The sequence below is a fragment of the Vidua macroura genome, chromosome 11, assembly GCF_024509145.1.
Source record: "Vidua macroura isolate BioBank_ID:100142 chromosome 11, ASM2450914v1, whole genome shotgun sequence".
NCBI classification, from domain to species: Eukaryota; Metazoa; Chordata; class Aves; order Passeriformes; family Viduidae; genus Vidua; species Vidua macroura.
This window is the reverse complement of record NC_071581.1, coordinates 10,556,735-10,628,823: the sequence shown is the minus strand read 5'-3', so window position 1 is coordinate 10,628,823 and position 72,089 is coordinate 10,556,735. Positions and strand designations below refer to the sequence as shown.

Here is a 72,089-nt window from a genome sequence, read left to right as displayed (position 1 = left end):
ACAAAGTATCTTGATCCTCACTTACTAGATTTACACAGCAATGTCTTGGGTAAGCAATCACAATACATAGACATCTGTTATCTTTCTAATTCAGACAGCTCCAGAGGGAAATATTATTATACAGTGAGATTTTCAAAGGTAGAAAGGGAGTGAAGTATTCAGTTAATACTGATTTTCAGTCAGATGTCTAACTGCCTTTGTAGCTTCAGAAATTCCCTCATACATATTTAGGTAGTCCTGTGAGGAGCAGGGAGTTGGACTTGTTGATGCTTTTGGGTCACTCCAAATTGAGATGGTTTATGATTCTGTGATTCCATCCTCACCTGAGAGCCCGACCCCTTCTGGCCAGTATCAAAAAAGGTAGCAGATACATCAGGGGGTTCATCAGTGTAATGATAGGGTCAGCACAGAGGTAAAAGAAGAAAAAAAAGCATATGATTTGGGATTTATCTTCAAAAGGAAAGAAATACAGCTAACAAGACAAAGATTTTAAGGTAATATTAATTGTAAGTCAGACACTGCTTTTTACCCACCTCTTTAAACAAAAAACATTGTCTCACCCAATAAGATGAAAGGCAATATACCTAAATCTTCCAAAGGCCGTATTATTTCCAGGCATTCTTTCCACAATAATGAATTGATCAGTACTTGCCTCTGACAATGAGAAAACTGAAACTTGGAACCAAAGATAGCAACATTATTTCATAGAAGTAAATGACATTATTTTTGGTACCACTGTAGCAACCAGACATTAGGATTCTAATTATCAAGGAGCTTTAATTTTTTGTACCTTTTTGTAACTGTACCCAAAACCTCACACCCTTTAGACACATTCCTAATACAATCCCTGCAATCATGCCCAACATTGCTCAAAATTGGTTAGTTTGGAAGCAGATAATCTACTAGCACAAAACACAGTACAAGTTAATCCTGAAAATATTTACATAAAACCTCAGCAAGTGTTACCTCTTCCCCTACATTCTGTGAGGGAATTGGTGTCCCAGGACAGTCAATTTGGACATACCTACAATACACTAAAGGCCCTGCATATAAATCATTATAAAAATAAATGACAACTGTATAACACTGCCTCATGCCTAATAACACTTTTGTCATTATTACAAAAGAGCTTTTACCAGAACTTTAAAGATTTGAATGAAGAAAAATTTTAGAAGTTTACAGGTAATAAATATCTCCTAATCAAAGGCAGCTTGGAAGAAATTATAAAGGTTACATGAGATTTACTTAGTCTCTTTTTTTAATGAAAACTTGGTTGATGATGGTGGGAGGCACAGACATAAACCACTTCAATTGCTGTAAGATTTTTGATGAATAACTGTTCTTATTTCCAATTAATAATAGAAATAAACAGGCAAACTAATTAAAAACTGAGTCATTATTAAGATGAGATGATTCTATGGTCAGTGGTTTTTCAAGTTTTCCACACTGACAAAGAAGAAAATACATAAATACTGATAAAGTTTGCAGGTAGCCATACATGGAGAACTGAATCATAACAAGAACCAGTCATTTATAATAAAAACAGATATAAAAAAAGCCAAATCACAGATCTTGAGCACCTCCTTTTTGACAGGATTAAACACTGTCTGGTGTCACAATTGTCTCTCTTCCTCCAGAGGATATCTGAGTGTCCTTCTTTTGAAGCAAGAAAATGGAAACTCAATAGAAAAACATTTCATAAAAGAGAAATACATGTGTTTATACTCCCAAAAGGATTGTGGAATCCTGTCTTTTTGACAGTTTCTTTAAAACAGAGAAACAAACATGCTTCTACAAGTAAAATTAGTAAAGCAGAATGTGGGATATGCTTTCCTTAAATGACAGCAAAACAATTGAACCAACTTGTTTTTCACATCTTCAGTGCAGAACAAAGAAGTGTGACAGCTTGCTGGAGGTCACAGACCACCTGATAGACTCATCTACATGGGATACTGTTGGGCAGAGTGGTTCCTACTATATACAGATCGAGAGGGCTCCCTGTTGTCAGGCAGATTGCTGTTGAGAATTTTAGGATGCTTAGAGTAGTTAATTAAAGAGAAGCACTGGGAGCATTGCGAGGCCATAAATTCCTCCCTCATAGCTTATGGGGCTCAGTGCTGGAACTTTCCATATGGCTGTTTTTAACTGGCATAAACTTGTTTTGACCTTAACCAGCATTTTAGACTAACACTACACAGGGCAAAGAGAGAAAAGGTAGGGAGAAGTTATTAGTCAAAGAGGCTTGCATACATACTCAATTATATCTGTACATATATAATGGGAACATCAGCACTCCTGATTTATCCACTGGTATGTTAAAAAATTCAAAACAAAGTCAATATGGCAGTTTATAATCTAACTGTTCTACAAGCACATAAATTAACACACATTTTGCAATCAAACCAGCAAGCACTTGAAGAACAGGTTTGTTGTATCTGTAGGTATCAAATATCATAAAACATAAATTAACGAGTCTGTAGATTATTAAATGACAGTTGAGATGCCAGCTTTCCTTTTTTTATCATGGAAGATATTCCCAGGATCTGTGACATCTGTGGTGGCTAATCCCCCATAGAGAAACTGACATTAAAAGGAATTCACACTGTGGTAAAGCCATACACCATTACAATGTTAGCTATGGGTTTCCAAAGCTCTCCTGGATTCTGCGCTGCAGAGCAGAACTGGAGTGAAAACTGACAAGGTTGGTTTCCACATTTGCATTGCAAACAATAGCTTTATAAACTGGGACTTTGAACTACCCCACTGTGGTGAAGATTCCAACATCTTTCACAGAAGAAAAGAAAGATTGCTACACACCACTGTTCTCATCTGGCACCCTGAATGTCTTGCATCTTTCAAGAAATATTTCTTTTCAATTGCTACCTGCTTCATTTTCAGCATTAAATGTGATTTTTTTTAAAGTTTGATAAAAATTGGAAGATATCACTATGAAATATCACTAATCTCTCCAAACTCTGCAATTGACAAATGTATAGTTATTCACAACAGCTTCTCAGAGAAAAAAATATCACTAAGAAAAAGGAATGATAAAGTCAACTTTCTGTACCACCTCATCTCAGGTAGTTAAACTTGGCCTTGCTTCCAGTCCAAGGTCACGCCTCACTGGTCTTCTGCTCCTAACAGGAATGCCTGTTCTTGCTTTCTCTCATAAAACCCTTCAATTTAACTACTTATTTAATTTCTGATAATGACAGTGTCATTATCTTATGTTTTCTATCTTGTGCTTTTGGATTGCAAATCTTATCTCTGCATCATCTCATTCTGACTTCATCAGAACCCTGCTGCACTAAAAGCCTTCCAGTAGAACCTAGCTCAAAGTGTGACCCTTCCTTTTGGATGGAAGGTTAATTTTCAATGATTCCATCATCCTTCCCAAAGGGAAGAAACCCAGAAACTAACAGATCACTTCATAAAACACCACTGTTTAAACAGAAACTTTATCATTTCTCCACATCAGCTGTACACAGCCACCTGCTTGTAAGTAGCTGGGGCAGCAGCTGTAAACCAGCAACTAAACAGGGCAGGCATCAGGAAGAAAACAAGCAAGTACCCCAGAGCAAACTGTGTCAGTAAAGACAGAACAGCCATGGAACCCAGCCTCATCTGCATCCAGCATTTGCCTCTGCTAGAAAGATTTTAAATAGGAAGCTATTTCTACTCCATTACTTTTAGAAATAAAACTTCTAAAAGGGACATGACCTTTAAGGATTTTATACAAGGAGCTGTAGAGCTCATGCTCATTTACAACCCAGGACTAAGTCTTTATAGTGGTATGGCAGTAACTCCACACATAAAAACATCAAAATACTTCATTTCTACAGCATTAATCATACTTTCTGCTAGCCTTCAAACACAGCATTCTTTCATCCAAAACAACATCCCCAAAGTAATACTACATATTTTAACTTTGCTGCTATGATGAGAATAGCAATTACTGACTGTGCACATAATTTCCACTTATTTAGTTAAAATTACCCGCTCTTTTTAAAGCTAGTATTTTTTGCTGGCTTGTATGACAGCAGATATATAAATGAGACCATATTCACTTCTCATGTACGTAAAATCACCCGTTATGTTTATCTGAATTGCAACACTCTCCCTTCATTAAATATTCATATCTCACTAGACCTTCATTCTTTTCTTCACTACACTAAATTTTTCAATGACTGCAGTGTATTATATCAAGATTAAAGCATCAATAATTAGCACTGAAGAGAGATAAAAAATTTCAACAAAAGTCTGAAATAATTAAATAATTAAAATAAATGTTCAAATTACCTCAGTGGAATCAAATCCAAAGAAAGGCTGACAAATGATATTCTAAAAGAATATAAACAAAACATGATTTTGTTCTCCCAGAAACACCTAAGAAAGGAGACCCCTAGCCATTGGCTGATAAACAGTCTAACACCACTAGATCAGCCCTAGTCTGCCTCATCACCCTAAACTCTTTAATCTGTATAAGCACAAAATGAACATATTAATTGCTCCTCAGAAACACTGGATCTGCTGGGCACAGTGACAGTCTCAGGGAACTGGTGGTCCCTGAAAGTACCTGTGCCACTGCACATAAACACAACAGCAACCTCATGCAGGGCTGCACTTTCTATTTACTCTGTATTTCATTTATTTTTATCCCAGGCACGTGACAGATCACACAAGCACAAATCTACGGACAAACAAAGCCGTTTAAGCTTTATATTTCTACTGGGAGCTGATATAAATGACATTTTGAATCACTGAAAAGACAATTAGGTAAAGGTACAGGAAAAATATTCTGAGCAATAACAACTCAAAATATAAAATGCTGTAGCTCCACTCTGGTTTGCTTTAGATGGCAGGATATTTTGGATAAGAATCATCTTTCTGTGGGTAATTATAACACCTCACATAATGAGTTCTTGACTTATATAGTGAGAAATCAGCTACCAGAGCACACATCAGACAGACAACCTTTAATTGTTATATTTTAATTTTAGCTGAAGGAAAACAATAGAACTACGGATATCAAAACCCATAAAAAATATCTGAGAGTTCTCACATGAAGTCCAACATGCTGCTAATTTGGTCCAATAATCACAAAGAATAAGAAATTGTGAATTCTAGATGATAGTGTGTGAATATAAATCCACAAAGTATATTATCCCAACTACTAAGAAAATGTGCATCCGACTGTGAACTAAGACAATGAAATATGGAACTTCAGTTCCACTTAAAGCAGTAGTTGCTATATTATCAAATTTGAAATAATGTCTGATATCCTTGCATTAAATCCAAATCTCAGCATTTCTGGAGAACCAGTGCTGACCTAAATGCTGAATATTATTCTCAAAATTATTAAAAAAAAAGGGGATAGCACAATTCTGACATTCCCTGTACAGAAAGCCCTCCCAGTCATCTTCCCAAGGTCCTTAGGTGCATGAACAGGCATTTAAGATCTTCAATGGCCTCATGGATAAACTCTTGTCATACTGAAGATCAGGCGAGAGAGAGTTCTAGGAGAGAGAACTGACCAGGTGCTGGTCTTCTAAGCTGTCTGCAGGCTGGCAGGTACCAGAGATACATGATACTATGAGAGCAGCTCAATGGCCGGTTTTTATGGTAACAGCCAAGGAAGGCAGACACCATTCCCAACAGCCCTAATGCTCCAGGAGATGGGCCAGGTGGACTGAAGTTTTCCTTCACCTTTCAATGCTAAAATCAGCCTGAAGATTTTTGGCAGTCACATGCAATATATAAAGGCAACTTGAAGCAGCCAGAGGCAAAAAAAAAAAAAAAAAATAGTAGGCGGCTGGAAAGTCAAGGGCACAGGAAGAAAGGCATGGTAATGCATCCCTGCGAGAAAGTATGAGAGCAAGTGCACTCCCTGAAACAAAGGGCTGGGAACTACAAGCCAAGAAATTATTTGCTGTAGTTTGATCCCAGCCATGTTTAGATAAGCAGTACTATAGGTATTTTCTGTGAATAAAGAAGAGCTTTTTTATGTGTCTTCCCATATGAAAATTTCTTCTTAGCAGAAACAGTCTGTAAAACTCTGAACAAGTAATAAAGCTCTTTGGCTATTAATAGCCTACATTTATGAAGTACCAGTTGTCATTGAGAATACTCAGTGTGCCAGTCACTCCCAGAGTCACAGACCCATCATTAAATGTCCAGCAAGTGGTTGTGTGAATAGTAAAGGACAGTGGAACATAAATCTACATTTGGAACAAAAAATAATAGGGAACAAGGAATATGACCAAAATTTTTATGGACACCAGAAATTTCTACACTTCTGTTTTAGAATATGTTCTTCCTAAGTATCCATGTAAACTGCCAACAACATCTACATATTCTAGTGAATTTAGTTTTTAAAAAGTAATTTTTAAATTACTTTTTTAAAAAGTAATGTGATTTGCCATAGTACCTGTAGTAGATGCAACACAGAATTCACACTGAGAGGTCACTTTAGCATTTTCCTTCAGGAAAACTCTTTCATCCAAAAGATATAAATTGTTTGTTCTAACAAGATATTTTAGGTACTACATACTAGCAGTGGAATTTACCAGAATTTCCCTTTCCTACAACCACTTCCCAATCTTCTCTCCTGTGCCTTCACATTCCACTGAGCTCTAAAGCAAAGGCCTCATGACAGAAATCCTTGTTTGGTGGATATCCCCATAGCCTCTGCATCATGAAGCACCTGGAACTGTTCTTCTAAATTGCAGTGTTATGTTGCATTTAGATAAATTGTGTAAGTCTTTTGTCTTCTTGGGGAACCACATTCCCCTGGTCAAACGAACAACATCCATCACTTCCAGTTCCACTGATCAGGAGAGTTCTACATAACCAGTGCTCACTAATAAACATCCTTCCACTCAAAAGGATAATCAGCAAGACTAACCTGAGAAGGAAAGCTGATGTTATTCTAAAGTATTAACTAAAATCTGTGCTAAAATAAAAGGAACACAGCAACCCAGAAGTCCAATACAGTTGCCAACATTTTTCTCTTTTGTGTGTCCTCTAGAGAATGACCCATAACTGAACCAGGAAACCAACATAATAGCATGAACTGAAGTGTCTTTCATCTAAAATGACCCAAAATGCCCTCCTGGAAAAGAAAAATAAATAATTTGGGAGAGGAACTTGTCTTCCCACACTACTGCTAAATCTCTGGGTTAAAAATCCATGCAAATCTAATGCAATGCAGAAATGTGATGAAAATGAAATTAATGTACTTTTGTACATTTGAGGATTTGGAAGAATCCCCCTTTCTTTTGAACATATAAAATGAAAAGATCCACAACACCCAGAAGGCTGTGAATAATTATTTTTACTAACAGGACTGCCAGAAATTTTTAAACACTTACTAAGCACAAGATTTCAAGATTAAAAAAAATTAACTTTTAAGTTTTTTCCCCAGATTCCTTTCCTCAACAGACTTCACATAAAGAACTTATTTCAATTTTCCCCTCTATTAAAAATAGATGACATTAATAAAGCCAAAGAGGAGGCATTTCTATTCATCTAAATTCTGCAAGGAAGCATATTTATGGAGATGGATTTGGATGTGAACAGTACAAATCATTCAGAAGTGTGGCTCAGGTTTGGCCTTCCTTGTGATGTAAACAATAAACTCAATTCTGCTGTTAACTTGCTGATTGCACAGTTGCCACTCTAACAGCATATTCTCACAGCATATTCTCACAGCTCATACAAAGCATATCTTCTTATTTCTTGTGAACTTTCAGTAGCTGAAGCTGCGCATCACTCTGTGGCAAATGAAGGCTACAACTCAGAATTATTTATAATGAAAGCCAACAGAGAGCTCAAATTTTTCTGTTGTTTGCACTGAAGTAATCCTAAAGTAACTTGATTTCGGAAACAAAATTGAGTTTTGTTTGAATTTCGTCTAAAATACTCCAGAAGTTTTGTTAACAATTAACTGTAAAAGAGTGAAATTGTCTTTTTTCCCCTTGTGGGCTAAGCTATACTCTTCCAAGGAGGAAGCACTCAACCATTTTTGAACTATAACATTCCTGAGGAGAAACAATCATGCTTTGCTCCTCTCACTTGCTGATCAGCAAGTATTTCTATCTATTGTGATCTCTAGAACATGTTGGCGTGGGCTAGGAAATCCCCAACCACCAAGACTGACAAAGATTCAAGTATTTTTACCCTTGGGAAAACATGATCTCAGGTCTCTTATGTGGTAGCCAAGATGGTGGCATAACAAAAATCTGACAGGACAGTACCTAGAATCTCATATTCACAGAATAAACTTTCTTGGTATAAGGAAAATAACAGAAAGCCTGTGGTCAATGCTGTTTCTAAAACAAAGAGGTTTGTAATCTATTAGCAGAGTCTTTCTGATTCTAACTGAACAGATTTAACCAGCTGTCTATTAGCTAAAAGAGGTTATCACATCTACACTCTTGCTCCCTAATTTTGCCAAATCAAGCCAGGTGCTTTTTTCTTGCCATAACTGTACAACCAGCAGGTATCTGTCACAATATACACCACAGACACGACCACCACAATACACAGAGCATCATCACACAATTTCAGAAGGCTTTAAGCAGTCCCCCATACAGAGTAACACCTTACCACACCAGAAGGCTTCAGACATCCGTGCTTCTTGTTCTTTAGCCCAACCTTTTAACCCCTCATGCCCCTGTGTGCCCTCTGTTCCCTTTGTGGTTGGTCAGTGCCCCTGGGCACTCCATGGCTCATTGCTGTCAGTGCTGCTCACCAGCTTCTCACAGCTGTGCCCACTGGGGATGAGGCTGGGCCCATGGCCATCCCAATCACCACACACTGTGTGCCTACAGGTATCTAGTGGCCTATACAGCAAGACAGGCACAACTCTGTCAGTGAATAGCTGCCAAAGAACTTAAGAAAAAAATGTTGTCAATATTTAAGAACAGCCCATACAATTTCTTTACTAAAAGATGAAAGGTACTTGAAGCATATTCAAGGCAATTACTCACCTCTGTAAACAGGTGAAAATACTGGGACTGCCATCTGGATTTTGATTCCAAATTTACTCTAGAAAAACAACTACTCTGATTTATTAAATCAGTTTGTGAAGTGTATAAATAAGCATCCTTGATAGAATGATAAAGTTCTGACAGTCTGCAATAGCCTGGGGAGATTATTCGATAGTCATTGTGCTAAGGAAGTGATGTACTTTTGTGAAATGCTTTAATACAGTGATATTGACAGGACCAAGAGAGCCTAAGGTAAATAAATACTGTCTCCCTTTTGAGAAAACTGTTTACTTCATGGTGTCTTCATCCTTAATAAATGCTTAGATTCACTTTATGAGTTACAGTTTTTTTCACAAAATAAGGATTATTTTAATCACTTCAGTTAAATACACCATGACACCTCCAGGCAGGTAAAAAGGTGTTCAGGCATTGTTGAGTCTGGCATCAACAAGCAGCTGTAGAACATATGCATGTTAGTTTTGAAGACCAGAGCCTTTCTTAATCTTTAGATATCCAAATAACAGGATAAATCAAGAAATTGTGATTTATCCACCTAGCAGTTTTTTCTGTATTATTTCTGTATTTGCCTACATGGGAAACTGTAGTCAAAGCGGAAAGTAATTTCAAATCAAGTAGAATAAAGCTGTTCTACTTCACATCCTTCAGTTTTTAGCAGATATTATCATTTCACAGAACAGGCTGTTACTTTTTGTTTATATTTAGTGTTATATGTCTTTCAAGATCATGTACTGAGCAACAATCTAAAATAAATTAATACACTTAGGAAGAGATGAAAGAAAACTAAAATAATGAAGAGGCAACATGGTGTAATACTTGTTAAAAAATAAAGAGTTGTGAGATCAGAGGGAGGAAAACAAATCAGTGTAACTAAAGGTTTAGGTGAGATTTGGGGTCAGACTCTACCTGTCCTTTGATTGTTTTTTCTCAACAGATCTGCAGCCCCAACATGTAATGTGTGCTTAATACAAGGCACCTGTATAATTGGAGATCTTCTACACTACCCTGGCTCCCTGCCCATAGTGGGCCTCTCTGCCTTTACTCCTCATTCCACCACTCCTTGGCAAAGCTGATTAAATATGGAGCATCTTAATGGACTTAATGGATTACTGCATATACTAACTTAATCTTTATTGTATGGTATATAAAAATACAAATTAAAATAGTTAAGATGTATGTAGGAAATACCATTAAATATTCTAGTATATTAAAACCATTAAGAATTTCATGCAAGAAATTTCAAAAATTGCACATACTCCTTTCCCCTCCTACCCCAGCAATGTAAAAGCAGATATCACAGCCAACATTGCATATAAAACAATTCTTCATTTGAATTCTGAACCCTGACTCTTAAAGTCAGGTTTAACTGCTATCTTGAGCTGGGAGTAGGGTTTCTAAATTAACTATTATTTTTATTGTCTGTACTCCTTCACTGTTTATTCCCAAGGCACCATGGCAGCTTGCAGTTTAGCACCAGGGGAAAAGGTAGAAAGCTGTTAAAACAGAAGCTTTTGTAAATCTTAGGTAGAGTGGCTCCTACTACTGCTGTGGTAATAGAGCAAACAAAAATGTGACTGCAACACAGACCAAGAAAAAGTTCTGCAGGGAATGTGAATTAATAGTGTCCACATCATTTCTGTCTCCATTGCTGCTCTGTTAGATGCACCAATACAGGACCAAAACCCCACTTTGGTACAGATCACTATAGATATTTAATATCCCTTCACTTTGTCTCATTTATGTGTACTCACATCAAGCACAAAACTCCTGATTTTTGTTCCTTCTTGGCCATGAGGTTGGCTTAGCAATACACCCCTGGAAAATGTTCTAGTTTTCACCATATTGCCTACTGCTGTTACCAGCATTATTCCCTTCCCATGTTTTACATCACAAATTATGTCAGAATAATAATGAATCAAATCAAAACACAGAATGGCAGTGTTTACCTGATGTGAACATGCATTGAGAGTGAAATTAGACTTGCTAAAATGCACATGCATAAAACTCTTATCTTTTATATACATTATCCACTGTTCTTAAAAATATGTAAGTACATATTATGAACAAAGTGTAGTTCAGCACAAAATGAAACCATGCTGGACCTGCTACAAGTTCAGTGTCCAACAAAAATTAGCTTTTACATGTTGTGGGAACTTCTTGCATCATAGTTGAAGCCTTATGGATTTTTTTTCTATTTTGTCATATCCTTCCTCATCAAGCTGTTCTCAATGGTTTTCTCACAACTGTTAACAGAACTCCAAATTTTCCAATTTTCTGTGAGTTTTGTCCCCATTTGCTCCATGTAAAAGGACATGCTCAGCTATGGCCTTCTTCCTAAGCAATATTTTCTTAAAACCTTGCTATTTTCATCCATTTCTTCCTCAAATAAAGTAAGTCTGTGAAACAAGGTCATTTTAAGCATATTACCTGTCAAGTAATTTCAGTCATTGCTATGTAAACATGTATTTTTCTTCTTATGGTTGCTCAAATGAGTGGTAAGTTGAGTCAGGTAGAACTGAGATCCTAGCACTTACTAAAAACTACAATTAGACTGATAACAAATTAATGATCTTGCAACCTACTGGTGAAAACTCTCATTTAAATTACAGTCTTGTTAACTTTTCTTCCTTCACTCTAGTAAAAGTCAAACATATAAATGGGGGGAAGGAAATGAAGTAATAGCAATTTTACAGAGATATGTTTAAATGGTATTCTTCAGTACTTCAGTTAAATATCCCCAAACAATCATTCAGAGTGTTGTTGATGTTAGCATCTTTAATAATTTTGCATATCCAGAATAGATTCTATGACATTTTGACTTCAGTATTTTGTTAAAAACGGCAACAAGCAAAAAGAAAAAAAAAAAAAGGTGTTTCAGTAAACATTATCATAAAATATTGATTTGAATTTAAACAAAAAGCAACCTGACTAGCAATCAAAATATTAAGAAAAGTGCTGTAAACTTTATCTTATTTCATCCTGCAATTCTTCTCAATAATGTTTGTTTATAGCAATAAAAATAATTGGAATGTGCTAGATAAGAACATTTTAGGATGATTAAATAAACCTAGTGCTATTTTATCTTTAAAAAGAGATCAGACTTGCAAAGAAATACTCATTAGTAATTTGAAAACCATGCACTTGCATTTAATAATGTAATGATTTACATTTATGCAGTACCTTTTATCCCAAAGCAATTTACAATTTACAGCCACAGATTATCACTTCATCTCCAGTGGAACTCAGCAAATGTGAAGTGTACAAATTCTGATAGGTAACAATAAATATAAGGTTTCAGTTGAATAACTGACTCTTATATTTATGCCTCCAATTAAATCAAACAAAAAATATTAAATTATTTTTCTGAAGTTGTATTGCCCTTTTTACATACCATCCATTTGCAACATGAGAAACAGGTTCTATGAGAAGCAGAAAAACATTTTCCCATTACAGATTATCTAAAATACAGCAATATTGGTGGTCCAGCAAGGATTCTGAAAGTGCCATCTAAGATATGGGTAGCACTTCTTCCTGAACTGCTTCCTATGAACAACAGTATTTAGGAGTAGCTTGGGATCAGAACCCACATTTAGAAATACCTCTGATGTTCAGACATGTCAATGTAGACAAGTTTAAAAGAAAAAAAAGATAGATATACAAAGCACTCAAAATGTAACAAGTTCGACTTTATCCACTAGAACAACCATATCACCTTAAAACAAGTTGTATACTTCCATCTTTTAGGAATGATTGTTTGGGGATATTTAACTGAAGTACTGAAGAATACCATTTAAACATATCTCTGTAAAATTGCTATTACTTCATTTCCTTCCCCCCATTTATATGTTTGACTTTTACTAGAGTGAAGGAAGAAAAGTTAACAAGACTGTAATTTAAATGAGAGTTTTCACCAGTAGGTTGCAAGATCATTAATTTGTTATCAGTCTAATTGTAGTTTTTAGTAAGTGCTAGGATCTCAGTTCTACCTGACTCAACTTACCACTCATTTGAGCAACCATAAGAAGAAAAATACATGTTTACATAGCAATGACTGAAACTTGACAGGTAATATGTTTAAAATGCACACTTTTACCTTATAGCATGTATCAACGAGGATGAAAAATTGCTCCCTTAAAATAAAGAAACAAAACAAAAAGCACTGAAGGCAAGAAGTTATATGACAAAAAATGCATTTGTTTTAGGATAAAAACACTGGCTAGCTTGCTCTAAAGTTAAACAAAATCAGTTTTGGTTTTCCATGAAAATTTGGCATGAGTGTAACTATGACTGAAATTCAGGCTTTCCTGTATAGAAAAACAAGGACATGAATGAAATGGACAAAGGCATAAAACTCTGTTAAATGTGAAAACACCTTCTTGTCCAATCAGCCTGTGGAACCACCTGACATGAGATATGGGGAAAAACAAAATATGAGCTTAAAATTTCAGACACCAGTGGATCATTTCATCCTCAGCATGCAAGACAAAGTCCTTCAAGAAATAAATGCCCAACATTGGACTGCAACATCTAGACCTGACTATGCCACCAGACATTTAAATTGCCTAATGCAATTCTACATAAACTTTCATAAAATGCAAAGCAATTTTTAGAATTTGTAGTCTCCTTTGGAGACACAATGACCACAGAAGGGAAAGAAGATTACAAAACCCTATATAAAACGTCCATTCCAGTTCCAGGATCAGATTCTGATTCTTGCCCTGGGGCCTCCAGAGGGCTGTCGTTGAGTTGAGCTTCCAGCAGAGTGTCTGTGCAGACACTGCAACAAGAGGCAGCTCTCCAAGAACCTGTTGGTGACAGAACCAGACAGATCACTGACCCGGCTGATTTCATTTCACAGCATACACAAAAGTCCTACAAGAAGTGGCCATATTGTCATTTCCATGTTTTAAATTAATAGAAAGAACGAGTAAAGCACTAATTGATCATCTACTGTGAAAAGATCTGGAGAAATACTTAAAGCAGCAATGTGAATACCCTGTCAGAATAAATTATAAAACATGCATTTCCATATGTATCTCAGAGCGAATACTTCATGCAGTCTGACAAGGCCATTTTGAATTGATCACACCCAGTTCTTCTCAGACACTCATGCATAAACACTTGCTACAACAACATTAATGAGCAATGACATAAGGAATTTTGGTCTAACCAAACAGACTCCATCCAAACAGTTCCATGCTTAAACCCTTAAACTCCTTCCCCATCTCCCTTAAGCAAATGAGGGGTTTTTCTTTAAACGTGAAAAAAATTGATCATATAGCTGTCATTTCATACCTTTTTTCAGCAAATCCTCTCAATAGAAGTGCAGTATAATAAACAGAAATATTATTAGGCCTCAGCAGAGCCATGTTCCTCCTCACAGACTGCATCTACTTCCCCTCTTGTTCCATATCAGGCTAGTTATTCACAGAGACTTTGAAAGAACTAAAATTGCTTCAGAGTTATAGTAAATCAACCAAGCCTGACAAATCTCTCACAGTTTTCATTTGATGTCATTTTCTCTGCAACTATCACTTTCTGACCTGAGCCAATCTTTTCTAAAAACTGTATTCTACCATGTGGGTTTAGAACAAAACAAAACAAAACAAAACAAAACAAAACAAAACAAAACAAAACAAAACAAAACAAAAAAGCAGAAGCTTAAACTAAATGTTCTTAGTAATTTCTAAGAGATTTATGTTTTGCACCAGGTCCTAAACATCTGGATATTGAAATAATATTCTTTTGGTTACATATAATCAGTAATCTAAAGGTTCAAGTGAACTTACAGTACATTCTTTTTATGCTGCTCTGCTCCAAGCTTTCACTCAGAGAACAAATTTGCAGAGCATACCACAGGAGCTATATAAGCATGTTACAAATTGTAAGTTCCTATCCACCCTACATCTTTGGGTGTCAGTACCACTGGGAAATTTCAGGAGACAGTATGTGTGACATATGAAAATGAATTATCTGCCACCTGGCTAGTGGTCAGAAAGTTAAAAATATTCCAGCTCTAATTTATGCAAAACTCTGTGGAGTGCAGAAGGTATTCCAGGAGAATGTGATCCAGGATGTCATTATCCTTAAGAACAAGCATTATAAGCAGTAGATAACCATCACTTGTGTTTGTCTTCTGAAGCAACAGAGTACAGCCTGTACCAATTTAAAGAGTCAGCCCCTCCTTACAGACAACATGTGAAGATCTCACTTCTACTACACATTCTGGGTTAGGAAATGTAGCAAAACCTAAGACAAAGTCCCAGGTATGTTGGTACTTACTGGGACTGTGCTGGTTGCTTGTTCTTAGCATGAGCACTACTACTACTTAACTACTACTGCTACTTCTTTTAGTACCTAAATATGGTACAGTCATCCAGGAGAAAGCTATATCAGATCTTCAGTTTATTCAGCCCAAGCTGAAGTGGTCCTTAATTTTTATTTCTTTCTAGGTTTTAGACTAGAAAGCCAAACCAAATTCAAGCCAAATACCAGTCAAAACATCTTTATTTTTTCCTTCCTCAATCTGAAAATAAAACTTAACTGCTAGTTTGATGTTTCTGTCAAACAGGAATGGAAACTTCTTCCTTTTTCCCTCATTTTTTTTTTCCCTCAGAAAATTCTGCTTACCACTTCAGAACAATAGTTTGACTAACACTGACATTCCTACTGGACTCCATTTAGCACAGAAATTGTTTACTTCTGCTAGAATTTACAGAGTGGCATCCTATTGATTCTTTTAACTTCGTTTTTCTCCCTTCACATGAACACCAGTGCATGCAATATAAAATTTAGTCTCTGCTCACACTGTTCTGCAGACCCTGTGGCATCTTACTGAGCTCAAACACCATCCTTAAAGAAGTTTAAACTAAAGATGACAGAAGGCTGGACCTTTAATTCTTCTTACTGCATGGAGAAATAGAAATAGGCCCCACCAACATGCCCTTGCACACATCAGCCTCCCCTTTGGTGCTCCCTGCACAAGTGTCCATGTGTTCCACCTGCATTTGCTCAGGGCTCTTGGTGGCCATTCCCTCTGCTCTCTGGTCACAGCCTGTGCAGCTCAAGCCACCCCCAAAGCACTGCAATGCCACGGCTCCTCCCAGCTCTGCAGTCAGTGCGTAAAATACAAATACCTGGGGAGAAGCTGCTGCACCTGTTGGCAATGTGAATGAAGGACACAGACTCCAGCAGATGAAAACCAAAACTGTTACACAGTGGGGGGACACTGCAGATCCCATGTGGCCCTCTCTGTTTTCAAATTATACATTTCCCACAGAGAACTGTATCAGGATTTCTGAACCAACTAACAGACCATTAATAGCTTGAATGCAAACACCTTCAGAAAGAGCTGAGCTAAACCCAGAACTTATCCTACAAAATCTGCTTGACTACTTGCATGAAATTAAAGGTCTTTAAAAAGTAACCATTCATGTAATATCTTGTACTGTGCTTAATCAGATAATAAGCAAAAAAAAATTGTCTATTATGTAAATTTCCTTCTCTTGAACATGACAAGTTGCTTTTCCTTTGCATATTACACCACCAAGTGGCATAATGCTCTTATTTTTTGTTCAATATGTTTCCTCTAGAGACACCACTACACAGAACAAAATTTAATTTAAAAAGATGAATTGCTTCCTAAAAGAAATTAACTGGAGTATCATCTAAGACATTCAGCTAGACACTTGTTTTAACCTTTCTCCTATTATAGCTTACAAGTGCAAATTTAATACAAGTACAAATTTCATCATCGTTTTTCCTCTTACAGCACTTAAAATTTATTAGGAAAAGGTTTCTTTCCACATTATTTGGGTAATACATATATCTAATGGAGCATTGTGATGTGTCTGCTACAAGCACAGGCATTTTCAGATATTTTATTCAATTTAAAATATGACAAAAGTAATTAAAATACATATGGAAAACAAATATTTAGGTCTTTAACTAAAGTCTGGCAAAGTATGTGAATCAAGGAAGTTCAGAACTGGCTGGTAATATCTTAATTGAACAAACAAATCTTGCATGTATTTGAAACAAGCAGGACTACACACATGAGTGAGGGCAATGGGATCAGGCTTAGAATCATGAGTAAATATAATTTGCTTACATCTCAAAGGACCCATCAGTTCAACCTAGAGTTCAAACTTTTCATTCTCAATTCCAATGCCCAGCCTTATGCTGCTACCATATTGTGTAGTTTTATGTGGAAATCCACTCCATATTTTGACAAAAAATATATATACATATAATCTACTGGCCTCTGCCAGTAACATCTCTCCTCCCCAGGGAAATTACCTGCTGCAATTGCTAAGACAGGCTTCAGTTCCAACTTGCTTGATGTTCAGCTTTCTCCCTTCTTTTGCTTCACATCCTCCAGAGGACTAGGGAAAGGCAGGGAGGATGGATAAATCCCATTTGTCCATCAATCCCCTCTCATGAGGATCCAGCTGAATCCTATTGCATTTTCCCTACCTGTGCAGCAATAGCAGCCAAGAACCAAGGTCATAAATGTTTAAATTTCATGCAATTTCATGCATATCTAGCAAAATTTTTGCTATTTTAATTCAGAGGTGTGCAACAAGGTATTTCTTCAGTTGCACAAAATCACTTCAAAAGAGAGTTATTAAAAGAGGTGCCAGCAGGATCTGGGCAAGGTCACAGGAAAGATATTTACAAAACACAGATTTGTACAAATATACACACACACAGATCTTAGAGCATGATCCATATGAGTGCTTTATGGACAATAAGATAATCATCTCTATGACTGAATTACAACCTTATTATAAAGTTTATTACAGTCATAAGGATCTCGGAGTAGAAACAGATAATTGCCTATTTTCATGAGTAAATGAATAAGACACTTCAGTGCTAAATTGAAAAAAGAGAAAATGCATCATAATGATGATACTGTCTGTTCAAATTAAGGGAAAAAATGCCATCTGTCACAGTGGATTTTGCCAGGACATGGAAAATGACAATGTCCCTTTAATACTCACAGAATCAAGAAAATATTTGTATTGATCATATTTTCAGCTAATGAGTAACTGATTTAAAAGTCATATTAATAACTCAACAATCAATAAAATATTGACTACATCCTTTACTTCAGCCACATGTGTTCAGGTATTTTTAGAAAGGTGTGTTGGGGTAAAATACTGGTTTAAAATGAATGTCTGACACAAAACCTTTATTCCAATGTTTCCATGTGTCACAGATTACAAACCAAACCTACTTTTGAAAACCTCCCAGTGACTTTAGCATCCCAGGTTCCTTGGGAAATGGGCTTCTTTCTTGAATGCTTGTGCATTCACAGAAACCTGCTTCCAAAGACTTTGGCACACTCTCCTCCTGTGCCTTGCAGCGGCCTCTGCACATTTCTGCTGTTACCAGGATCTACCTCTTCCTCCTGAAGCAGTGATTAAAGCAACAAGGTTTCACTAAGTTTTTAATATCTCTGTTGACACACTAAATTATAATGCCTATGCTACATACTCACTGAGCAAAGACAAACCCACAAATAACCCTGCTTATTGCATCCTTCTTTTTTCTTTCAGGGAGGAGTGGGATCAAAAAAACCCAAATATGACCAATTTAAAAATTATGGTATTTGATGTCTAGCTAAATGAATATACACTAATATGCTTTCCATGGATCTCAATAAAAGTTCCTTATGAGATAGAAAAGGTATATGTGAAAACACTTGGACATCTTAAAAGTGTTGAAGGCTAGAGTGGATGGAGCTCTAACTAACCTGATCTACTGAAAGGTGTCCCTGTCCATGGCAGAGGGGTTGGAACTAGGTGGTCTTTAAGGTCCTTTCCAACCCAAACCATTAATGACTCAATGATCTATTTTTGAACATTTTATCTGTTCGTGGCTCACAGTGATAACATACATTATTGTCTCTCACTCTTAAATGCTAGTTGCTTTAGAAACTTGACACAGATGAAGAACATGACCCTCAGAAAATATGCAATGAATTGAAATTATTACCTCTGCACATTCAACAAGAATGAGACCCTGCCTTCTAATACCAAACATTGATAATTCTTCAGAGGCTTACAAATGGTGTTTCAGACATTATGTCCAGCTAGGCTATGAGGGGTTTGGAGTGGGAAGAAATACTGATCTTCTAATGGGAAAGCAGAGCTAGAGACAGGGATAGCAAAGCCAGTGTGTATTCTAGGTGTCTGTGAGGACTAACTGTTCAGAAATATCCTTCTCTGACCAGAGGATGCTATTGAAGGAGAGACCTAGAAGCTCTCAATATTGGCCAGATCTCACATTACTCGTTTGTGTATAATTCTCTGAGATTTTATTAAATTCAGGACAAGATTAGTCAGGAAATTTCAGAATAACAATTGAACAAATGATCTTACCATATGACAGCTGAAAGAAAAAAAACCCTAGAAAGTCTGCCAATCTTCTTGTGGGAACAGAGGATATAGCAACATTTTTTCATTCTATAAAACATGTCCTTTAAATATTTACTAGTCTTGTATTTTCTACATGTGGCCATATCCCAAGCAAAAGCCCTCTACCTCTCACTAAAGTATGCTTAAGAACATTCACTGCACATGCAATAAGAGTTTTAAAGGATCCAGATGTGAATTAGAAAAACAACTGCGTCCATTATAACTGAATTTCAAACTACTGGAGTAAGATCAAGCAGGAAAGCTGTGGTTTATTCCAGAGCACCACCCACACAATTCTCTGAGTAGGATACCAAATGACAGTAATGTAACCAGCAAAATGCAAAACAAAGCTGTCACATCTGATTACACTCCCAGTGACTGAATGGACAACAGACAAGAGATTTTCTCAATCTTTACAACCTCTCAAAATAAACCTTGTATCACTGTACAGCCATACATATCACAAATTTTTAATTCTACATATCATAAATTTCTAATTAACAACTCTTTTTTTCTTTTAGCTATAAAACATCACGTAAAATTCAACAAACTTGAGGAATACTTACAGGACTATTGTGTGGGAGTAAATTAAAGTTTCTCTTTTGAAATAGAAACAATTTATTTTTGCACTCCAGACTTCAGAGAAGTGAAATTTCAAGGTGCACTGTTGAAGAGGTCTTGGCAGAAAACAATACCTACACAGTGCTGTTGAAACAGCAATGACTGCAGCTTAAGCAATAGCAACAAATACACTATCAACTTTGAAAGACTATACAGTCAGCATTGCGTTTAATTTTGAAAACCAGTTGCTTGCTTTGGGAGCACTCCCACGCAAGGCAAATGGACAACTTCCAGCATTTCTAGGAGGTCAGAATTTCTTATTTTTGACTGGTAATGGAAAATATATATTTTTTCCTCAGTTTTAACCTGATTCACTTTCAAAACTAGTGAGCAGGTTTAGGCACTCAGCAAGGCTGAGCCTGTCCCAGCCTGTGCAGGACAGACAGAGCCATCACTGCCGTTTGCCAGGGCACAGGAGAGACGTGTCCCTTGGATGGGTACAGACTCGACACACCTCTGCCAACCCTTCCTCGGGTAGACGCATCCTCTGCTCTTCTCACTGGTACAGATTTAGGCACAGGTTCCCAAACTCCAGGAACAGCAAGCCTTTGTCCCAGACTGAGGGTCTGTGGTGAACCAGGGCCTAACGTGCCCGGCCGGCAGCAGCAGCCAGGTCGTGGCCGCATCGCAGCCGAGAAGCCAGGAACCTCGGCGGCCCCCTGGCATCCATCCGGGAGCAGAGCAAACTCTGCTGACAGAAGGACAGACTGCCACGGCACCCCTCCCGTTGCTGTCACCTTCGGCCCCTGGCACACGCAGTCACGGCAGGGACATTCTGTGGCACCGGGTTCTGCCAACACAGCAGGACTCAGGCTGAGTGCTCGGGTGGTGGAGTCACCGTCCCTGGGGGTGTTTAGGGACTGTCCGGACGTGGCCCTCAGTGCCAGGGCCTGGTTGTCACGGTGGTGATCGGTCACAGGAGTGACTCGATGGCCGCAGAGGTCCTTTCCAGCCTCAGCGATTCTGTGGCTCCGAGAGTCCTGCCCAAGTCTCTGAAGGGCTGCACTGGCCCGGGTTCCCAAGGGTGGGATAAGAGGGGCAGGGATGCGGGCACGGCCCGCCTCAGGCTGGGAGCAAGGGGCAGCGCCGGGGGAGCAGCGAGGAGCTGCTGGCGGCTGCGTGAGGGGAGGGGGCGCGGGAGAATGCGGCAGGCGCAGGACAGGCGACATTCAGATTAGATATCAGGGGGAAAAAAAATCACTATTCGGGTGATCTGGCCTTGGAACAGGCTGCCCAGGGAAGTGGTGGAGTCACCATCCCTAGAGGTGTTGAAGAGGTGCGTGGATCTGGCTCAGGGTGATGTGGTTTAGGGGTAGTTTAAGGTCTCTTCCAGCCTTGAACATTTTATGATTCGGTAGGATGCCGTGAGGGTTCTGGAGAGGCGACGCTGCCCGGGGAGCGGAGGGGGCTGCTCACAAGGGGAAATGCCCCCAGCCCTCGCTCCCCGTACAGGCGCGGGGCGGATCGCGGATCCCGATGCTGCCGCTGCCCGGCCACGCCGCCGCTCACCCACCCACCGCTGCGCCTGCGCCAGACCTCCAGCGCGCCAGGGGGCGCTGCGGCCGCCATCGCCTGGTGCGGGCCGCGCGGGGCCGGGCCGGGCTCCGCCTCAACAGCGCGGCCTCTCCCGCGCGGGCCGGGCCGGGGCCATGGGGAAGAAGCACAAGAAGCACAAGTCGGACAAACATCCCTACGAGGGTGGGTCCCTACGGGGGTGGGCGGGCAGAGGCCGCCGGGCAGCGCGGCCCGAAGCGGACGCGGGCCCTGGAGCCCCCGGCGGCGCCCGCCCCGCCCCGCCGGGCCCAGCGCCGGGGCGGTTTGAACGCTCCGGGCTGAGGCTGCGGGGAGCGGGGCCCTCGCTCCGCCGCCGGGCCCGGGGTCGGGAGAGGGGCGGCGGGCTCGGCCCTGCGCGGGGGAGAAGCAGCTGCAGGGACTGGAAATGAGGAAATGGTGCGGTGAGCAAGAGGAGTGATCGCGCGGGGTTATTGAGGACGGGAGTGTTTTATCTGGTATTCACACAGCCCGTTTCTCTGCTGGTTTAAGAATACGTGGAAAAGCCGCTGAAGCTGGTGCTGAAAGTTGGAGGAAATGAAGTTGCTGAGCTCTCCACTGGAAATTCAGGACTTGATTCCAGCCTCTACGAAGACAAATCTGAACACGAAAAACACAAGGACAGAAAAAGGAAAAAGAGAAAGAAAGGAGAAAAACAAGTTCCTGGCGAAGAAAAGGAGAAAAGAAGGAGAAAAGTTAAAGTATGTATTCATGCTACTGCATTTTAGCAAAAAAAAAAAAAAAAACCAAACAAACAAAAACTGACTTTCTCTAGGTTTCACAGCCAAAGGTCAGCAGATAATTGTAACTTGTATCCTTAAATTGGAATACATTCAGCCTCGGTGTGTGAGGCGTTCCTGTCTCATTTTTAAAGGATGCACACCAGGTAGCTGTCACTTTTTCTAAACAACTAATTCAGTGATACAGTGCATTGTTTGGCCGAATTATTTCAGTGTCCAGCAGATGGAGACAGTACATAAAGAATACAGAATTTTTAAGCACTTACAAACTATTCTTATTTTTTAAATTTTGTGAATATGTTTTGAAAACTCTAGAGAGCATTATGTACGTTAGTAATGCAGGGTTTGCAGGTGGTCTTACATTTCCATAACAATCTTTCCAGGAGGATAAAAAGAAACGAGATCGAGACCATGCAGACAGCGAGGGCGAACAGGAAATGAAATGCCAGACCCCCGTCAGAATGGAATTGTCACCAGAGAAACCACTGACGAGCACTTTATCCAAGCAGGAGGGTAGGGGGAAAAAAGAAATTTCTTTTTCTAATTCATGTTTTCTGTAATTGACTCATGTTTTATTGTTGTTTGTTTCTGTAGTAAGTGACTTGGCATTTTGTGCCATCTCAGTGTTTTTGTCCATCTTGTACAAAAGTCTGGTATTAGGTTGCTGTACACTTTTTTGCAGAGTGGTATCTGGTACTTCTGTCAGAGTGAGCAGAATGTCAAGTAAGGGCAATGAGAAAACTAGATCCCCCGTAGGTATTGTGGGGTTTGCCATTATATTCTTTTCTTTACACTGAATTGTCAAGGTGCATCAGTTTTGTTTGGTTGATTTCTACTATCTTGGAAGTGCAGTCAGCTCTGCCTCACACTGTTTCTCCCCCTCCCTTGTTTTTGGTCTAGAGGTGGAGCAGACACCACTGCAGGAAGCTCTGAATCAACTCATGAGACAGCTGCAGAGGTAATGTCTGTGCTACAGGCTTGCAGAGCCGTGAAGTGAAAATAACATCCAGTAAGGGAAGGGGCACACACAAAGCTGAGTCAAAATATTATTGGTAAATATAAGAGGGCTATTTTAGGAATTTAAGTGCTAGTTTAAGAAAGTGTACTTAGAACTTCTCTTCAGCTTAGGCTTGTTGTGAACACCTCTAGTTTCAAGTTCATAGTAGTTTTAAAAAGCTTTCAAATCCAGGAAGGTTTTCCAATAACGTGATGCTTTCTTTAGTGGAAGCTTTTGAAAGGAAAGCACAAGAGAATATAATTAATTTGCCAAAGTTTCTTTTACCTTGAGTTCTCCTATTTTAGCATTATTTACTATAAAAAGGAAGTATGCACTTGAAAACTTCAACCATGTTCCCTTACTGTTTTACTAACCACATGTCTTTTGGTTAAAACAATCAAGTCTACAGTTCTTTCAAGTAGTCTTTTATTTAAGATAATCTTTCTTGACTTTAAGAGTATCTGCATCTTGTGCAAGAGTGGTTGAAAGATCTTTCCCTTTAGCTGTCTCACCAGTCTGAGCTTGAAACTTTGTTTGCAAATTTTCTCTTATCTGTAAATTTTCAAGACCTAGGTGTGGTGTCAGTTTCAAGAAACTTAAACTATCAAAAGATGCCTCTGTTAGTTTTGGCTCCCTTTCAGTGCGTACAAAAAGCAGCACTTTTGATTTTGAACCCTGTCTCTTCCCTTCTGATAATTTCTGAGTAAGCAATAAATGACAAGAATATTCTTATATTCTATATATTTCTTTAATTTTTTAATTATTTCTAATATGGTATAGAACACATTTGTTAAAATCTAAAACCTTTTTAAAAAAATGTGTTTTTTTTCATCTTCTGGGGAACACAGGTAGTTATCAAAATATAGAAGGAATTTCTGAAATACATTTGTAGTACTTTCTTGGTGTATGGGTCTGCATATGAGATCTTTTCAACCTTGAAAGGGAAAGATTATGCTGATGCAAGCTATTTCTCTCTTTATAGTTCTGATTTCTTTTCCGCTTAGTTATTTCCTTCCTATTTAATTCCAGACTCAGTATGTTCTTTGTTATAAGTTGAAACATAAAAAAACATCTTTCATTTCTTAACAGAAAGGATCCAAGTTCTTTCTTTTCATTTCCTGTGACTGACTTTATTGCTCCTGGCTATTCCATGATCATTAAAAACCCAATGGATTTTAGTACCATGAAAGAGAAGATCAAGAACAATGGGTACCAGTCCATAGAAGAATTAAAGGTAATGCTTTGAATTTTGTTTTGACTACAGAGATTATGCTCAACTGACTTGAGGGCTAGTATTTTATGGGAATAGAAAGATGCCAAAACAAATCAGTACTGTGCCTCAAGAAATGCTTCTTCTTGAATTTTTGTGAGCAAGAAAGTTCTGACTGTAAAAGGGAAAACACTTCCAGTTTGTAAATGTGCATCTCAAAAAGATGCAGATGGTTTCAGGTTTTGTGCAGGATTGCATGGAATCTGTCAGTTTGTCCTTCAGCCTGTCAGTTGTTTCAGATCTATTACTCTTTCCAGGCTAGTCTGGTCATAGAGATCAACAACTCAAGGCGCTGTGAGCTTGGTCCTGTTGACAGCAACCACTTGTCCTGGTGCTGTAGTGTGCCTAATGGATTCAAGGGCCTGGCTTGAAAGCCTCCTTGAGCTTTTAAAAGATGTGGGGCCTGGTTTTGTTTTGTTTTTTTGTCAGAAACACTCTAGTTCTTTACTGGGCTAGATGAGGACCTGAGAAGTGTAATTTGTGTGTAATTAACAATTAGGCATATGTTAGTTAATAGTATTGGTTGTATTTTCTTGTACATTCTTCTTTAGAGCTCCAAAAGTTAAGAAGAGCATTCCCTGTTGTAACAGCTGTTTCTGGTTAGTTTTTAATTTTAACTTTGTAAATAAATGAGAATAGGATAAAACATATTTACCTGTAGAGGCTGCAGTGAGTATAGAAGTGCAGTTTCTAGCTCACTTGAATTTCAAACAAGCATACATTTCTTCATTGTAACTAAAACTTTGGGATAGTCTTTGTAATAATTTAACTTTGCACTGCAGCTTTTCTTTGTCTTTGTTATGTTGCTTCACTTTGTTTTAATGACTGCTGATTGGCCAGCACATCATTAGTTGTAGCTAAGAGGGCTTCCCTTAAAACTTTAAAAACTACAAACAGTACTGAACACTTCAGAGTATTTCAAGGATGTTTGTTAGGTTGATAGATTCAGGTCTTAAAACAGAGTTACATACTTATCCCTGTTTATATTTTTAATAGATTTCTTAAATTCATTAATTAAAAGTGTTCTCCTAATATTATTTCCCTAAAGCTCAAGACACCCCATTTGCAACAAGAATATTAGTATAGTACATTGTAAAATTAACTTTCACTCCAAAATTATTCTTGTTTGAACAGGATAACTTCAAACTGATGTGTAATAATGCAATGATTTACAACAAACCAGACACCATTTACTACAAAGCTGCAAAAAAACTGCTGCACTCAGGGATGAAGATACTTAGCCAGGTAACAAAAAACACCAACCAAAATATTAAAAAGTATACTGCTTCTTTTTTTTTGATCACTGTTTATCCCTTTTACAGGGATCTCTTGAAAATTAATAAAACCTTGATTGGGATTTGTTAAATGCTTGTATATTGGAATATAAATAGTACATTGTTTTAGTAATGCTGCCAGATCAGTCATTGTAGAAACAGTTGAATTTAGTATTTCACCTTCTAGACTCTGTTTATGTTTTCTAGTGTAAGAAAGAAAGAACTCAAATAAAATTAGTCTCTGTGGGTAGGTTACAAAAAGATTCATTGAAGCAGCAAATAAAAGGATTTTGATGTTATTCAGGAGAGAATTCAGAGCCTGAAACAAAGTATAGAATTCATGGCTGACCTGCAGAAGACAAGGAAGCAGAAGGACAAGACAGAACTGCAGCAAACTGGGGAAGAGGAAAATGGTCCTGGGAAAGACAGAGGAGAACCTATGGATGGTGACACCAAAGCATTCAAAACACCTAGCAAAGAGCACAAAAAGTGAAGTATTATCTGAGTCATAATAGGATACACCTTTTAAATGCTACAGAAACAAGATGACTTAGGGTCCAGTGGATGTGGGTTTCTCTCTGGTACTGCTTATATATTTTCATCTCAAGGGATCAACAGTTACATAAAGCATCCTCATCAACTAAAACCAAATTAGTTTAGAATCATTTATGATACAATAATTTTTGAGTGTAGGTAACCATGTACTGTTCGTCAACGCCATTCCTTCATTTATTTTCTGGTTTAGTGTCCCTTTCACGGACACTGTGTAGTTTTGGAGAAAGCTTGCAAACATGTGCTTTTAAACATTTTGGTACAAAAAGCTACATAGTCAGTTTTTATTACTTTTTGTTTGTTTGTTTGCATAGTAGTTGTATTTGAAACATGGAACTGCCTAGCTACAGAAAGTGTACTTTCTGAAATAGCTATTCATATCTAGAAATACCAGATATGAAGATGGGAAATACTTAGGTAAATAAATGCTGGATACTAAAATTAAGAGTATCTTTTGTTTTCTGGGAGACCTTTACAGTTATTAACATAGCATTTACTGATGTAAACCTTTGTCACATGCCTTCCCCAGCTGTATTAAATACAGTCATATTCAATAGCACTCTTTTGTTGTTAGTTGTTTTGTCTACAAAACCAGGTACAGAGTTGGCTAAAACTATTGTCACAGTATCCTGTTGTATTATTTAGCCAGTTGGTGTTCCAGCTAGTCCCTAAATTGTGTGGGCATATTCACAGGAAGGATAAAGACCTGCTTGAAGACAAATTACGAAGCAATAGCTTGGAAAGGGAGCAGGAGCAGATTGATCGGATTGTTAAGGAGTCCGGAGGCAAGTTAACCAGGCGCCTTGCAAACAGCCAGGTAAGCACTGGGGGGTTTGGTAGCTCCTTTCCCTTTTCCAGAAATCAAGTTTCCTTGGCCTCTTACACCAGTTGAAACTTCATATCTGCTTTTACTGCAGCTTACACCATTTTACACCATTGATCATCTATGTAACATCAAAAGGTTAAAAAGAAAGTGCTGTTTGAATGCATGCTGAATTTCACCAGCAGAGCAAGTTGAGCTAAAATTTTCAATAAAGTAATAGAAAAGGCTGAAGAGTAGAAAGCTCAAGAAAATAAATCTGACCTGCAAAAGTCTCTTAGTTCTGAAACATACCTGATCAAAGTTATTAATATTACAGGAGAAGAAACTCAGATTGGTAGTATAATACTATGCCTGTTTCATTTTCTACATTTTTTGTCACTTGGCCTCTGCAGAAACACTAATATTTATCATAAAATCTTAATTTTTGTGCCTATACCAATAATAAAATTATCTAGTGAAAGTAAAAATTTAGAGCGCACTCAATTCTGAGTGACTGATTTCCTTTCTTATTCCTGCAGATAGGACAGTTTCATTAAATGTTTTCATTAGTTTAAGGACCAGGATTTTCAAGTGCTATGTAAATTAAAATAGTCTAATCTTATTTCAGTGTGAATTTGAAAGAAGAAAACCAGATGGTACAACGACTCTGGGCCTTCTTAATCCCGTTGACCTCGCTGCAGGAGGTAAGTTGGCATGGTTCAGGTAACAAGTGACTTCCACATACCTGGCATCTTTGCAGGGCCAGATGAGCAAATCCTGGCCAAGAACTGAATGCCTCTTTCCAGCCTGATAAAGATCTGGATTGGAAAAGCTGTGGCTGAGGGATCACATAGATGGGCCTCAGCTGTGGCTGTTGTTAGGAGCAGCTGGTGGGAGTCCTCAGTGCTATTGCTTCTCTGATTTGTGTCAGCTGTTTGTGGAAGCTGCAAAAGAACACTTTTGCTGCTGGAGAATTTCCTGGGATCCTCTTATTTCTGATCCATGTACAGAGTGCAGTGTCTGCTGACCCAGAAGATCACAGATGTTTTAGAATTGGGAATTGTCTGGGTCCCAGATCATTAGCATGAAGCATTTGGATAGGAAAGCACACTTTGAGAGCCATGTCCTGTTTATTTTGCATTCTTAGCTGTGAGTGTTAAATGAATTAAGTCATCTTCATATGCCTTCTCTGTTTCTGTGTTTTGATATGTCCTATTGCAGAACCAGGTTACTGCCCTGTAAAGCTGGGAATGACAGCAGGAAGGCTTCAGTCAGGAGTTAATACATTACAGGGGTTCAAAGAAGATAAAAGAAACAAGGTTACTCCAGGTAAGTGCTGATTTTTTTTTTTTTTAAACACAAATCCTTCTTCTATAAACAAAGTGTATTGATATTGTTACTGGCACACAAATTTGGAACTAAGGATTTCTAAAGATAAAGCACATTATTAGGTGTCCTTGCCCATGGCAGAGGGGTTGGAACTAGATGATCTTTAAGGTCCCTCCCAACCCAAACCATTCTCTGATTCTTTGCATCCATTACACAATTAAACAGCACATCACAGAGTCCAGCTTAAGTTACACATACAGAAGGGGCAAGATATCTACTTTTTATCTACACTGAGAAGAGAAACAACCAGATAGAGAAAGGTTTTTGGTGGCTTTAAAAGAGCAGGGGTGAGCCTGAGAACCTTTTTCCAGCATCAGACTCTTCATGTTGTGCTGAGGCACACAGTGGTATTAATGCCATATTTGCAAATACAAATGCATTTGATTTAGATCTTATTAAAAATTGTTAGTTGTTAACAGATGATGTTCTGTGAAGTCCTTAACAAATACATTCCTTCAAAGTTTTTTCTTGAGGATTGTTTTACAGCCCCTTCTCATTTCTAGCTGATGCATGCAAAGCAGGGTAATAATTAATACTATTGTTATTCATTAGTGACATACTTGAATTACGGACCCTTCAGTTCCTATGCACCAACATATGATTCAACGTTTGCCAACATAAGCAAAGAAGATTCTGACTTAATCTACTCAACATATGGGGAAGACTCTAATCAAGGATCTTCCAGGTAATCCAGCAAGCAGGATGCACAGTACAGCTCCCATGGACACAGGCAGTTATAGTTATGTGCAACTCTCTACAGGATGGGCTGGCTTTGCTGTGGAGGGATGGCCCCACTGTCTTTATAGCTCACAGGGGTTTGTGTAAGAAACAAACACTTCAGTAGAAGAACCTGCCTCTGAAGTGAAATTAGCCAAGATGGAAGAATTTTGATGCTGCTGATTCCTAGGAGTACACTGTCTAAACTTAGATGTATTTATAACTGAAGGACTTATGTTCAAAGCCAGAAGAATACTGAGTTGTACAAATGTTTATACAAACTGATGGGTTTTTTCACTTTAATTACTGCCTTGAATGAGATACAGCTTTGTAAAAATAATTCTATTGGTTTATTATTCTTGATTGTAAAAATTGCAAACCTCTTTTGTTTTATGAGAATTTCACAAGTAGCCAGCACAGTGATATAAATTTTTAGGAAAGGGAGGAATACTTTAGTACAATGTTAACGTGAAGAGCCTGTGCAAGTTTGCTTTCGTGTTTCAGCTGCCTGAGACACTACACTTTTCCAAGTTTTCCAGTGTCCCATTCAGAATGGATTCTCCTCAGCTACAGAAGGCAGGCATGATTAAACTAAAGCAATCCATTTTGATCAGATCCTCTCCTATTTTTTGTGTTTTCTGTGCTATACATATTGGTTTGACCTTACATAACTTTTACATTAAATGTTTGATATGAAAGTAGTTACCTTAACTATCTTTATTCTTTCAGTATTCAAGATTTTTTTATGAAATCCCAGGATTATCCTCTTTTAATGGCTGATAGTTTGCTGGATGTTCTAACTAAAGGAGGACATTCTAGAGCTCTCAGAGAACTAGAAATGGTAAGAGTGGATTTGTGTACTATCTAGTCTTTGGTTTTAGCTCTAAAGCAAGAGAAGGATGATGCTAATCCTGTTGATGGGCTTCCTTTTAACTGATAGAATTGGAAAGTAAAGACTGATCTTTGCCTCCAGTGGCAGGGTTTTCTGGAAAGGAATTGTTGTATTGTTCAGGAGTGATTATTAACATATTGTATATGGAGAAATAATTACCCGTTCTTTGTCCATTATCCCATCCCATTATCACTAACTCCTGCTTCAAGACCAATAAGCAGTTGTTTAAAAATGAGGTGATCATTGACAGGCTTTTTTTTCCATGAAAATTTTATCACATTCCTACCTGCCATTATTTAGTTCAGGTGAATTAATATGTAGTTTTTCCCTTTACTTGGTACCGTGCTTTTAAAATCAAACATGTGCTATGTAAAAATACTGAACAGTGACTTCAAATTCTTAGGAAATTCCAGTCCTGTCCATGCTAAACATAACTGGAATCAAAGAGGCTCATTTGATAACCTTAACTTAATTGACAATCCAAGGATTATTTGAGAATCTTCTCAGAACAGTTCCTGTTAACTAAAAGTCTTGCTTTGAGGTTCAAATCAATGCTGGCTATTGAAATAAACAGATTGTAGCCTTTTGCTAATGGGTCAAATATTACCTAAGTTAATACTAGAAAAAGTTAATGGACCTTTTTGCCTCAGCTCAGACCTTTCCTTAGCATTATGTGTTTAGCTCTTTTCTTGTACCCAGTAGTGGCACTGACTGTCAGGGTTTGGCCTCTTACTCTTGGCATTTTTAAGAGAAATACAATTACATACAGAAACAGAAAACTCAGCCTCTAATAACCACCCTTCCTCTTCTTCCTGCACCCCAGTAAATAGTCTCTGATGTGACATTGCTGTGAACTTTGCAAAGATAAATGAAACCTGAGCTGAAAAAATGTATTTCAGTAAACATCAATACCCCAAGAAAGACCCTAAAAAATAGCTGCATTATAACTTGCTTTACTGTGAAAGCAAATTATGACATTGCATACTCACCTAAAATATGGCATCTTGTAAGATTTTTCTTTGAATTTAAAAGAGTAATTTTAACGCCTTCTTTAAAAATTCTTTATTCAGCCATGTGAGGAAGCTGAAGGCCCACAGGAAAGAAGTGATGCAATGAAAGATGTAAAGGTAAAATTTTTCTTTATTAATTAACTTCTCCAACCAACCAACCAACAAGCTCACAGATCTAAAAGGACCTAAAACTTTCAGGGCTGTACAACACTGAGACTTTGACAAGCTGCAAGTCTTGTGAAAATGATGTGTCCCTTTGTAGGCATGAGGAGAGTAAGGTTCTCCAAAACATTGTCTTAATTTTATGTTAAGAGAATTGGAAGAAAATGCTTATGTATTTTTGTTTGTGATTGTTCAAAGCTATAGCTTTGTTTCTGTATTAATCTGGTTTTGTTTAACATGAATTTGTAGCATGAGTGTAAGATGCCACACAATATGTGGCAGTCTTTGAGAAGTTCTCACTTTGTGCCCCTTGTAGGCAATACAATATAGATCTCAAATCGTTCCACGCAAACTTTGCTCAATTAAAGAGAAAGCAGTTCTAGGGCCAGGGATGCTCTCCTGCAGCCAGTGCCCAGATTCCTTTTAAATTTTGGCCTCAGATCTTTGATAAAATCTCCTTTAGGTGAGCTGAAGGAATACCTAAACTGTTTTTTAATTGGGATGCTGCTCTTAAGTTACCACATAATTTGTGCGTATCCCCATTTCCTATTTGCATATAAAATAGAATGAGCAAACAATAACTGTAGAACAGTCAGTTATACAGGGTCTTTTCAGCTTTCCCTCTGTATGTTTACTTATTTCTGTAGAGTACACTAACCTTACCTTTGCATTCTGATCTTCCCCAGATAATTTGGTTGTTTCAAGGCTGAGCTAAATATTATCTAAATTATTACTTGCTGATTTTTTTTTCAGATTATGGAAATTGATATTGCTGCCAGGTTGGACACTGCTAATAGCGACAGACTTACAGCTCTGAAAGCAGTTACGAACTTTGGCATGCCTATAGAAGAGTTTGATTCTGAGGGTGAGTCTTCTTGATAGTCATAGTTCTGATACATGTATGTGTAACTCCTTTAGTCCCTCAGTCCCTTACAACATTTTATATCAGAAAGTAAGTAAATAGACTTTATTTAGGTCTTACTAGTGAGGACTACCTTTTTCTCTTTAAACAGAGGCTGAAATCTTCCAGAGGAAACTTGATGAAACAACAAAGCTGCTCAGAGAACTCCAGGATGCTCAAAATGAGCGACTGAGTACAAAACCACCCCCTAACATGATTTGTCTTCTGGGTCCATCTTACAGAGAAATGCACTTAGGTAAATACACTTTTTCTGATCATTCTTGCAGAATTGAGAAGTCCCAACTGGTATCAACTCCAAGAAAAAAAAAAATCTCAAGGGCTATAGTGTACATTATGTGCTCTGTTAGGCCTAGAGGATTAATTTAAACTTCTTTGCATTTAAAGCCAGATGAAAATCTTGAATAGTAATTGCAAGTATTTCCTCTTTATTCCTAAATGTCCCTAGAACTGATGGAATCCATTGATGCCATGGGGCAGACACTAGCCAAATACCAATAACTCCATGAGTTTTGCAGTGCCTTTGAACAGGGCTCGATTAAGTATTACCAAGTTGTTATTGCAAGGCCAGCTTTGGTCCAGGATGGATCTGGTTATCAGTCTATTGAGTTACACTAATTAATACCAGTCATACATTCTTTAGTTGTTTGAGCAAACCTGCTTCTCTCACAGACCAACTACACAGCTTGTGTAAATGGCAGCCCTGTAAGATAGGACTGTGTGCAGGGTGCCTGTTTGGCAAGTAAAACTGACTTCAGAATGCAAGACTATTCATGGTCTAAACTAAACCACATTGATGTGATTAGATAAATTCCCCATTACAGAAGAAATATGACCAAGTTGGTACCACACCAAGCCTAAACCAGATCAAATACTATCTTTTTAATGGTTCACTACTTATGGCTTCCTTCTTGAGGGAAAACCACACTTGTAGCAACAAGAACAGTCTCTCTTTATATCCAAAGCTTTGTGCTGAATCCCAAAATCCAGCTATTACTAACACCAGTGCTGTGTGAGTACCACCAGCCCTCTCCCAGCTGCTGCATGTGTGGCCCAAGTTTCACTAACTTACTCTTCAACATCTGGTGTTTCCTGATGGCAGCAAGCCTTGGGCAGCAGCTGTTTCATTCCTCCTGTTCTTACTTTGTCTCTTGGTTCCCAGGATGTCTTGCATGGCTGCACACAGCACAACACAGCTCTTCTGGTCTAGAAATATTACTTAACATAGTAGCCTTTGTACTAAATAATTGAACTGTTTGCAGGGTGATTCAGCAATTTGGTTTCTATATATAGCATATAAACACATGCTCTTATCTTTTCCAGCGGAAAGAGTAACCAATAACCTGAAAGAACTTGCCCAGCAAGTGACTCCAGGTGACATTGTCAGTACCTACGGAATCCGGAAAGCAATGGGAATCTCGGTCCCTCTACCTGAGACAGAAGACAGCTGGGTGGATTTGACAGAGGGTGAGTATATGAAAACATCTTGTAGCATCTGTTCAGCTGGAACAAAACCACATCTGCAAATCCTTAGACTGGCTTATGGTAGAACTTGCAGTAGTATGGTTCCAGTTTTCAGTTCTTCTCTCCTTTTTAAATTCTCTTTCAAATGGAAAGTTGCTACCTTTGGTCTCAGTCCAAAATGAATCTTTTGTGTGTATGGAACTTTGCTTCAGCTACAATGGTTACTTTACAATCCATCTTACAACACTGCCAGATTTTAAATCTCAGTAATTCATTTAATTTTAGTTTTTCCATTTTGCGTGAGGTTGCAAGAGTGGAGTTAAAATTCCTCACTTGCTAAAATGAGAACATCGTGATTCCTTCTGCAGGCTTTTGGCTGTGCAAGCCTTTTGCTTAGTTTGGCCAGCTGTTGTGCTTTGGAATTTGACAGCGTGAGTTCAACTCGCCTCATCCAGCACAAGTAGTGGCTGTTTTTGCTGGATTAGAGAGTCTCGTCAGTGGAGTCTCAGTGCCAGACCCTGTCCTCTCCCATTCAGAACATGCTCAGCAAAAGAGCACCCAGAGTTAGGGTAGGGCAGGAACAATTTCCTCTCATGAAACATAATTCACACAACAAATTCACTCAATCTGTGGTTTATGTGGAAATGAAAGTTTTCATTAAATAACATTTTAACTGAAAGAGCAGGATTAATTCAGGAACTCATTCCTATTTTTAAGGAAACTGCTCAAGAAATTTCAATTTCAAAATTATTGAGCCTTTTCTTTTCCATAACATTACACAGAGGCCTTGTAACAGAACCAAATGAAAAGGGATTTTCTGGGAGTGTTGCAGAACAAACAGCTAACACAGGGCTATCTGCATAAATAGCAAATGATCTGAGGCATACTCTGCTCTATATGCATGTCTTCACTTGAGCATTCTGTGGTCAGTGACATGCTATCATCTGTTGTAAACTTTCAGATTTTGAAGAGCCTAAAAAGACCATCACTGTCCCTGAAAACGAGTGTGGTGCAGTTACAAGCTGAAGATTCTGTTCAGCTTACAGCTGTCTGTTTGATTCTGTTTAAGAACCAGGTAAATGTCCTTCAGGTGCATTCACTATGTGTTTTTATTGTGTGTTAAAATACTTTTGTTTATTAAATTTTGGAGCTGATGGCTTTTGAAGGGTTTGTATTAGTTACTTCTGCTATGTAAATGGACTAAATTATTCTTTTTGCATTCTCTATAATATTTTTAAACTCCTCTGCCACGTTTAAGTTTTCCTAAATTACCAAGTGTCTGGAAAAGTCAAAGCATAATGAAAATGTGCCTATATACGGTGCAGGGACTCAACCAAAAGTTTCTAGAAGCACTGTATAGATTTGTCTCTGAGTCTGGTTAGTGCAAACATCATCAGTGTCTGAACTCCCCCTTTTTAAAATTCCCGTGCAACTCTCATGGACTTGGGGAAGAGAAATAAACTTTTTATACAAAACTGATGCAGTGTGATGAATTAACAAAAGCTCAGCTTTGTGAGACTTTGAATGTGGATTAATGTCCTCTTAGAGAAACCTTGCTGTGTGCTCAAGAGTATCCTAAAACTGGAGGGCAATCTCAGACCCATGACCAGAAGTGAGACTAACACTGTCAGCAAGTAGAAGTACCCCATGGATGTGGTACCGTCATCTCTGAGACACTCAGGCAGAGGTATTAGCAGATACTGCCTGGATAATGGTTCTAGGCTTATTTATCAGAAAGCCTTCTCACATTAAGAGACAGTTCCCTGTTCACCAGAGGTGCAGACCAACAGCACAGCTCTCAGGCACAGAGAACTCGAGCAGTGTAGGGGGGTACAGGTGCAGCCAGTGGCACACTCAAGAAGGCTTTCCCTGTGCTCCCCATTTGCTCTCACACAGTGCTGCACATGACTTCTACCACAGGCATCCTTCGTCATTTTTAAATGTTGCTTTTCTTTAATCTGTGATTCCAGTATAACCCTGGAGTTAAGAGAAATGAGCTGTAGGGTTCCAGCTGTCGCTGCTGTGTGCAGTGGCAGGGAACTGAAGTAAGAGATAACTTACAGGCCAAACAGCACCCTCTCCCCTGTCTTATGGCCAACATCATCCTTGCTTCCCTCCTTCCTCTAAAAATGCTGCAGAAAGATTTGTTTTTAAACTTTCACAGTTACTAAAATGCATTGCAAAATTTTTAACTGTCAGTCTGGGTTTTTTCCAGCAGTTTCAATTGTCCCAGAAGACTTAATAGTCACCACTGGAGTTTTTTCAGTTCTAGGTAATAGCGGCTGAATTATTACTCCAGGGAATGAATTTTTCCATTACTATTTAAATCATTTTCATGCTACAAGAAGAAGACAATATTCAGGGCAAATGTGCCAGCCAAATCCTTACTGGCTCTGTCCATAGCATCTCGCTGCCCATCACTCACCTTTTAGAGGGTGCAGGAGGTAGCTGCCAGTGACAGAAGTATTGGCATTTCTCATCAGCTGTTGAACATGTGGATGTCACTAAGCATTTTCTGCTGGCAACATTTTTTAAAAAGATAAATACCATGTTTAGTTCATGAGTAAAAACAGTCCCATTAAGTCTGCAGCACTATAAAAAATATAAAATATAAGAATATACCTCCTTTTCATGGGTGGTATCTCCATCAAAATAATTGCTAAACCAGACATGTTGCAATGAGTTTTTTATTTCATAGTAAAAACAAAAGTTTGTTCTTTAAAACAGATTCCTAGTTCCAGATGTTATTAGCTCTTCAAATTAGATACAGTGCCATTTTTTCCATTTAAGAAAAAAAAAAATAATGCTGCAAGGAAGATTTTTCCACCAAGATTCTTTCCTCAATGTTAAGTTTCACATTTCACTCTCAGAAGGACTGCTGAAAACAATTATTTCAATACAGTTACTTGTTAAGTTGAACTTTTTCTGTGGTTGAATATAGTTCTCATATTGTGCAGTTCCAGTTCTGGTGAGAAATTAGTCATCCTCTTTTTCATTACACACAGTTTCTGACTTCCCCAAGAAGGCTGTGCACAGCACACCAAGTGAGCATTCTTTTTAAACCTGCAACCAAACCCAACTCCTTCCCCTTTGGAAGCTGCAGCTCTTCCTGCCACTTCTGCAAATGAGGTTGAGTTGAAGTTGCACCCAAACAAGTTACCAGCCTGACAGGCGACATCATGTAAACAAAAGCATTTCAAAATGCTGTACAGACAGCAAATGTTCTGTCATAGATAACTTACATCTACAGTCTACTAGTTCTGTGAACAGGAGCACTTCAGAGCCAGCTCTATTTATAGGCATAATGCATTTTTCAAAATAGATTCATGAGACAAATGGTCACTTTACCTAACATGACATCAAAGACTGCTTAAAGGAGCCTTTGACACATGTATGGTCCTGTAAAACAATAAATATCTCAAAACAAATGCTTGCTGAGCACCTGTAACTACAAATATACAACATACAAGAGTAGCAAAAGCTGTTTGAAGGTTTATTCAACTGCAACACTGACTTGCACTAACATGACAGTGAGTATGACACTTCCTTCATCAGCAGAGCCCATGCGTGAGGTAGACAACCTCAAATTCAGGTTTTCTTACATGCTGTTTTCTGTTGGAGACCTACTACACACATAGATTTGATCTACAAAATTGATAAAGACTACAAGTACAATTTTTAATCCACAGTTGGACAATACTTAGGTTTATTCCTGTCTTGAATACAGTCACTTCCTCTTAAGAAATTACACAGTAATTAGAAGGCAGCAGTGAAGCACAGGACTGCTTAAACACTTGTCCAGGATGGGTTGGTACTAAACCCAGAAGCATTAGGAAATGCTGTTTGTAGAGGAGTAAGGCTCAGCCAAACAGGTGTTGTACTCTAATCACTGTGCTGTCCAGCCCTGATATAGTATAAGGGGAAAGGGGAACCCATCCTTACTAACAGACATAACTGGGCACAAGATGTTAGCCTTACAAACCACTATCATCTCCACCAACAGCAAACAGATCAAGAGATTGCAGTAAGTAAAAAATGCCAACATAGAAATTATCAAAGGACACTAACAGCTTAAAAACCTTACAAACTAAACTAATTTACATCATGTCCACAATGATTTTATGAGTGCTCTATTCATGCTTCCAGTATTGGGGCTCTGCTGAAACATTTCATTATGAATACATTTTTTCCCATACATCCTTTTGTAACCTTCAAAACCAGTTTATGAAAAAAACTGCACTGCCTTTGAAAGGCATAGAAACCAGCCAGTGGCTAGTCAAATTGTAGAAATAAGAACAGGAAAAAAAAAAAAATAAAACAACCACCACAGACACAGTTCTGTTTATACAGTATCTGCTACTGTTTCTAATACTATCTTAGTAATTCTGTTCTTCAGCTTACCAGCAATTTGGAACAGATTCTTTTTTCTTCCCTAAGTGCCCTCAAGAACACAGCACTGAATCAGAATTCCTGCAGGGATCAGCAACACCAGCTGCTATCAGAGCCTGATCCCCGTGCTCCTCACCATCACTTGTACTTTTTGAAACTTAAAAGTAAAAAATTTAAGATTTACCATGACAGAACAAAATGCAATACAGATACTAATTACAGAGAAATACAAAGGAGAACATGTAATATAATGTAAACACACTGAACTAGATGAAAGTAATTTCTGAACAGCTCTTGGTCATGAAAACATCTGCATAACACAAGGTACTGCTGTGGAGGAGGCAAGGGTGGTGAAGTGACTCCATACTGTGCAATTCAGCTTTTTTCCTAAAAGAGCTCAGCACGGTTATCACGTGATACACTTGAGTTTCCTTGTATTCCTCTTCCCATTATTCTTCTGCTGTGCAGTCTGTTCAGCATTAAAAGCAGGATACGCAGTGCCCTCAGTATCAGCGCACACATCAGGACAAACACAATACTGTAAGCAGGTGTGTGTCAAGCAGGCAATGGAATGTTTTTAACATGGGAATGGCTTCTACAGTGCATCCACACCGGCTGTCACTGGAGCTGTTACTGGAGCTTACTCCCAGTGCAGTAAGGAAAACAACTAACTGAAAATGCTTCATGGCAATTCCAGGTAAATCTTCAAATTACTTCAGGAAAAAGTAGTCATTTTCAGACTGACAGTTGTGGGTCTTCTAGGAACTTCTCAGAATTCTTCGTTATTTAAAAAAAATTCTCTCATCTTGAGATGTAGAAGAGATAGGAACAGTATATACATGTTTTTAGAATAAAGTCCTTCACATAAGGAGGGAATTCTACATCTTCACAGAAGGGAGGCAGATCTAAGTCTATTTTGATTAACTTCATTGTAGCCTCAGTTCAGTCCCATGCCTTGGAATTTGGCTGTTTCAGTGCAAACAAAATAAGTCCTCAGTTCTCCCTTGCCTTTGACATTAATGAGTCCCCTACATTCACATGAGTATCCCAGCTCCTGTAGTATTTTGCTTGTTTCTTCTGTGACCTTTGTGTGAAAAAAATTAGAAACGCTTGTGAAATTCTTCTGATTATTCACATTAAAGCAAAATTCCACAACCAATTGGAAATAATGCCTTGGACATTGCAAGGCTCATAGTTTTACCTGGATTTTGCCAAGCTCCCCTGTGCTCTCCATTCGGCTGGCAACATTAACAGTGTTGCCCCAAATGTCATACTGAGGCTTCCGGGCACCAATCACACCAGCAATCACTGGGCCGTGATTGATCCCTGCAGAAACACAAGAAGCTGTCATTACTGAGGGAGAAAGGGATTCGATTGTGTTAGCTGTAGCTTCAGGGGAAAAAAACATCCCAGTCTTAACAACAACACCTTTCTAGCAATCAGTATTAGTACTGTTCTATAAATATTCATACTGAGGCTCAGGAGATGTGAAGTGACTCACTATTGCAAAATAGGAAGTCTAGGCACAAAGCAGAATTCTTCCTCTTATACTTTTAATATATAGAAATGAGCATTGTAATGACAATACTGTCTTTATTTAACAGTCACTAACAGGGTACTTCATTCTACATCTATATCTTTCATTTCCTCCAAAGTCATCCAGCTGCACTCTTCCTGCTGCTCCCTCCAGTGATGAGAAAAAGCCCATCCGTGCAGGAGTTTAGCCTGTGTGAAAAGCTGACCAGACAATACTGACTTTGGCTATTCAGCACTTGGACCTACCTCATTCTACCTATTTCTCACTTGTCTGAGCTGTGGAGTTCACATTCCCCACAGACAGAACTTACCAACACGTAGGCGGAAATTGTTGAAGGAATGTCGGTTGATGCCATCCAGTTTACTCATCAGGGCAATTCCATACTCCACCATAATCCCAATGTGAGCGTGCTGCCTTTCCCTATCCTGTGCAAGTCATAACACATATTAATGACCAAATTACAACAGGAAAGGCTGTGTCAGGCTGCTACTCCAAAGCAGTATTAGAAGTGACTGGAGTGTTTAGAAGGATGAAACCACTCATCCTTGTAAATGCAGAACTGCAGAATTTCAAAACTCCATTAAATACAGCTGGGATGTCTATGAGGCAACAAGAGTGATATGATTAAATTTTATAACAAATTAATGTCTGTATTATAATTCCTTTATGGTTTCAGCTTTAATTTTACATATTTTGGGTGCATTATTACATGCACCTTAATGTCATACAGAAACCTGCTATACTGAAAATGAGCCAGAGAAATTAGTCTTAATTCTTCTGGGTAACAGTTTCAGACCTAATGTGGCACTTGAGAATTCTCCTTCTGTGCCAGTTCTCAGGTAGCAGAAAAAGCCTACTGTCCAGTTCCGAGATGGCCTTTTCTTTGGCTCCCATTCTTTGACTCCCCTATTTTTAGAGCCCTTCTGCTACACATCTAGTAATGTTAAACTACTGGAATCAACGATGAAAGATGTAAAAAGTATGCTGGGATTACAGACTGAATAATTCAGAAATAAAATGGAACTAGGAGATAAATAGTGGATTCAGGAGGAGACAATACAATTTTGTCATCTTTTTCCACGTTTCAGGAAATCACTATTCATTACATAGTTTTTCCTATCATGTTATATTTTGTTACTTTGAACGCACCTATGCACCCACAGAATACTGAAGGCAGATTCAGAGCAAACATACCTGGTTGTTCTCCTGGCCTGGTGTAACACTGAGACCAGCTGCTGCCATGTAAGTGCTTCCAATTGTTTTTATTTTTTCAACACCACTAAATTTAGGTTTTAACAAGAGCTGTTTGAATGGAAAGAAAACAAAAACTTGAGATTTTAATACCATATTTCAGTGTAGTATTTAACCAGAAATCCCATACTGTCTACCATAAGCATTAAACATCTCTAGCAATACTATCACTCACATGAAGATATGATAAAATACTGAGGGTTAGTTTCACAGTTTTGCTCTACCCACTCACAGAAGAAATGAAAGCACTGAAGTACTGAAATAAAGTCCTTAAAGTCAGAACTTTCAAACCGTACTTCTAATGGATTAGATGATGTATTTGAAAATCACAACCAGATGGGAAAATATCTTTCAAGATTGCAAGGCTGAAGTCAGATTATTAGTACAGCATAAAAATGTTTTTTCCCGCTCTAATGCTCATAGATCTAGTGAAACATTTATTTTACAGTAAATATGTAATCCAGTACATTTTTGACAGAAGCTTAATTACCTCATCAAAATCAGCAATGATTTCATTTAACAGCCTCAAGCATTCCAAACCTTCTTTATTGACATCACATTCAGTGTAAAACACCTTAAAATCTGGTACCGATGCAAACATGACACAGACACAGTCGTAGGATTGATGGTACCAGTCCTAAAGGAAAGGAATAAACCCACACATTGTCAGCAGCTACATTCCCCCTACACGTATTCACACTCATGATAATTGTTTGTAACCAGTAATCAAATTACTGCTTTCCTATGAAGTCAACCACATCTCTTATTCTATCAGAAACATTAACAAAGTGGATTCGCCTAATGAAAAGCTAAGATTCCTTAAAGAGTTTAATCTTAAACATTTCGCCTTAAACATTTTCATCTACTTGACCACTGTCACTCTTCTGAGACACAGCATTGTTCTCTCTGATGACATGCTGGCAGAATGAGATTTCTTAAAAAAAAAAATCATTATCAATGAACTTCTCTCTGGGAGATACTATCTGCTCCTCAACTCATTTCCCTAAAATCTGTGACCTGTCCTCTCTGGTAAAACTGTGTCTTTAGAAAGCAGTAAATCTCATTTAAATATTTGTCAAACAAACTATGTTCTGAAGCTGAACTACTAATTCTGAGAACAGGTTTCAGGGACTGGCACTAGAAGTATTCATTTGTTTGAGGCCATCTGGTTAACGGGTTTTGGGTTTACAAAGGTCTTGGAATACAAACAAAAGGCAAAGATTGCAGAAGTTTACAGTCTATGTTCTTTTTCACATAATGTGTAATATATATCACAGAAATCCAATTTGCTGTCCTTCACATAGGAGAGGCTCAACACACCTCATTTCGTTTTTCTCCAATGAAATATGCAGCAACGTGTGCTGGAAGTACATTTTCCAGCAAAAGCCTGTTAACATTCTCCATAGTTTCAAATTGTTCATGTTCTTTTTTAAACTTGTTTTTCCACAGACAATCCAGTCGACAGTAATAGTCAATCTGCAAAGAGATCAAATACGATAAATTAAATCCATAAAATAACTCACTGAAAAGTATTAGGCAATTTTCTCAAGAAGTGTAGTAGCAATAGTTTCTTCAAGACCTTTTGAGTCTATATAGTTATGAAAATTGTGCTTTGAGAGCAAAGGTCAGAAAAATATGAAGCAGCCACTAAGACCAAATGTCATTTGATACCATCAGGTGTATTTACCAAAATGACACTTTAGTAATATAATTATTTTTATCTTGAATTGCTATGTTGATTTAGAATGAATACTGATAAATACGGATAGATCAAAACTGGAGAACCAGGAAGTTCTCATGTCTGTGATGCAAACACTGTTGAAAACTAGAAAAATGTTTCCATCCTTTCACAGTAAAAACTCTTTCATTACCAAAAACTCATTATAAGTCTGCAAGTCCAGAATATTAAAAAAAAATATATATATACTAATTTAAAGCACAATTTCAAGGAAATTGCATTTCATTTAAATCAACTTGTTGCAAGTAAAGGAACCAGGCAATTGCGTTTTAAATACATACCTGTTTTGCAAGTAAAACTAGGGTTATGTAAAACAGAACCAGATATAAATTAGACATTATCCTTGGTTCTTTGATGAAAAACCTGAAAATAAGAAAGCAATATAAAGTCATCTGTATGCTTAAAGAAAATCTGCACACTGGAGGGTTGGGGTGGGAGGTGAGGGGAAGAGGGTGTCTGTCCAGACTTGCACCACAGTGTCACTGTTCATTTGTGCCAGTGGCTGGCTGGGGACAGGTCCTGTCCTAACAACGAGACAGGATTATCAGCCAGTCCAACACATGGAATGATGCATTTCACATCTCGACACCCTGGGTGTTGAAACCTTGTTCAGTAGCTGTTACAGTGAGATGCTCAAGTAAACATGGCTTTATCTTAATGGAGCCATCTTAATTTCCACCAGACTGAGTTTCAGCTTCCACCCCACACCACCCTACAAAAACACAGCCAACAAACCTTGAGGTAGGAAAAGAAACTTTCTTATTTGTGGAAGGAAAGACAATAACAAATTAAAAACCTGAATTCCTAAGACAAAGGCAGTTAAATCATACCTGTATCTGAATCATTACTCATATTTCATAGTAATATCAGTCTTACCACATCTATTACTTTTTCAAAATGCAAATTAAGTTCTCATCATATGAATGATTAAGTTCACTCAAGCTTTTTTAAGGTGTGCTGACAGGTTACAGCCCTTGCAAAATAAATTTATTCTAATCTTCAGCGATGAGACTATGCTGAGGAACCTGAGTAAGACTTAAAAACTAACAGTAAAGCCTTTGCATGTAAGCCTTTCTCTCCAGTGTTCACAGTTTCTGCAATTAGATCAGGTAAATTGCTGTTACTTTGCAAAATACCTGCACTTAGGTTAGGACATGAAGAGCTCACCATCCTATTGGCTACCAAGCTTGAGCCTCAGACTTTTAGCAAGGCTTTTCTTCATAACTTACCGTAATATCAACCTTGCTATGACATTAATATTCTACACCCTAATCCTTAATATAGTCCAAGGCTTCTAGGGATCTCAGAAGCCACATTACAGAATTTTTTCAGAGAACATATCCTTTGTTTAAAAAGTTTATGTAATAAAAGGTAAGACATGGTCTAACAGGATTTCCATGTTGTTAACTTTACAGAAAGGTTTGCAGTGTCTGGCTTACATGATTTTGATATTTCAATATTCCAGTAAGTGCACAAAAATCTAACACCTCCTTAAATGAAACATAAAAGGATGAGAAACTTTACAGTGCACCTGGTACTGTTGCCATAGTTGTCTTTGTGCTGAAGGGTATTAAAAATGATGAGGTAGACAGTCACAGCAATGGACAGGAGGAGAACTTTGAGTTCGAAGCTCATTTGAAGAAATACCGAGCAGGCAATGAACCCCAGTATACAGCAGTAAGCATAATACTGTAAAAGAGGAATGTAAAGAGCCTTTGCATTACCCAGAACTTATGTCTAAGAAATGTTCAAACCACAGCAAATGCTCTGCATTCATGGTCAGTGCAATTTAAAGCAAAGAAATTACAATCACTTAAAGTTTTTTTTTTAATGGCACTAAAGGTTTGAACTTAATATTGATTTTAGTTTATTTTTATAATTTGTTATGGGTAAACAAAAATATTTAAACAAAAAATCAACATAAGTAAGCAACTCCAGATAAAAACTGAAATGTTGAGAATTTATCTCCTGAAGTTTATTAATTTAAGCAATTATTTATTTAAAGTTCAAGAGTAATCTCAAGTAGGTTCACAGTCCATAGAACCAGCGCTGAACCAGCAAATCCAGCACTCTAATCCTATTTGGACTGTGCTTTCCCATTGGAACCTAAAGCAGATACCCCACTCCCAGCTCCCACTCCAGTAACACCTGGAGACCGTGACTGGTTTTCCAGCCTGAGACACAGCTCCTCAGAAGAACTGTGATGCTAATAAGCACTATCAAGCTGTGGCCACTATCCCCATTATGGAATTACTGAGCACTTTGCCAGGAGAATCCCAGCTCAGGCAGGGGGTCCACGGTCAGCCTGCAGCTGGCAGCACCAAACATGGTACCAAGTGTGTGGTGCAGACAGGACTGCTGCCTGCAGCCACAGGCACCGGTGTGAGGTGCTCAGCTGGCATACTTCAGTCTACAAGCAGCTCCAAAATTACCTCAGCTTCTGCTCCTCAAGAATTTGTTTCTCTTTATGCACGAAGTACAGTTTCCCCACCTGTAATAGCACAGGCCTACTACAGAACTGTGAGATTCTTGGCTAAGTAATTAACATTTCCACTGAAGTGAATGAAACCAGAACCATTTATGAGGCAACTCCTAATCAGAGCCCATATATTACACATTATACCAACTCTGTCATCCTGAAGACATTAAGTCTACCTCCAAAAGATACTGAACACTCTCCCTCAAGCCAAACCTCTGAAAAAGGAACCACTATGTAGAGAAGCCAAGAGAGGCCACTTAGGCCCTTTCACTCTGTAAACACACTTTACTGGGACATTTGCAAGTACAGCTCTCATCTTTCAGACTCAAAACATTATCATCACCCTGTTCTGCTGGTTTTTTCCTTAAAGATTGAGACCTACTTCTCAGTCTGAAATTTCTAAAAACTGCAAAGCCATACATTACTTAGGGAAACAACAGCAGCTGAATTACCTTGATTTCGTGAAGAATTTTTCTGCTGTCAGATATCTAAAAAAGCTTCCTTTTATACAGCAACATAACCTGCCATTTGTCAATAGTACACACAACATTCAAAATCAGGCCTAAGTGAGATGCATTCACTACTTACAGTTTCCTCTATGCAGGAATGAGTTGTGTTTCCAAAAGCCTGATTTACAAACATGCAAGAACAAAAAATTACCAGGTGAGCACAATGTGCATTTCATATGTGTAACTTATCATTTGTCATAAGCACCTGAATGAAAGGCTCCTCACACAACTTGTTGCACATAATTCAAAAATATGTCCAACATCTAAAGGGGTGGCCAGGTGACAAAGGAGCATCTCAAACATTTGGATGAACTCAAAATAGAACACTGCTTTGGCATTAAAGACATAAAAAGTGAAACCCCCAGAAATAATACTTTTGTGTCATTAGTAAGTGCTGAATTTACCCTTACAGAAATGCTGGAGAACACCTTTCAAATATGCTGAGAGACCAAAATAAACCAAAACTTCAGTTTTATACATGAAGACTCCAGACTTCTGAAAATCCCTAAAGGATGCACAACAAAGCTATATATAAAAATACAAAATATCCCTTAAAATTGCCTTGTGTCATGAGCAAGTCTTCATATGTCCAACAATTAAAAAAAAACCAAAACCCTATCTTTATAAATAAAAAGAAAAAAATTTAAAATGTTGCCATCCACCTCCATGATAGGAGTTGGACTTTGATGATCCTTGTGGGTGCCTTCCAATTCAGGATGTTCTATGATTCTATACCCACCATCCAAGACTCATTTCATTTTAATCCTAGAAATTCAAATGGTACTCTACTCACATAGGTGGTAGCACTCAGGTCATTTGATCCAGTAAAGTTGGCAGGTTTGTTCTTTTCAGTAGTCTTGATTTATTGGAGGGGAAAGAAAAAAACAAAAAACACATCAATAAAACCACCATACAAACTTATTAGCAGGTAATCACTGATATTTTTTTCTCCATGTGTTTTACAAAGAGTGCTGATCTGGTTGTCTTTTCAGTGCTACTGAATAAATGTTGAAATAGAATTGCACCCCATGTAGGTGTATTAAACATATATGCACACACAAGCTGCAAAAAGGTTAAAATTTACTTATTTTCTAACTGGGGGTAAAGGTTTACATTATGGCTATGTTAATTTAGCAGCTATCGGGCACAAACATGTGGTTTTGTCTCACCCCCCAGTTTCACAGCTGCTGTTCCTGTTTTCTTTCAGTCTGTCTCTAGTGGTGTTCACATGACACCACTGTGAGTCAATTCAAGGACCTAAGCCAGCAGAAAAAAACACCCTATGAAAGAAAATTAAGCATTTTCTGCAGTATTGCTTTCAGAATGAACTCCCCATGGAATCAGAAGAATGGCGAGGCAAACAAACACTTGGGATCAGGAGGACATCAGTTTTAGTAGTTAACTATCAGTTAAATTGAACTGTTAACACACAGCTTGTATAAATAAAAAAACCAGCACAGTTATTCAAATGTACATGCCCCAGGTGCAATATAATATTCAAACTAAATTTAAAAGACAGATGCCATTTCCACCTTACTCCAGCAGTACCTATCCTCGATGCCTTTGCTTTTAGAAGAGAGCCAAGTTATACTCTTCCCTCCCTCATCCACATTACTACCTGTGAGTGCAAATACCACAGTGAACTGCTTAAAGTGCTGCCTGCCATGCCAAACATTTAAAACCACATTAAAATAGGAAAACATCTTAGTGATGAGGGTTACAATCAAGAGCTGTTATGTGTCATCTTGAAAACAAGAAAAGTTTGTAGAACTGAAGTCTATCACTTGTACTTTCAGTTCCACAAACTAGGAGCTTTTCTTTTTAATGCTTTTACTTGCACTATCCCTGTGCAAATCAACTCATGTTGTAAATCAGGCATTAGAAAAAGCAGCAAAAACTGGTACTTGATGAAAAGAATGCAAGAAATTACTTAAACTGTGGATTTTACAATAAGTTCATCAATTAATGTGATTACTTACCAAGTTAAAAATGGCTATAGTCAGCAAGGCAGCTATAGTGATGACTGCTAACGGCAGCCTAAGTAAAGGCATTGTTTCCACCTTTTCTGAGACAGCACACAGATGGCGCAGGAGAGGCCACTGATCTGAGCAGCACTTCTGTAAACACAATTCATTCCTTTCAGTAACAGGGATAACACTTTAATGCAGGGGAAGAAATATTTCTAAATATAAAGTTGACCTTTTTTCTGCAGGAGAGTGTCAAGAGCCTTCACTGGAATTCTAATTTAGAACTTTGAATCTCCTCATTCAGAGTCAATGTCTAACACCTTTCCCCAATTAAAAATAGAGACAATGTTTCCTTTCTTCAAAGGGGTTGGGTGCTAAATTTTTTCTGAATTTGTGCTTTAAAAATACAGAATTATGATCTGTTTGAAAGTTCTAGAGAAAAGTTAATAAAAATGCAGTAAAAATTTTGTTGGTTTTTTTTAGTTATAGAGCTATAATATTATATTTGGAACTACATTTTCAGATTAATAAATCAAAACTAACCCTACACAGTCTCCATTCCTGTGTCATCCCTATGTCATCCAATTGTAGCTATAGACAAAATCATCCAGTAAGCATGTAATTTTAATGACTGCAAACATTATTCCATTATTTGGCTACACCAAAACACTCCCAGCATAAAACTCAAGTCTGATGCAACTGCAGTCCTGGAATTTTCCATTTTCTCCGTGTGTTTCTACATGTGTAGGAAAAACACATGAATGCATATACACACACCCCTCTCTCTCTACAGACATATATGCAAAAATTCATGTTTATACATATATAAATACCATACATACATAAAATCCATAAATCTGTCTAACCATACAATTAAATGAGTCAAAAATCTTTATCCCATGTCCTGAGTGCAATTTTCTCTTATTTTTTTCTTTCCTCTTTACACAGCTTGACTGTGGCTCTGTAAGAGACTCTTTCCCTGGAGAGCTCCATCCCCTCTCTGGGTGCTGCAGTGCAGTGGTGCTGCATGTCCTTGCTCTGGCACAGTGTAGGTTTGGTGAGTGCAAGGAACATTCTGGAATCCCTTCCCTCTCCCCACCCCGCTCCCAGGTAGTTCTTGAACTGAGAAGGACTTTTTTTTTTTTTTACTCTGTATTCATTGAACTCCTCATCACTATGGGCTCTCCCTGTCACTATATATTCTTAAACAGTAATTGCCTGTGTTTAATAATGCAAAGAAAAAGGAACTACAAGTGCAAACTGTCCCAATTGATGTAATGGTGAATTTGGAATTCTAACAGACATGAATTTGTTGCCAATAAATTATTCATAAGTTTGTAATTTTCATTACACTTCATAAATTATTATGAAAACTGATCTTCTGTTCCAACTTATTTCAATATTGTTGCCAGCATACAGAATAACAGTACTTATAACCAAAATTACTATTAATGACAAACATAAAAATAAAAATACATTTTAAAAAACCAATCCCATGTCCTCCCTCCTACCCATCTATTTTTGCACTCAAATAATTCTGAATTACTGTGAGAATTTTCAGACATGAAAATCTGTTTCAGACAATGGAATCTTCTGGTAACCTGAGGTTCAAGACTCCTGTAACTATTATTGAAATTACTAAAATTTCATCAGCCTAAAAGACAGACCAAGTTGCTGAAATATATCCATTCACTTTTGAAAACAGGAAGTGTTTTTTAAAAGTAAACTTACCAGACACTTCTCAGCAAAGCACACAAACAAAATAAGCGCAATGATGACTGCAACAACTCCAAAGGAAATTCCCAGTTCTGCAGTTCTAAACAGAAGAAGAAAGCACTAAAAAACCCAAGTTTAAAAACCCAAGTTTATGATTTTTGTTCAAATAGACTGAATAACTGTAACATCACACAGGTTATGGTTGCTCTGTTGCACAATCACTGCTTTAAGAGATTCTGCTCCTGATGGCCTGAGCCACTGCCCTGTGCATAAACCACATGGAAACTGCACTGCAATAGCCATGAAAAACAAACATACACTTCAGAATTATCCATCATCTGCTTTCTTGGAGGTGTGACTAGCAGCTCAAAGTTTCCTCCTTGTAGCTCTACAGAAAAGGATCACTGAGCACTGTTTAACCAGCTAAATCCCATTTTCCTACTGCTCAATGTCTTTACAATCAACTGTTCTTACAAAATTGTATTTCTTACTTAACTGACCTCCTCCCTGTGTGTATAAGCAATCAAAATATTAAAGAAGTATTTCTATCTTATTTTCATACTAATATCTTGGCTCTTATGCCAACAACATGAATGCAATCCTTTATCATGGGGTAAATTAATGTATGTTTCTTAAATTTAACCCCTCAGGAACTCCAAAAAGTTCCAAGCACATGAGGTTCACTTTAGCTGTTGGTTAATTTGAATTATCAATTATTAAAATACCAGCACTTACTTTGGCATGATAAGCATCTGGATCAGAAATATACAGAGGAACACAAAGCTGGCACACACGAAGTAACTCTTGAGTTTTAGAATAGGAATGGTGCGATACTGAAACACAGAGAACAAAGCATCAGGGTCATTTCAGGGGTGTTTTTTCTTAATTTTATTACATTCTTGTGATGACACATATATACAATTTTATACTGCATTATTAAAAATACACTAAAACAGAACAAAAGACCACCACCAAAAAAACATAATCACTTGAACATCATTCAAGAAAAACAGCCTAGGCCAAAGGATAATTTCCAAATTTCCAACCTAGAGGAAAATCCAGGCAATATGTAAAACAGCTCTCCATAGATGCCCGTGGTCAAAATCCTTATCAAGAAAGGACATACACAGAAGTAAACTAAAGTGTACATACAAATCTACACCAGTAACTACATCCACAGCAGAGAACATTTAACAGCAGTTATTCAAACAGAAAAGCTACACTGCACCTAATAAATACCAGCATTATATCTGCAATGAAACAGCCACAGAAAACAAAGTGTTTTCATTATGGATGCAGAAATATGGTTTTTTTCTTTCCTTCTTTAAATCTCATTACTTTTGAGAGAAGTAGTTTATATAAAAAAATCAAACTCCCACTAACTCCCTTATGGCAAGAATTTGACCACAGATTAGAGACAATCTTGTTTAAGCTCAGAATTTGCATTCTCAAGGAAGAATGACCAGTTCAAACGACTCCTGAAACCTGCTTTCCATTAGTTACCAGAAACCTCTTAGGATGTGCAGTCACCTCCTGAATCCAGTTTCAGAATGAAAAGTTTCAAACATATTCTTATGCTGCTCTGAAGGGTAAAACAAAGACCAGGAAGGATTATTTTGCTCTTACCAACCTCTTTTTCAAGACCAGGTTCTGCAAAGATCAGTGAGAATCCACAGAAGTCATCTGACCTGCCACACCATGGCCTGCAGCCAGAGAGAGACAGGGGTTAGCAGGAGCACACAGGGGCCAAGGACAGGACATAAAATCATCGCTGCACCTGAGACCCCACAGCCACTCTCAACACACGTCTGATGCTTCTGCAAGGGCTTTATGTTTCAGAGCAGAACAAAGCAGTAAAAATATAATGTTTTTACTCATCTGGCAGGCAGATCCACAACACTCACAGACAGCAGCATCTGCCAGCTACATGAAAAATGTAGCTCCAAACCTTCCTGAAGGCTGACAAATAGGAAAGCTTAACAGCAGATTTTAGAGAGGGCTCATGGCCCCCAAAAGCTTCCCCTAAATAATATCAGACTCCTATCAGGAATACCTGAGGTACAGCCTTCCTAGAATTTAGATGGAAGAAAGAGTTTTTCTTCTTCAATTCAGTGTTTTAAGAATTTGTTAGGAATTTAAATATTGTATTTTAAATTAAAACAAAACAACAAAAAAAAAAAAAGAAAATCCAAACCACCACCACTGCTTTTAAATGCAAATGTACTGCCAAAGGAATTACCTGCCCCTGACAGACCATTTGCCTTCAGTGGACCAGACACTAAAGCAACTTTATTACCCACAAAACTGTTTTGACTTTATATGTAGTTTTTCGTTCAGGAGAGCACCCCATCTCATAACACTTCTTGCTTTAATTAAGAAAACATTGAACAGAAAGACTGATCACTGGCTTCTTGCTAAATAATGCAGTAACACTCTCATATTCAAATTAAATAATAAAATAGAAACTAAATAAAAACAAAGACCAAAAAAAGGGCAAGACAAAAATCCTGATAGCTTTATACTAATATTTTATATCTAGGCTTAAATTGAGAATGCAGGTTAATCTCAAAGAAAAGATGAAGAATAAATTAAAGTACTGCATACGTAGTTGAACTGAGGCCTTCAATGGTTGACATCATTTCATCATAAATATCTTCCTCTATCCTTCCCTTCTGAGATGAATTTCTGGGGATGAAATGAAGTCTGTGTGACAAACGCTGCTCAGAAACAATGGGTACAGAGCACACTTTCTCAGCACACAGTGGGTCAAGCCTCCAGCAAAAGGTTAAACCAGAATGCTCCAAACTAATTAAAAAATACACCCATGAGTACTTTATTTCTCTAGTAACCAAAATCATACATTTTTCAAGACAACGTTTTGACAAACTGAGGAAACGTTCCACAAGTGCAAATCAGCTCCACATTTAACTCAGTGCTACAGGTTTGACAATTCTTATCACATTGTAATGGCAAACATTAACAACACCAACCAAACCCAAATCTTTCCACTGCTCTTTAGGGCTCTCTCTTCCCAATTCCCTCTCACCGTGCTGCAGCCCAGCAAGCAAAATGGAATCTGAATGACTGGAGGGACAGTAAGACAAGAGGCTCCCTTTAGAGACTACTAACAATAACAAACATCAGCTGAGAAATCTTCTAAAGGCCAAAGATTTAGCTTAACCTTTCTAAGGCAGGACTACCATACACACAGTGATTAATCAACCAAATGATCACATCCTTACAGCACACTGAACTGCAAGAGGAGCACAGGAGCACAAAAAAAAAAAAAAAAAAAAAAAAAAAAAAAAAAAAAAAAAAAAACTTGACAAACCTATCAGAAGTTCTCTGGCGCCCAGTAGAACACAAGGGTATTTCCTAAATAAAATAGGAATTAAGAATAAGTTACACACTCTTTGAATAGCAAACAACTATGGGAAACAAACATCAAGAAACTTCCAATATAATTTTTATTCAGAAATAAAAGAAATCAAGAACCATTCTCAAACAGAAATGTTGCTAAAAATCAATCATTTCCAGCAATGTTTTCTGCTTTAACAAGTGAGAAGTGAGTGTTTTCTGACAAAAAAAGATAGTTAGATCTTCCCTCCCATTTTTCTATACACAACAAAATAATTAAGCATGCACCAGCAGAGGCGAGCAGACTGGAAACTACTTCCACGCATCTGAATGGATGGATGGATGCTTAAATTAAAAGTTGCTACAGCTGTGGCTCCAGGACCACACCTGAAAGCATGCACATCTACTTCCAGCTTTCAGGAAGGGGTGATGGAAGGAAAATTTAATTTTCTTATATTTTAAAATCTTAAAAACCTTAAGAATTCTTGAACTTAAAATTTCTTTACTGATAAAATCCAGTTGCCAGGAGAGCATGGAGGGACTACTTACTTTCTATACATTTCAATTAAATATTGAGTGCATCTATCCGTTTTTGTTTGTTTGTTTTTGTTTGTTTGTTTGTTTTTACAAAACCGCATGCACCAGGCAGGATCTCAAGATGGAAAAATAATAGGGAAAATAGATAGTTTTACTTTGAAGATATGGCATGGTTATGGTATGCTAGAGAGCTTGGCAGTGTGAGAATGGTGACGTTCTGACAGAAGATGTTGCACAGGCACCCCCTCAGTTGAGTTGTGCGCACACTGAACACCAAGGCTAAGAGCAGACATGCAGCCACTCTAGTCAGGGGCAGAGTTTCACAGTGCAGGCACAGAGCAGTTTGCAGCTGCAGGCTGCCGATCACCACTGGAGCTGACCTTCCTCCGCCGGCCCTGCGAGCCGGAGGAGTCGCTGCTGACGCTCTCGCGGTGGCTCAGGTGGGCGAAGGGCCGCGCCGCTCCCCAGGACTCCAGGTAGCGCGTCATCCGCACGGACGCGCGCATCTTCAGCCCGTCGTTCACTCGGGTTTTGGGGAGGTGATTGCTTGATAGGCATTGCTTGGACTGGCAGAAAGAAAACAGGCTCATGGACAAAAGAGAAATTCAGACAAATAACACACAGAGCTTCAGTATTTTGTAGAGTAGTTTAAGACTAGAAAAATCTCACTGTTTTGTAGGGCTCTGAACACATCAGCAACATGTCGGCCAACCTCAATTCCTTTATCGCGTTTAATTAAGGTGAGCAAAGCAAATCACAGCACACACAATGAATTGCTTCAGCTGCCTTTACCAGTCTCGGCTTGCAACACTGCAACAGTCAAACTTCCAGGTTTACGTACAGTGACGCAAGGGCTCGCAGGATCTCACAAACAGGTACAGTTCCCTTGCAGTCAGCACTACAGCAGGGAAAAAGGTGCCAAACTCCTGAGCTGGGGTGTATCAAAACAGTGGTTAGAAGATAGATCCCACAAATTACAGACTCCACAGGAGATTATATCTCTGTGTCTCGGGTGCTGAGTCAGGCAGTACAGACAGGGTGTACAGCAATACCCTTGCAGAACTACAGGGAAGCTAAAACTACAGAATAAACCAAGACATCAATGACTGACAATTCTCTAACATTTCACAGGTATCTTCAAGGGAGCAGAGACCATTCTAATAGACATAGGTCCTCATTCTGAGAATATGTGCTGTGTGCAACTGTGGGGGGGGGAAATTCTTGCTAATTAGAAGTGGCTCTATGCTGTTCCTTCCTGTAGAGATCAGGAAGGAAAGAAGTTTCTCATCTGCATTTTTTTTTCATTTGAAACATTTTACTCATCAACCACAAGCCAATTCAAAATAGCAATATTCCAATGTTTGTAGTTAACAAGCTCTAAAGGAGCAACTCACAGCTGCTAACTTCACACTCTGAATAGAAGGTGAATCTTAATTTTTAAATAGAGAGGAAGACATCTGATACTATTTTACAAGGAATATTTTAGCTGGAAGTGGCCACATAGTACAGGTACTCTTTCATTCCTTCATCTTCATCTTTTGAGACACTTCACACAAATACATAGTCAAATATGTGTTTTTACTCTGAGTGGGTCACATAAGAGGTTTCAGCATAACACTTACTACCTTCAATGCAATAGGCATGTCATAAAAAAACAGGATGTGCTTTCAGATCTGAACTCCCAAATCCAGGCTACTCAGGTGATTCACACCAATCTTTAATTCTGTTCCTGAATGAAAAATCTGTATGCACCACAGAAACCTATGTACTTACGTGTGTATATACTTGAATAAGTATATATTAAAAACAAATACATACCCTTGGATCGACCACTAAGTAGGTTTTGATATTCATGGATTCAAGGTAAGGATCCCTCAGGTGTCCATTCCCTTCTTCTACTTCATAAGCTTTGCCTAGGTGATTTAATGTTGCTTCAGTGATGTGCACACGGCTGAGAAGGGGAGAAAGAACAAGAGACCCAAACACTCACAGAAAGGTCACATTAAGCATTTCATTTACATTTCAATGGCCCCTGCTGACATTTCTGCTTTTCAGACATCCCCTGCTTTGGCAGCCAACTGAAAAATCCTGCCAGTACTTAAAATTATATTTGCAATCTTTTACTATAGTACATCATTCATAGCAAGCGTGCTAAAAAACACTTCCCATAATGAGATAGTATTGGTATAAAATTAAATTGAAATAAGCAGGGAAGTAAATGAAACAAGAAGAAATGTGAACAAAGGAGATCTGATGACTCACAAGACAGGCAGGCTCACAGGCAGGTTGTGAGAGCTGCAGGGAAAACCCATGAACAAAACACAAGCAAGGACTGCTTTGTGCTAGGGTGGGGGAGACACAAAGTCTGGGAAAAGAAAGCTGGGGAAGATTTTTTGTTAACTCTGAGGAGAAGTCTGAAAGTCTGCTTTTTCTGACTGAAAAAATCTGAGGAAAAGGCAACACAGCAATAGCAACAACGCACTTCTGAGAAGAGCAGCCAGTATTTTTCTGTACCTATTCACACTTCCACTTAAATGTTATTTCACTCAGTATCACAAATAATGTATTTCCACATAAGTTAAGAGCAATATCTTTCCATATAATTTCTCAACAAGAGACTGGAGAGAGTTCGTAAACTAGCATTGCTTAAGTTCTACTTTCTCACTGTTCATCTTCCCATGCTTTTCTCACTTTTCTTTGGCACAGAGGGGTTAGACACTGTCCTACAATCCATTAGCTCAGGACGGGGAAAAGCAAAATTCCAGAATGGAAACTGGCAGTGTGCAGCACTGCTGCCTAACTACAGAGAGCAAGGGACTCACTGTTCCATCCACCTCTCCTTCCTAAAGCTGGACATAGGTTTGCATGAACATAATGTGTCTAAGACCTGAAAACTACTGGCTGTAGCTTCTAAGAAGGAAGAATAAAAACTTTCTCAGTACTTTTCAAGCCAACAGTAAGAGCTGAATTGCAGAAGGTGCTTTCATTTGTTTACTGGCAGTTTTCTAAAAAAAAATTTAAAAATTGTTACTTTGACTACACACTTTTGCAATTAAGGTGAACCTTCAAATCTGAAATTTTTAACTTTGCTCTAAAGCATAATTTTCTTACACAGATACTGGGGTATTCTGGGTGATGTCTGTGCCCTGAGCCTTAAAACACAGCCATGCGCTGCAGCAAGTTTCCTGTGCTTTTCCCTTTACTCCAAAAAGCAGAACATTTGTTCACTACCCACCGATTTGCATTTTAGCAGGCTTCCTCTCCCCTCTCCCTCAAATCACACACTGCCTGAGGACATTTCCGATCTTACTGCAAACTTCTCTTCCAATTAGATGCCAGCGATCTCCCAGCAGTTACTAATTGCTCACTGGATTCCAGGATAAGCACATAACCAAGAGCTGCTCTCCCAGGCAAGCTGGAGCACGCACTGCTGCCCTTGCCATGGCAGGACAGAACACCCAGCACACTGTGCCCAGTTTCCTGTGCTGACAGCAGAATAACACGTGCTGAGCTTTCAGGCATTTACACATTAGAGAGAATTGGTCATAAATGCATTTTTAGTTTTGGTTTTATGCTACTCCTTTCTGCTTTAGTAGTGTATTACACTTGTTACGAATGTAAGTAATTTTTAAAATCACAAGGAAGATGAACAAGGTTACTCTGACACTGGACAGAAAATACTTTGAAAGCTAGAAATTTTCCTGCATCCCTTCAAAAGTCTTTAGAATTCCTTCATTTAGAGAAACTCAAAATAGATATGATTCCTATTTTAAACAAAACCTCTGGCTGGCTCCTAATGACAAAACTGCTTCCAAAGGAGCAGGACTAGCTAACATTGGGATGATGAATCCCCAAAAAATAACTCCTTGCAGGGCAGGAAAAAAATAACACTTGCATAGTGAATAATACCCCTTCCACCCTGGCAGGCTCAGTCTTCCACAAGTGGAAGGTGTTTCCTCTGGCCAGTTTTGAAACACAAGTTGAGTGATACTACACAGCTATACGTAGAGGAAGTAATAAGAAAAATGTTTCCGGATCAGCATGACAATCTAAACCAGCTTAATTCTTTACCAGCTTATCAACTATAAACCTGACAACCATACACGAATAATTAGAGTTTTCAAGATTAGGCAAAGGTCCTAAACGTGACTAACAAAGTGTGGTTTTGTGTCATATTCAGAGTAATGCTGTTTGTTTTACCAACAAAAGAAACTTTACAACTCTGTATTCTTGTTTAATCACGCTGAATCAACACACTAAACCCTTCAGCCTGGCTGCTGGTGTAACTGTTAACCAAGCTCCAAGTAGTTTTCTTTCTGTTTCAGTCACCAATGCAATAAAGTATTTTGATATTCATAACCTATTATCACTTAATAAACCACTTTAATTTTTAAATTACAAGCATACAAGCATACAGACCTAAAAGTTGTCTGAGGTACAGAAATAATAAGAAAAGCTATAATGTCACTGGTTAGAAACACTTACTAAAATAAACCAATTTGCATAGACTACCACAACACAAAAAAAAAAAAAAATCATGGTCTGATTTGGGCATGAAAAAAGGAACAGACCCATAATGGCCTTTTTTAGTGCAAACTACCAAAATAAGAAAGAAAAAATAGAGGGTTTTCTTAGATTAATTCTAATCCTTAAATTTAATTTAGAAAACAGGAAAAAAGTATACTTTCCTAAACAAAGAAAATGCAAATGTTGGTGGTTTTGAAAAACGTTTATATCTGTTCTTTTCAAGGAGTGTCTTTAAAAGGCTACAAGAGACCTTTAAGGTCTCTTGTAGCCTTTTAAAGACACTCCTTGAAAAGACCTTTAAGGTCTCTTGTAGCCCCAATCCTTGTATCACTGAGCAGCACATGGCAAGTCATATTCCTGCTCAGCCTCAATCCTCCCATTCAGCACCACTCCCTTCCTTTCCTTCTGCCCATGGCAAATGCACAACAAACAACAGCTCCAGACTCTCCTTCCTGGGATACTCCCCATCAGGATGCATTTGAATTTGAGTTGTTTGTGGGGTTTGGGTGGTGGGAGTGGTGAACACAGAGCTGATATAAATCAAGTGGAACTGATCAATGCATTAGCAGAAACACTGGGTAAAGACAGCTTGGCCTTGTTGACCTAAGGAGCACAACTGTTCTTTAACTGAATTCACAAACGTAGAATTATCCCTGTGTACAGCATGGATTAACTAAGTCAACATAACGCACATTTCTCCCACGAAGGGAAGGTCAAGAAGCAGTCTCTTGCCTAAGAATAGAATTTAATAGCTCATTGAAAACGCAATCAGAAAATACTACCATTTTATAGCTCCACTACATACACATCTGTCCTGTTTCCACCACCCACGGTGAGGATGTGTGCCACGGCACAGTGACAGACCCTGGGCCGTGCCAGCCCGGCCCCGCACGGAGGGGCCCCCGCTCACCCCGGCACGCCGGCGGACTCCATGCGGTTGGCCAGGGACACGTCGTGCGACCACACGTCGTACTGCCACTTCCTCAGGCCGATCACCCCGCACAGCACGTTCCCGGAGTGGATCCCAACCCTCATGTTGATGTCCACGCCCGTGGCTTCTCTCACCTGCCTGGGGAGGCATCGGGGGTTAGACCAGACTTGTCATTTTATCTCCTCCTCCTGCTAAGGGTTAGTCTCATCATATACTTGGTGCAAAGGCAAGACAGACTTATGATTAGAGCTATGCAACTACAGCTCATAAATACACTTGGAATGTTGGCAAGAAAACTAATTAATTCAACTAGTTTAAGCAATTAATTCAACTTAATTCAATATCTGCACAGTATCTATATTTTAAACAGCCTTCTCTGTAACACTTACTTTATTGCTTCGCACATGTCGAGCCCCATTTTAACACAGTTCCTGGCATGAACTGGTAAAGACACGGGCAGGCCTGAGACACAGTAGTAACAGTCTCCCAGGATCTTTATTCTCATGCATTCATTCTCCTGCAAAATGACAGCAAACATTTTTAATAGGAAAAAATTAACTGCAAGTAGGCTAACAGCTCCAAAGGTTCTGGTTTGAGAAAGTCAGGCTTTGTTCAATCCTTGTTGAAACAAAGCTTACTTCTTTTTCCCCACGTCTGAATGCCTTGACATTGCTCACTGGAGAGGACAAAAATGACCACTTGAAGCATTTCTGAAATAAAACCATCTTGTTAGTTTCTCGCCTTTTTCTTGAACCGTGTGAAATTGAAAAAACTATAAATAAAATAAAATCTTCGCAGGATTTACCATCTAAAAGATGAAATCTACTTCTCTATCTTTTAATCTTTATCTGAATTATGGGCAGTTTTCCCTCTATTTTTACATGGCAGCCTCATAAGTAACAATGTGAGGTGTCACAAAACCTCCCAACACTGAGGGAAAACTTAGAAATTCAGGTGCCCAACCTAGTAGTTGTGCAGATGCAAAACAGGTTTTTTTTTGCTATTTCAAACATGACTGAAGAGAAAGCTGGGACACACTACAGGCTTGCTATTGCTAGTAAAAACCCCACAATACTAAATGGTAGCAAAGCAATTTTTCCTAACTGTGCAACAGAGGATACTGCTGCCAATGACTGGCAGGAGAGAGCGATAAGTCTCTGATACTGTCTTTTGTGAACACTTTACTGAAGAATTTTAACTACAAAGGTTGCAAGAAAGCCAGGGCTAATTCTGCAAGGCTCTGTAATGTTTGACTGACAAGCAGAGATGGCTTAATTTGGGCCAGCCAATAGCTCCAGCTGTTCAACACTACCTGCTGTGGGAACACGGTTCCTAAATCAACTCCAAAATCAGCCCAAATATGTGGCAATTTCCCAAACTGAGCTGTTCTCCCTGATCAGTTAAAGCCTTTAGGGAACATCCATCAGTCTCCAAATCTTAATCCATCCCATGGTTCTGAGCAGTGCCACAAGTGACAAGCTCAGAGGGATCAGCAGGGAAAACCAGCCCTGGATTAGAGCTGCTGCACTTCAGCATCCAGCTCAGTGTCCATCAATTTTATTAGCTAAATTGGAGCTTGCAGTATTTGTACTTTATGGAAAAGATGACAGAATACTCCCTGGCAGAACAAAAATAGTGCAAAAAGCAGGAACCTCTTCTCACAGCTCAACCACAAAGTTGCAAAAGACCTTGACTCACTAAATCCAGACATTACAGTGCAATTCACATACAGCAGTGAGAAATTAAAACACATCACTCAAAATCTAGATTTTTTTCTATTTTTGTATCTGCAGAACAGTTACAAAACCTGACCAAATGTGTTTAACCTCAGCTTCTACTTCAGCAGTAAAAGAAATTTTGCCATTTGACAACTAAGATGACATAACTTACTCTTTTATAGCTGCTTCACAACAATACAACTGCAACAGATATAGTATAACTTATTTGTCAGTACTTAAACACTTAACAGCAATTGAATTCAGATGAATGCAAAAATTAGCCATGTCACTTAGTCAAAAGTGTTACTAGCACCTTAGTCAGGTTTTAAGCAGTGGTGTATTTAAGAATTGATTCAATTATATCCACAATGGTTTAATTTCACTCCTCTGGTACATTAATAATTTTAGAGTTTTTCAATTTTTTCTGACAATTTTTTTGGATTTCACAAACACAACACACAAACATGGAGGTGTCCCTATAATGTGATTACAGTCCCTATAATGTGAGCAATAAAAACCTGAGTTTGTGATTACTGCTGCAAAAAATTAACCTGAAGCAGCACCTGCAAGTGGTAACAATTCCTGCCAGGCTGAAGGGTCAGTATTGAGGACATGTCTTAATAGGGACTATTTTAAACGACTCCCCAGTCTTGCACTCTTTTATAAGTATCCATTAGTAACAGGAAGCTTTCTTTAGTTCACTCCTGAGCTGAAGAACTCAGCCTCTAAATTAATGAACTTAATTGTGTGTCTGAGTTCTCCATTTATGGAGTCAAACAAACCTTTCAGCTGCACACAGCAAAGCTCCTCAGTGGAGTTCGTACACAGAACCTCCTACAGCCCTGCTGCAATCACTTACCACCATCAGACAATTTCCTAAATGATACAGATAAACCTCCACACCCAAGAACTGGAATTACAGTAGCAACTTGCTACATTTCCCATTTTTTATTTACATTTTGTTTTAATGTGATTTTGCCAGTTAGCTTTAAAGCAAAAGCAGTCTTGCCTTCCTGACTTGAGGACTAACACCCAGCTGCCTCCTATTGTGCAAAAAGACTCCTTTTTCCAAAGGCCTTTATCCTACAGCACAAACTGTAAACGTACCTTTGCAATCTGATCAAACTTTCCAAAGAGTTCATTCAGCATCACTACAAGTTCCTTAGGAGAGCAGTCACTGGCAAGGCGAGTGAATCCTACGATGTCTGCATAAAGAATGCTAGACAAGAGCAAAGGGAAAAAGTAGGGAAAGTGAAATATAAAGATACATCAATTCCACAGTCAGCATTACTATTGAAATGCACTTCACAGAAAACACCTCTCTCCTCTTTGGGAAACAACTCCAGCAAAAAGGGTTCAAGTATCTCCCCTGATTCAAAAGACAGCTCACCAGTTCAACACGCATTATCTTCCCATAGCAGAAAAGAAGCTCACTTCAGCCTCACAGTCTGCCTTCAAATTTTAATTTCACCAGACCATATGTACTGATAAGAATCAGAAGTTTATATCAATACAATTATTTCTAGGGCTTCCACTTACCTAACATTTTGGTGCCTTTTTACATATAGGCTGTGGAAGTTGTTGTCATGCATCTGCCTGTTATCATTAGTTTCCTTCAGTCGCTCAATGATTGCCAGCTTCATTTCCATAGAGATATGAGCAGGCAGGATGGATAAAAGCAAATTTTCCTAAAAAAAGGGGGGGGGGGAGGAATAATTGTGCAAAATTATTAACACAGTAAGTTTGAAACTGTAGAATTCTACTGACTGCAAGAAGGCATAAAAAAAACCAAAACAAAAATGTCTTTATTCAAATAGTTTTTGAGTAACGCATATCAGGTTTTCCAGAAGACATTTTTACATTGCTATTCTCCAAATTATTGATTTCACAATTATGTTTCATATTTTTTCTTTTGTTCCTTGTGGCCTAGTTGTGACATTCCATTGTAACCATGAAACACACACACAAAAAAATGTCAATATTCAGTACTACATTTTCTAGATAAATTACATTTTATTTTGTCCCCTGATGTAAGTGTTATGTTGGCACTGTCTGATAAAGGTTCTGTAAAAGCTTATGTTTTGTACCTAACAATCTATTCAGTATTAAAAACGTTTGTAAATTCTCAAATGCTGGAAAAGCAGCAACAGATATAAAAGTGTCAGCTGCATGCTGCTCTAGCTAAACTGAAGCAATGCCACTGAAGTGAAGTCTTTTGAACTGAAGGAGAAACAGACTCCTCCAAACCCACTTCCATTGTTTGACTATTCAGGGCACCGTTTTACACTGGCTCTCACTCAAAAGCCCATTCTTCAAAGAAGACCCTGGTAAGTTGCTAGGCAGAAGAGGATGACAAAAAGAGAATACTTTGAGTGAGGAAGGGCTCTCCCACCGCAGAGATGGAAATGTTGTGTGGAGCAGCTACAAGCAGGAACTTTTTCAGACAATATCAACAGCAAGATTAACACATTGTGCAGCCAAGTAAAATGCTAAAGGCTGTCCCCTGGGACCAAGTCCTTGTCCCCTTTCCCTTACTACCCAATGCAGCCATGTGCAGGGAGCAGTGAGCTGCCAGGGTTATATAAACAGTGCCTGCCCCCGAGAAGAAATACCCTGGGATCACAGTGGGAAGTGACAGTCCTTGAGCATCAAGTACTCGTCTATGCAAGGTATAGGCAGCAGTTTAGCTTGAGACTGATCCCAGAACTAGAGACACCTCCTTTCCCTCACCTACTGTTTTGGTACTAGGAGAGTCAGCCCTGGGAAAGAACTTAAACTGACAGCCGAATCCCAGGGAATATAACAGGGCCACTGGGAGGCTGACACATCACACAGATTTCAAGGAAGCAGCGAGGAACCCTGAACTGCAGTCCTCACATCTTTTTCACAGACAAGTGGGTGGCAGAAAGGATACTCAGAATTGCCTGACAAATTGCAACATGGATGAAAAGAAAGCTCTCCATAGACTTAAGCACATTTACACTTCAAACAAGCAACCATTACAAAAAACAATCCCAAACCCAAAATCCTGAACACCTATGGAAGTGAGCACATTGCCCAGGAAATGAGAGCACACTGCCTGCCTAAGGTGATCAGAGGCTTCCCCGGCAGCTGCGTGGGGAAATTCTGCCAGGGCTTTCATGTAGATTTGTCATCTCAGCTCACAAGATTAGCATCAGAGAACAGATCGCACTAGCAGTGTGGCATTTTCTTCTTCCCAGGTTGATCAGGTCAGTCACTTTTCAGCCCCCTTTTTTTATCTAATAACTGGTGGGCAGAGAACACGATAGACATCAGCCTTTTAGAGCACTTCTTAACCCTATTTCGGCCAGGAAAGTTGCCTCAGTTTCAGCTTTGGTATCTCTATAAACCTTCCTCAGTAAGAAATTGATGCTTGTTATTCTTTGAATACCACTGGAGTGTATGGAAACAAATATTTTAATCTATTATATGATTTCCTTTTCTCCCTTCACATCCAATATTCTCCTTTTAGCAAAGGAAAAACAGTTTGTGAGACAATAAAATATAAGAACAAATAATACTTTAGAATTCAATGCAAAAAAATGTGACCAAGCAAACCATAAAACTGACTGCTAAAATTACCTTACAAGTAATTTCAGAGCATTAAGGGTATGTCTTCAAGTTATCTTAAGCCAGTCCCAGGAACAGTTTATTCTAGGAAAAAAGGAACTAAAAATGACTGGCAATTACATTCCTGTTACAAATACTGTGATTTTCATGTAGACAAGCCCCAGAAAACAGCTTCCTCCCTTTAACTTCCTTCTTTTGTTACAAATGCCACAACTTTTATTTTTGACACTAGGTGGGTATCTCAAAGATTGGACCAAGCCTTTCAACATGGATTAGTCACCAACCTTATGAAGTTATGAAGACGTTGGAAGTGAAAACAAGCAATTCATAACATGAACTAGCTCACTCACTTGTTGCCTCTTTTCAATCTTCAGTTTCATTCGGACCTGAATGCACTTTAAGGTGTATCTGTACAAATCCCATGAAGCAACCTGCATTTGGCGTTTGTGAAATGCACCCATGAAGTTGCCACAAAGGAAAATTACAGCATTGGCAAGGAGCTGCACAAGAAGAAAAATATTTACCTACTGCAGGGCAGTCATTGATACTTCACTAACACACATATTAGTCCCATAAAACACAATCAATCCCAGACCGTGTCTCATTTCCTCTTACCCCATCCCATAACAAAGCACTGTTGCTATTACCCAGGATGGACCTGGCAGATGTAATTTAACTTTCACAGTCACATAATGAAACAGAAAATGCTATGATATCATTTAACATTTATTTGCAGGCACCAGTGTTTGGTTTGTGGAAAACCAGTGCACAAACTCCTGCTTCAGCATGCTGTGTGGAACCTGGCACACCTGCACGGAATGAGCTGGGGTGCTCCTGTGAACACACCCTGTTAATGAGTGTTGGGAGCCCTGAACGCAGCAGGCTGCACTCCCAGGCCCTCTGACACCCCAGGGCAGCACTGGCCCTTTTGATCCACCCTGTGGGCAGTGCCTAATGAAGGCAGGTAGACCCACCTGAAAGAGCACAGGTTGGGAAGAATGACTGTGACTAAGCTAGGCATATTTTTAACAACTTAGTTTAAAAATTAATATAACAACCTTGCTTTATCCACTTAGGTCAGAAAAACAAAGTTGCACTGTAGATTTAAAAATTTGCAATTTTACAAAAAGCCCAAAGGTTTTTGGGCCCAAGATCCAAATCCACAAACTTGAAGCATCAATGGAACTTTTCTAAATAGCATAGTTATGCCAAAAGCAAAGGGTACCTTGACTAGAGTATTTCATTATGCAACCAAGTTATTTCCTTACCTGAAATGGAATGGGTTCCTTATTTCCTTGAGATGTCGCACTTACCACAGTTAAAACAACAATATGGGAGAGAGCAGAAACAACACTAATTATGACAGCACCTCTCATCCCAAAGGGTAACATGGTATAAACTGTGAAGATTATAAACAGGAAGAATGGCACCTTTGGAAAGAAAAAGAAAAAAAAAAAAATAATCACACATACCTCTTATTAGGTAAATCCCAAAAACCACTACAGAAACAGGAGCAAAGCAGTAGGATTCTTGCTCAATTTCAGGCTGAACAATTAAATATTGATGTCTCAAAACATAGTTAAAACCATAAGGACAGTGGTAGTTCTAAGAGTTTTGAGGGATTAACAGCTATAGGCTCATAGACAAGATAGGTTAACATGACATATCACCTATAATTTTTTCACTTGTCCTTGCCCTTTATCCTGAACTTATCCTTTACAGCTGGAGATGCACTTTGGATGCACTTTGTACTCACACATCAGGAACAGTGTGTTGCAAGGGTAGCAATACTGAATAGAATCAAATTTCTCACCTGTTGGAAGATATTTTTCTAATTTTAACATCACCCAGTCACATGTGTATGTTTGCTTTGTGCTTGATAAAAACCAAAAATCCAACCAATACTTCCTGGTCCTCCCACAAGAGAATAACCTTTATTACCACTAACCACGTATTTAGCCACACACATTTTATAAAATGCAGAACTGAACTGGTCCAGATCAGTGTGTAAAACTTAAATTCATATTTATAGACTTGTTACAACTGTCAGCTTATAAATATATAAATATAAATATGGAAAGTAACTACCCTGATCAGAGGAATATATTGCAGCATTCCTGGCTCAGCTCCATCTCATCACAGCAACTAAATTGTGCCATTCCAGACAAGAGCTTCCTTCGAGGAAGTCTCAAGGTCCCGTCTGCCCTTAAATATTTTTCCAGACTAGTTAGTTTGACTGGGACAGCAATAATCAGATGAACATGCAAATAAAATTTTCATCCAATAAAAATATTTTTCCTTCTGTATCTTACTACTTTAGCTGCAGTAAAACCATTTTTCTGCCATATTTGCAACCCCCATCACACAATGTTCTGAATGCTGTGTTTTATAAGCACAAGCAAAGGATGGAAAAACAAGGGCCATACCTCCATTTAAACAAAATAAATAAACACTAGCTTTAATTAGTGATAAATTCTTAACTTGAGGTGAAAATCTGAAATAAAATTATCCACTTTCAGAGTAGGGCATCCTCATATTTTAGACTTAAAATCAATATGAATGAATTACTACCACATGACGACACCACATTGGCTTGTAGCACTGAAAGCAGCAAAACCAAATCTTGCTTTGTTACATATTTACATTTATAGTTAAGAGCAATACATTTGGGGGTGGGGGGTGTTCCTAAGATAATAGGCATTTCCTTAAGTTAAAAAATACTGAAGAGCAACTGCAAATGTACAGTGCTGGATTAAGGCCATAATGCAAATCAGATTTTGGTTGTTTAACTGGTAATTTCTATTTTTATTTAAATAAAGAAGGGAAGGGGCAGAGTTCATAAAACAAGATAAAAAGTCATTTTTATTTAATTAAAACTCTTCTGCTTGCATTATGAGCTCTTAGGAGGAGTTTCCTACAAATTATGATATTTTTGGCTTCATGAAATCATCCATCTTCTGATCAGAGATAGCAAGCAATGAAGTTTAGCCACACCCAGCAATGCCAGGATGTGTCATTAATCCTTATTGTTCACTTCACCTCTCCCACTGACTTAAAAACCTGCTCCCTAGGGCACACCCAGCTCTGGAGTCCTTTGTACATTTTTTGAACACCTCTTTGCCCCAAATTAACTAACAAATCAAGTATTATTAACAAAAAATTGTTAAAAAAAAAGTATTATTAACAAACAAAAAAAAAATATATATTAATTCATAGTAAATAAGATTTAGTAAAATTCCTAAATAAAAATTACAACTTAAAGATGCAATTCCCACATAAGTTTATGCAATTATTCAATTTTTTCACCGAAACGTATTTTTACTATAATACAGAATACCAACTAAATTTTACTGCAACAAATCAGCAAAGCCAGTTTTTAAAAGTTAACCTAAATCTCAGAAGAGTTATTACACAGTTATAACATTCTGAAAGACTGAAGCACACAAACACATCCACAAGTGAACACCAGTCCTATGCAAGTACCTGAATGAACACAACATACACACCTGTTCCCACAGCTGATAATCACTTCCTTTTTCAAAAAGGGAAACATATCCCACCGTGAGGAAGCAGACCCAAACCATCACCCCAAACAGCGCCAGCCACCTGCGGAACAGGGACTCCATGCACAGCAGCAAGTACATGGCTGCAAACACGGCCAGGGCAGCGCACACGGCGATGATGAAGGCAAGGTGGGAATGAGCTTCCTGCAAAAGCACAACAAACACTTACAGCTGGTCCAAATGTCCCCTTCAGAAAAATGAAAAATGCATCTATACTGCCCTGGAAACAGCTTGGATACCTTCAAAATAAGTTAACCTGGGTTTTTAAGTAGACTAGCTGTGGCAGCATGAACACTTTCTGATAGTCACACATACAGAGCTAATATAATAAATACTATTATAGATACTCATTCTTCCCCAGTTTCACTGCTATTATTTTCCAAACTAGCTTAGAATGCAATCCCCAAACCACTAAGTTCTAATTACAATGTAGCTATAATGCAGGTGTACCCAAAGAAACGTATTTAGAGTTTAAACTTTGCTAAAGAGGAGTGTAACAGTGGTCTAAGTTTCACAGAGGATAAATAGTTAAAAATAGTGTTGGTCCTTTTTTTCCCTTCCTAAGAAATAAAAGGTAAAAGGGATACAAGTGCAATTGGTAAGATTTGCTTTGCTGCTGAAGGGAGACTTGAAGACCCTTTATCATGAAGCACAGGGTTTGGAAAATAGAGTTAAAAGGCAATGAAGGATTATAACAGCTAGTTTACTGCCTTTTTACATTATCTTTAAATTAACTCCTCTTCTTTCCAGCTGTCAGCTGGGCTTGTACAACACCAAATTTGTTTACAGAAAATCAAATCACACTACATAATAAAAAAATCTTTAAGCTGCATCTTTTTCTATGCCTACAGGACCATTGCTCTTTGCTAACTAAATATTGATTCCACTGATCAGCCATTGTACTGGGAGGTTCCTGCTGTGTTTTTATTAAAACAAAAAAAAAAATTAAAAAAGGAAATGAACATCTACAAATAGCTGAAGAAAAAAAAACCACTTCAGGAATAACCTGATGAAAAACCAACAAGTCATATGAGAAATGCATGACATTTTAACTTCTGTTCTTGTTCCTTCATTGGCCCCTTTTGTACTTGCCATCATAGCTAGCATTCAATACAGATTAGGATTTGTTCCTAATGTATAGAAAGGAAAAACAATCCTTATAGCAATTGTGCAGGTGCCTGACAAGCTCTCCTCTCTTCCCATCCTTTCAAAAACATACACAGTAATACATGCACAGTTACTTGATATCTTTCAGCACTGCAACTTTGATGCTGTGTGGCTCAAAACATTATATAGCCAAAAACGTTTAGTCTGCTGTCAGAGCAACTCCTTATCCTCTCTGCAAACACTGAACACACACAAAAGAAGTTTACTCACAGCAGTAACAAAGAAGATTATAATAAGAGTAGTCCAGAAGAGGATGGCAATGAAGAGCAGCAGCAGCAGGAGGGGATGCTGCTGGCTGGTGTAGCGGTACTTCTCGTAGAGCGGGTCTGATATCCTGCCGTCATCGCTCTCGTTGAAGAAGTATTTCCCTTTAGCTGGCATCTTCTCCCAGGCTGGCTGCTGCTATTTCTCTCAGTTCCCAGAGCACACAATGACACAGCTGAAGCCACTGCTTCAAAGAGAAGTTTTGTCGTTTGGCTGCTGCCTCTGTGATCTTCAGGCACACCGAGTAACCCACGTTCTCTGATTTTACTTCTCATGAGCATCAACTTCAGATTTCCAATGCAATCAAAAGCAAGAATTAGCCTCCCCAAAACCGCAGACAATTCATCATCAGCACTAAGCATGAAGCTCCAGATCAACTTCCATTGGTGCAGACAGGTGTTTTTGGCATGAGGTTTTTTTAATTATTACTTTGCAAGTTTCAAACTCCTTTCCATAAGCTTCAATCTCACTTCCTGTGATGAATCCTGCAGAGACAGGATTAGTAAATTCATAGTTAATCATACACAATGTTCCCCAGGAGGGAGGGAATAAAAACAGTTGATTCCTTAAACTTTCCTTGAACTTTCTACCTGCATGCTGTGACCAGTGAGCAAAAGCTGCGTGCTGCTGGTGGGTGGGAGCCCAGGAGCCTTAAGCGTGGGCAGCGCTGCCCACCAGAGCTCACCAGAGACTGCTCTGCTCACCTGGCTCTGGCAACTCCAACATTTTCATATACAAGTGTACTACATGGGTTTTTTTCCTTTTGAGCAAATGACACAGTTCCTGTGAGCATGTTGTATAACTGAATGCTCACAACTCTTTGGAAGTTTTGTGCATCTGTGTGTGTGTGTGTATAATTTTTAATCACAATACACTTGGCATTCTTTCTCAAAACATGCTTCTTAAAAATTAAGAAATCCTCTTTTATTAATTTCACACTTTAATTAAGGCATAGAAAAATGAGAAAATAATACAGCTGTCCAAGTCAAAATTCATTAAACTTATTTTTAAAGACACTTAACATCTAGTCCTGTATTTCATTCCACTTTAAGTAATACATTTCCAAGGCAATACATGTGCTCTGCTAACAATGAACATTTAGGAATAAACTGTATTGTTTATTTCTAACGACCAGTATTTTTCATATAGGTTCATTAATATAGTTCATTCAATGCCAAGAGCCATAAAAAAGAAGCATGGGGATTTGATGGAGGGAAGCATGAAAAACAGGATTTTGTAAGTCTTATTAAAACTTGATAACAGGACCACAGCTTCTTTGCCACTTGACTGCCGTCACCATGGTGCCCAAGGCCACTGCTCCAGGGAGAATGAACCCACTAAAACCCACTTTTTTTTTTTTCCCCCCCAAAAAAGCCAAATCCCAGCCAGTAAGTTTCAAAAACCAAATGCTTAACTGCACACACACACATTCAGACTGCTTTCACACTAAAAGCAGGAAAAAGTTTCAGAAACCATAGTGAGCAATTCTGCCTCTGGTAAATAGAGCCAAACACTGACATCCTATCCAATTATTAATGACCAGATATATCAACAGTGAGACTGGACCAAAAAAAAGTTCTACGTTTGCAAAATGAGAAACTAGAACTTCTTTCCAGAGTACCCCACAAACTTGGATTAATCACAAAAAAAAAACCCCTCCATATTGTATCACTCTTATTCAGTAATATCCAGAATAAATTGACATATATATTAATATATTAGTATGTATATATGTATAATAAGCAAATAAAATGGAATCTTTCCCATTTATAGTTAATGGTATACCTAATGTCTCACTTTTACTGGTTATTACTGAGCTTTTCATCATAATTGAAGTCCTCCCGTTTTTCACTAAAAAATTCTTTTGGTACTCATACCATTTGCATGTGCATAATAATGCCCTTGGAAAGAAGTGTGAATCTCAGAAACCACTGACATTTAAAGGAGAGATGAAGAAGAAATTGAAACATTTGCATAACGTTTTACTGCATTTTCCAAGTCAAAGGTAACTGCATGATTACTTCACTTGGGTATAAGTCACTTTTTTCCTGAAGAAGAAACTCAGAAGATGTGCAAAGGTACAAGTATTTCAATCTGAATTTGTCTTTCAGTAACAAAGACAACACACTCCAGACAGTGGGAAGGTTTGGCCTCTGATGCACCAGAGAGGCAGACAGCTCTTGAAACAGCCTGAGGAATTCCTTTACCATGGGGCTGGGGGTGCAGGAGCTCACTCTGCTTGATGTGAACGACTGCGTGAGAGAGATGAGAGGTTTGCTGACCCAGTTACTTCTAAAAAGTGTATTTCAGAACAAAACCAATTAAGATCTTCTTTAATATACTTGCAGAAATATTATTTTGATGGTAATTTTTATGATATAGATGTATTTTGAGAGGGAACTTTATTTTTCCAATTAGCAGAATCCATTTTCAAAAAATAACTATTAATTACCAAGAAGCAATACATTCACAATTATGTGGAACAAATTATCCTGTCTTGGGCTACTTAATATTAAAATCCAGTAAAAATTACTTCACAGCTTGCTTTCTGTCACTTCTCCTGACTATGTCAATGAAAAAACAGTACCAAGAACTATGTATATTCTACAGGATTATACTGTGTGGCTGTGGTTCAGTTATCTGCTGCTCAAAAAATGAAAAACGGGTGCAGTGTCATCTTGGAACTATCTCTGAATATTATTGAGGAGTTTTACAGGCCATTAGATTGAAGAGACATGTCTTTTCAATAGCCTAACCCATTTTAATTAAAAAGAGATTGATATCTCATTGATTTGTTTCTTCCTGGCTGATCTTCACAGATATGCGCTGCAAGTAATTATGAATGACCCCTGGGTCATACAATTTTCTTCTCAGAACTCTACTAGGCAAAGAAACTCCCCAACAGTACTTTATTGATTTACCAAGAATGCAAAATGCACCACATAAATGCTGCTTTGAGGTGAATAATTCAACTCCAAATTAGTTTCAATTTACATCCATGTCCCACTGCCACTACCACCTCCCTTTTTAGAAGTCCCCACTTTTTTTGTCTTTCCTCC

At 38.4% G+C, this 72,089-nt stretch overlaps 3 protein-coding genes across 3 annotated transcripts; 1 reads left to right on the top strand and 2 right to left on the bottom strand.

The window, feature by feature from the left end:
• Positions 1 to 18,090: 18,090 nt before the first annotated feature.
• Positions 18,091 to 21,511, bottom strand: LOC128812886 (uncharacterized). The gene is made up of 2 exons (XM_053987537.1): positions 19,996 to 21,511; positions 18,091 to 18,420 (listed from the first exon to the last, which is right to left on the bottom strand). The coding sequence occupies exon 1, from the start codon at positions 21,217 to 21,219 to the stop codon at positions 20,395 to 20,397; it is 825 nt and encodes a 274-aa protein (XP_053843512.1). The 5' UTR covers positions 21,220 to 21,511; the 3' UTR covers positions 18,091 to 18,420; positions 19,996 to 20,394.
• A 99-nt stretch (positions 21,512 to 21,610) lies between these two features.
• On the top strand, positions 21,611 to 34,954 carry BRD7 (bromodomain containing 7). The gene is made up of 17 exons (XM_053987536.1): positions 21,611 to 21,748; positions 22,094 to 22,302; positions 22,725 to 22,854; positions 23,242 to 23,299; positions 24,428 to 24,572; positions 25,743 to 25,853; positions 26,187 to 26,371; positions 27,128 to 27,251; positions 27,865 to 27,940; positions 28,458 to 28,565; positions 29,178 to 29,310; positions 30,072 to 30,183; positions 31,305 to 31,361; positions 32,160 to 32,271; positions 32,420 to 32,563; positions 33,649 to 33,792; positions 34,751 to 34,954. Exons 1-17 carry the CDS (start codon positions 21,700 to 21,702, stop codon positions 34,813 to 34,815), a joined length of 1,962 nt encoding a protein of 653 aa, XP_053843511.1. The 5' UTR covers positions 21,611 to 21,699; the 3' UTR covers positions 34,816 to 34,954.
• A 1,506-nt stretch (positions 34,955 to 36,460) lies between these two features.
• Positions 36,461 to 69,376, bottom strand: ADCY7 (adenylate cyclase 7). Its single transcript, XM_053987443.1, has 26 exons — positions 68,977 to 69,376; positions 67,543 to 67,743; positions 65,305 to 65,466; positions 64,387 to 64,536; positions 61,985 to 62,133; positions 61,553 to 61,664; positions 59,117 to 59,244; positions 58,707 to 58,865; positions 55,088 to 55,220; positions 53,650 to 53,835; positions 52,707 to 52,750; positions 51,980 to 52,060; positions 51,006 to 51,078; positions 50,111 to 50,208; positions 49,391 to 49,475; positions 47,672 to 47,809; positions 46,476 to 46,548; positions 45,772 to 45,824; positions 44,236 to 44,393; positions 42,986 to 43,067; positions 42,287 to 42,442; positions 41,457 to 41,603; positions 40,910 to 41,017; positions 40,026 to 40,140; positions 39,380 to 39,504; positions 36,461 to 39,262 (listed from the first exon to the last, which is right to left on the bottom strand). The coding sequence occupies exons 1-26, from the start codon at positions 69,145 to 69,147 to the stop codon at positions 39,116 to 39,118; spliced, it is 3,234 nt and encodes a 1,077-aa protein (XP_053843418.1). The 5' UTR covers positions 69,148 to 69,376; the 3' UTR covers positions 36,461 to 39,115.
• Between the last annotated feature and the right edge of the window lie 2,713 nt (positions 69,377 to 72,089).

Excerpts from the sequence above, each read along its gene's own strand:
- LOC128812886 (XM_053987537.1), bottom strand. The coding sequence starts at position 21,219 with ATGTCGCCTGTCCTGCGCCTGCCGCATTCTCCCGCGCCCCCTCCCCTC.
- BRD7 (XM_053987536.1), top strand. The coding sequence starts at position 21,700 with ATGGGGAAGAAGCACAAGAAGCACAAGTCGGACAAACATCCCTACGAG. Across the intron at positions 30,184-31,304 it reads CTCTCAGAGAACTAGAAATG|CCATGTGAGGAAGCTGAAGG; the intron begins GTAAGAGTGGAT and ends TTCTTTATTCAG. Across the intron at positions 32,564-33,648 it reads TTACAGAGAAATGCACTTAG|CGGAAAGAGTAACCAATAAC; the intron begins GTAAATACACTT and ends TATCTTTTCCAG.
- ADCY7 (XM_053987443.1), bottom strand. The coding sequence starts at position 69,147 with ATGCCAGCTAAAGGGAAATACTTCTTCAACGAGAGCGATGACGGCAGG. Across the intron at positions 52,061-52,706 it reads CGCCAGAGAACTTCTGATAG|AAATTCATCTCAGAAGGGAA; the intron begins GTTTGTCAAGTT and ends TTTCATCCCCAG. Across the intron at positions 39,505-40,025 it reads CAATTTCCGCCTACGTGTTG|GGATCAATCACGGCCCAGTG; the intron begins GTAAGTTCTGTC and ends GTGTTTCTGCAG.